At 37.1% G+C, this 72,089-nt stretch overlaps 1 long non-coding RNA gene across 1 annotated transcript; it reads left to right on the top strand.

The window, feature by feature from the left end:
* Positions 1–5,910: 5,910 nt before the first annotated feature.
* Positions 5,911–35,448, top strand: LOC149746998 (uncharacterized). Its single transcript, XR_016388438.1, has 4 exons — positions 5,911–6,056; positions 16,130–16,183; positions 18,567–18,672; positions 28,309–35,448. It is a non-coding gene; the product is annotated as an uncharacterized LOC149746998 (long non-coding RNA).
* Positions 35,449–72,089: the final 36,641 nt, after the last annotated feature.

The following is a 72,089-nucleotide window of genomic DNA, read 5'->3' on the forward strand; positions in this document are numbered from 1 at the left end:
GAGGAAGACCACAAGAGTAGAAGGGTTATTTTGTCAGATCAAATCAAGTGTACAAAGTATCAATATGCATTATGGATGCTGAGGTCGACCTTGATCACCAGGCTGAGGTAGTGTTTTTCAGGTTTCTCCATTGTAAAATTACTGTTTTCCCTTTTCCATATTGTACTTTTTGGAAGGAAGTCAATATGCTCAGCCCACAACTAAGGAATAGAGAGTTATGCTTAAGATGGAGTACTACATAAACTATTTGGAATTCTTTTGCACCGGAGATTTATCTATTCTCCCGCATTTATTTATGTATCCAATTATTCATTTATATCAGAAGAACTCATGGATTTTTACTTTATACTTTGGGTTATAATCTAATTCTATGTTAGTTACTTTGTTCCTCAAATTGCTCTAGTCCTGACCCTTGTGAACTCTTTTCAGTTCAGTGGCTCGTGTGCCACTCTGAGGTATCCCCATTCTATATATTTTTTTGGAACTTCCTAACTTTCTGACACTATAAGATGGTCTTGTATATAAATCTTGTATATTTACTGCCCCAGTCCTAGAATCAGCTATTTCTTCAAGGATAACTAGGTGTTTTTAGTGGAGAACAGTGTTAGACAGCAGGATCTGGGTGTGGGGTGTGCTAATTGCTGCCCGGATGTCATTGCTTCTAGGTCTTCTCAGCTGACAGAGCAAAGAGATAATATGCGTGTACATTACCCATGTATATGCACATATCTATAAGTATCTCTCTACATAACCATGTGTATTAAGGCAATACGAAGCAATATTAAGCTAAACATGAATGTATATTGATGTTTCCAACTTTAATCTGTTACCACATAGATCATCTTAGCCTCATCTCTTGCTTATCTTTAAATTTCAACTCCAGAAAAACACTTGACTTTTAGAAGTATGAAAATCAAATTGTAGCTACTTTGGGAAGCCACATCATCTAGCAGAATAATTCTTAAAGGGCAAGGTGTATATCATCAAATTTTAATTTACAGTCAGCAGTACTTTGTAACATCAATAGGCCTCCAGACCTTTGCTTCCAAGAAGATGAAGTAGCCCATTTCTCCCAGGTTCTTCCACTTAAAACTAAAACCCTGAACATAGCAACAAACAAACATAGGAAGACACTGAAAGGTGGAAATGAGAAGGCAGACTTAACTAGGGACTTTGGGACTTGAGGAATAACATGGTGATGAGTCCCCTGTGTTTCCTGTTGCTTCCCATACATCCTGGTGAGGGTATTACAGGAACCCCCCCATCAATAACCACCAACAGAACAACAGACAAAAAGCTTCAAAAAAAAAAAAAAAAGAACCCTGTTCCCCCTAGCCAAGGTATGAGGAAAGGGGTTGCCAAAGACAGAAAACCCTTTGGGCAATAATATACACACTGCTCGAGCCAAGTGCCAATGGAATATTGCACCCATCCCCTAAGTCCTGTGGTTTCAGTTGGGCCAAGCTAGGATTTGATCTTCCACACCACCCTGCTCCTGCCCTCCAGAAGAGGCAGCGCTCTGATTCCCCACCAGGGCTGTTTCAGTGTGATGCAGTGGTGAGCTGAGCCTCCACCCCTTTGCATTAGCAAAGAGACTTTCAAAGGTGGTGCCTGACAGGCTAGTTAACACTGGGCTGCCCTCACACAGTCGTGGGGTCCAGTGGTGGGACCTAGCCTCCGTCTCTCCCTGACATCAATAAGAATAGGATGTTACAGGTTGGAGGGAGTAGGCACCCCACTAACCCCCAACACATGGTGTCAGTGAGACCCAATGGGGTGCTGAATCCCCATAACCGTCCTGAGGCAGTAAGACAGAATGAGATGGCACAAGCAGGGCTAGTTGGCAGTTCTCTTCCTCTTACCCTGGTGTCAATGGGGCCAGCAGGTAGCTGACCCTCTACCCACACCCGGCATCAACAAGAAGGAATGAAGTGGGAGGAAGGACAGCAAACACTTCACTTCTCCCCTCCCCTGGTGTCAGTAAATCTACTGGGGAGATGAACTTCCACTCCTACTAAAAGGCAACACAATGATATTAATGTTCCCACTTTTGGGGGGAAGGTGTCAGAAGGGCCAATAGGATAGCTGAACTTCTACTTGATCTGTCTGCAGTGAGACAATGTAAGTGCCCACTTTTGCTGGGGTATTGACAGTAGGGCCCAATGGAAATCTGTACGTAACCCCCCAGTCCTCATACTACACCTCCAATAGGATGACTTCCTTCTAAAAAGTAATAATAAAATTAAATGGGATACAGAGTCATATAATAACTCACAATGTTTAGAATACAATTGAAAAATACTCATGGCACCAAGAACCAGAAAATCACAGAATAAATGAGAAAAGACAATAAACCTACACCAGCACTGAGATAAAACATCTATTGAAATTATCAGACAAGGATTTTAAACAAGCTGTCACATAAATGCTTCAATTAGCAATTATGTGTTCCTTGACAGAAATGGGAAAAATAGAAAATGTAAAGAATGAACTAGAAGTTATAAGAATAAAAACAAATGAGAACAGTAGAACTGAAAAATACAAGAATCAAAAAACTTTGCTCAAGAGTAGAGTGGAGATTGCAAAGCATAGAATCATGAACTTAGAAGAGATCAATACAATGTCCCAAATGCACAGAGAAAAATAGACTGAGGGGTAGAGATGGGAGAAAGAACAGGATCTCAAGAACCTGTAAACAGTAACAAAAGCACTAACATTCATATCATCAAAGTTCCAGAATGAAAGAAGAGAGCAAGTAGGACTGACAAAGTATTCAAAGAAATAATGACTAAAAAGGTCCCAATTTTTTAGAAGACATAGCACAAATTCAAGAATCTGAGCAAATCCAAAGAGGAAAAACACAAAGGTATCCTTGCCAAGACGCGTCATAATTAAACTTCTGAAAAGTAGAGACAAAAAAAAAATCTCGAAAGTGGACAGGCAGAAACAATGCATCACTTATTGAGAAACACCAATTCCAATGACAGCATATTTCTTGTCTAAAACTATGGAGTCAGAAGCATTGACATAACATTTTTCAAGTACTAAAAGAAAAGAACTCTCAGCCACAAATTCACACTTTTTATATCCACTTCCTTGTTTGACCTATATTAATGGACTACTAACTCATCTTTCTATATCCGGGCCTGCCATCACCTTTCTCCAAAAATCTAGTCACAGTATTTCCAGAGTGATCTTCCTGAAAAAGAAACAAATTTTTCTTACAAAAATACCTGATTGTGTTATGAAACTTTTCTCTCTTCTAAGTTACCAGGTAAAATCTTTCAATGGATTCCCATCTTTCTTGGAGTAAAATCTCACATCCAAACTCTCTTTGTCCTTTTGGGCCGCTGTAAGATTATACTGCAGGTTGGGTGGCTCATAAACCACAGGAATTTTTTTCTCACGGTTCTGGAGGCTGCAAGTTCAAGAATAGGGTGCCAGTATGGTCAGATGAGGGCCCTCTTCTGAGTCACAGACTTCTCATTGTATCCTCACATGGCAGAAGAGCTTAGGGAGCTCTGTGGGGTCTCTTTTATAAGAGCACTAATACCATAATCACTTCCCAAAGGCCCCACCTACTAATACTATCAGCTACGGAAATTAAGATTTCAACGTATGAATCTGGATAACACAAAGACTAGACCATAGCACTTACCATACAAACATGGACCATGCATGATCTGTCCTCTACCACCCTCTCCATCGTCTTGTTTTCTTTTTTTTTTTGCGGTACGCGGGCCTCTCAGTGTTGTGGCCTCTCCCGTTGCGGAGCACAGGCTCCGGACGCGCAGGCTCAGTGTCCATGGCTCACGGGGCCTAGCCGCTCCGCGGCATGTGGGATCTTCCCTGACCGGGACACGAACTCGTGTCCCCTGCATCGGCAGGCGGACTCTCAACCACTGCGCCACCAGGTAAGCCCCAGTGAGCATTTCTTACACTGATTATGAATGCAACTCCTTTCTGGACTGATCCTTAACCATTCATTTTCTGGCAACCATGAATTTATCTTCTCTTTTCCTCAAAAATTCACCCTTCCTTCATGTTACATATCCATTTCAATTGCCTTCTACAAGTAACCCTACTGATATCGCCCATATACTACTGTCCACAGCATGAATTAAGGTCTTACCGTGTCTTCCTATAGCACTCTGTAATATCTTTTACGGTAACTATGGATTTTCTTATTTGAGTGTCACAATACATTGAATTCTAGGTGGCACGATAATGATTTTAGTAACAGTAACACTGGTGCCTATTTTAACCCATGACATACTTTAGGTGTTCAATAAATGTTTGTTGAATGAGTGAATGAATGAATGAATGGTCAATTTGAAATCATAATCATGTTACTTTTCAAAAATCTGTTAAAAGATACCCACAGTTTTCCAGAAGATTAGGGATTTAGGACCTTAAACTTGATTTAACAGAGGAAATTTTTACTCATACATCATGCTTAAATACCTCAAAGTAAAACCATAAACCCAGGAATTTAAGGTTATCCATTTGGACTTTCAAGCCAATAATTAATATCTCCTGCCCCGAGTGTATTAGATGGTTTCAATGCTCCACTCATCTCTCCCCAGCACTCATCATTCCAGTATATGCTGATAGAATCATTCTGCCACCTGCAATTATCCACCTTAGGGCAGGCCAGAAGTATACAGGAGTTAATGTATCTGGGTGTAGCTTTCAACCACGGACAGAGGGGCTGGAAGGTAAGTACTTCAAGTTTCTCACCGATTCTTGGGATAACTCTGAGACATGTTCTGTAGAGTTTCACAGAACTCCCCTGAAGTACTGGCAGCAGTTCCCTGCAGGAGTAATTTATTCGGTAACGCACCTCTGTTGGCTTCGTTCCATGTCTCCATTCTCAATTCCCACTCCACTTCTGAGTTTTCTGGAAGCACCTCCCAGATGAACAGTTTGCATTCAAATTATTTCCTCAGGTTCTGCTTCTAGGGGAATTCAATTGATAGCGTCCTAACAATCCAGTGCTCCTTACAGAGCCGTCACTGGTACAAGTACCAAGGCACGGCACATTACGTATCACTCCTCCTAAATCCTAATATTTTTAAACAGATAGGAAAGAGCATGACCTTGAAGAGAAAAAGAGTTTATATGAGGATGGCCAATGGATAAAGGGAAGGAGAGACAGTGCCATTTGTTTTCCATTAATGATAGTGTGAAATTTATGGGCAGATGGTCTAACAGGTGTGACTATAATTTGAGGAGCCTGCTCCCTTGGTTACAGAAGACTGCTATTGTTATTATTATGGAACCACAACCTCATGACTTTATTGTTTCACTTGATGTAACCTTCTCCTTTACCCTTAAACCTTTCTACATCACTGAATTGCAGCCAATAGATTTATTTTCTCCCTATGGCTCCATTACAAAAAAAGACACACATGTGTGCACACACACACATGCATACACACACACACACACACAGAGTTTTGTGTATGCCAGTGCTAGAAAAGACAAGCTCATGGTGCATGTATGCAATGGATATTGTACATTACAGGTCTCTGTGAAATAGTCTTCTGCAGGTTCCTATGTTTATTTTATGAATAATTAACTTTAGTAAAGTTAATTTCCTGAAGATCTTGTTGAAGACTGAAGAAAGGAAGTAAATTGTAAAGAAAAAGACTTCGAAACTTGCCCTTTTTGCCCTCTCTTTGTGTCTTAATGAACAAAGGATAACTGGGCCTTTTCTGAAGTCTTTGCTTGAGTTGAAGACACAAAATGCAACCTGTACTCTTATCATAATATGTTCAGTTTATGAGTACCCAAACTTATAAACCGTGAATTTCCCTAAAGTTATTATACCATTTAGAAGATGTTTGCTTGGACGTTTACTTAAAAGCAAACAATTGCGGTCTATATGTCCAAATAATTTCCTTCTCTCTTGCTGTCTCCATTTCAGTTTCCTGAGTTTGTGGGAAGGCCTGGTTTCCCCAAAGGAATGATTTCTGGTAGAAGTCTGAAGGTCTGACCCCAAAAAAAAAATCCAGTATAGCCAATGAATTGAGGACAAGAAGGTTTCCAATCAGGTAGGAACATTTAATCTCATACATTACAATCACCTGAAGTAAGGTGTGCTGATAGCTGGATATGATTTAACTGCTTGGAAAAAGATGCATATCTATTATATAACCTACCCCACAAGGAAGCTGTTCTCAATTCCCTTAGAGGTTGTGGTGTTTCTCAGAGAGTGCCTTGGGGGAAAATGAATACAATAACAGTATGATGCTTGTTTTTTTTAACTTTTAGCTCATTGTTGCCTTGTACACTTGGTGATCTTGGTGCCTGTGCTTTAATCCCAGGACGTTAGACATGTGGAACAGCACATTAACTGTTTTTAGTATTTTCTTCCAAGACAAATCATTTTTATAGGTTGTCTCCATGGTCTTCTAGTTGCTTATCAAAATTAAGCATCAAGTCTTCTAAGTGAGCAATAGCCCCAGTCAGTGTGAGGAAATCAGCTTGGTTCTTATTGGGGCACATCTTGGTCTTGGCACAAAGTGGGTTCACATAGGGAGTTAGAAGGAGGAGAATGGGGCATGCGAAAGGGGAGTTCTGGGTTCTCATTTACCTATGCATGTTGAAACTCCACTAACAGCTTTATTTTCATTAGCAATTTGTGATAAAAACTTAGGGTAGGGCTTCCCTGGTGGCGCAGTGGTTGAGAGTCCGCCTGCCGATGCAGGGGACATGGGTTACTGCCACGGTCCAGGAAGATCCCACATGCCGTGGAGCGGCTAGGCCCGTGAGCCGTGGCCGCTGGGCCTGTGCGTCCAGAGCCTGTGCTCCGCAACGGGAGAGACCACAGAAGTGAGAGGCCCGCATACCGCAAAAAAAAAAAAAAAAAAAAAAAACACAAACATGCAGTAAAGATATGGAGACAGATAAACCAAATTAATATGTCAGAAATGAGTATACATTTTATATTATTCTGTCATAAGTATTTCATATTTTATATATTGTCACATCCTTTTTTATTATTTTTTAAGTATAGATGATTACATTAATTTCAGGTATACAACATAGAGATTCAATATTTTATAGATTATACTCCATTTAAAGTTATTACAAAATAATAGCTATATTTTCCTGTGCTGTACAATATATCCTTGATGCATATTTACTTTATATGTAGTAGTTTGTAGCTCTTAAATCCATACCTTTATCTTTCCCCTCCCTCCTTCCTTCTCCCCACTGGTATCTACTAGTTTATCTATATCTGTGAATATGTTTCTATTTTGTTTTATACATATTCATTTGTTTTATTTTTTAGAGTCCACATATAAGTGTCAACATACAGTATTTGTCTTTCTCTGTCTGATTTATTTTACTAAGCATAATACCCTCTAGGTCCATTAACATTGTTGCAAATGGCAGAATTACATTCTGTTTTCATGACTGAGTAGTATTCCATTTTATACATACACCACATCTTCTTTATCCATTCATCAGTTGATGGACACTTATTTTGCTTTCATATCTTAACTATTGTAAATAATGCTGCCGTGAACTTTGGGATGCATGTATCTTTTTGAATTAGTATTTTTTTTTCTTCAGATATATATCCAGCAGTGGAATTGCTGGATCATATGGTACTTCCATTTTTAGTTTTTTATGGACCTCCATACTGTTTTCCATAGTGGCTGCACCAGTTTACATTCCCACCAACAGTGTAGGAGGGTTCCCTTTTCTCCACATCCTCACCAACATTTGTTGTTTGTAGACTTTTTGATGATTAGCTGTTGGGACAAGTGTGAAGTAATATCTCATTGTGAGGGCATGTTTTAAGTCAAACAAATGCTTGGGATGATTTGGGTTTGTATTATTCAGTTTGTTGTCATAACAAAATACTACATCCTAGGAGACTTAAAAAACATGAATTTAATTTCTCACACTTCTTGAGGCTGAAAGTCTGAGATCATGGTGCCAGTATGGTTGGGTTCTCGTGATGACCATCTTCCTGGCTTACAGATAACCAAATTCTCACAGTGTGTCCTCACACTGTGGAAGCTCTGATGCCTGTCCAATTTTTGGAAGAGCATTAATCCTATCATGGGGGCTCCATCCTTATGACTTCATATAGAGCTAATTACCTTCCAGAGACCCTACCATTTAATACCATCATGTTGGAGGTTAGTGCTTCAACATATGAATTCGGAGGGGATACAAACATTCTTTCCTTAACAGATTTATTTTATTGCAAAATCCAAAAAGCTTTTCATTTGAAATTGAACACCACTTATAGCACTACATGTAAATTATTCCTAGAAATCATTATGTCAGTATTGTCCAAAATGAACCTATATAAAATTATCTGTGGTGCTTCATTAAAATGCAGGTTCACAGATGCAAAATCCATGTTTTTACAAGCTCTTACTCACATTAATATTGGGCAACTATTGCTTTATTTATTTATTTTAAAGGATTTCTTCATCTTTTTTTTTAATTTGAATATTTGAATTTTATTTTTTTATACAGCAGGTTTTAATTATTTATCTATTTTATACATACTAGTGTATATATGTCAATCCCAGTCCCCCAATTCATCCCATCCACCCTCCTTGGTGTCCATACATTTATTCTCTACATATATGGCTCTATTTCTGCCTTGCAAACTGGTTCATCTGTACTATTTTCTAGATTCCACATATATGTGTTAATATTCAATATTTGTTTTTCTTTCTCTGGCTTACTTCACTCTGTATGACAGTCTCTAGGTCCATCCACATGCCTACAAATGACCCAATTTCGTTGCTTTTTATGACTAGTAATATTCCATTGTACCACATCTTCTTTATCCATTCATCTGTTGATGGGCATTTACGTTGCTTCCGTGACCTGGCTATTGTAAACCGTGCTGCCAGGAACATTGGGGTGCATGTGTCTTTTTGAATTATAGTTTTCTCTAGGTAAGCACCCAGTAGTGGGATTGCTGGGTCATATGATAGCTCTATTTTTAGTTTTTTAAGGAATCTCCATACTGTTTTCCATAGTGGCTGTATCAACTTACATTCCCATTAACAGTGTACAAGGGTTCCCTTTTCTCCACACCCTCTCCAGCATTTATTGTTTGTAGATTTTTTTATGATGGCCATTCTGACTGGTGTGCGGTGAGTCCTCATTGTAGTCTTGATCTGCATTTCTCTAATAATTAGTGATGTTGAGCAGCTTTTCATGTGCCTCTTGGCCATCAGTATGTCTTCTTTGCAGAAATGTCTATTTAGGTCTTCTGCCCATTTTTGGATTGGGTTGTTTGTTTTTCTGTTATTGAGCTGCATGAGCTGCTTGTAAATTTTGGAGATTAATCCTTTGTCAGTTGCTTCATTTGCAAATATTTTCTCCCATTCTGAGGGTTGTCTTTTGGTCTTGATTATGGTTTCCTTTGCTGTGCAAAAGCTTTTAAGTTTCATTAGGTTCCATTTGTTTATTTTTTGTTTTAATTTCCATTACTCTACGAGGTAGGACAAAAAAGATCTTGCTGTGATTTAGTCAAAGAGTGCTCTGCCTATGTTTTCCTCTAAGAGTTTTATAGTATCCAGTCTTACATTTAGGTCTTTTAACCATTTTCCATTTATTTTTGTGTACGGTGTTAGGGAGTGTTCTAATTTCATTCTTTTACATGTAGCTGCTGTTCAGTTATCCCAGCACCACTTATTGAAGAGACTGTCTTTTCTCCATTGTATATCCTTGCCTCCTTTGTCATAGATTAGTTGACCATACGTGCGTGGGTTTATCTCTTGGCTTTCTATCCTGTTCCACTGATCTATATTTATGTTCTTGTGCCAGTACCATACTGTCTTGATTACTGTAGCTTTGTAGTATAGTCTGAAGTCAGCCAGCCTGATTCCTCCAGCTCCGTTTTTTCCCTCAAGATTGCTTTGGCTATTCGGGGTCTTTTGTGTCTCCATACAAATTTTAAGATTTATTGTTCTAGCTCTTTGAAAACTGCCAATGGTAATTTGATAGGGCTTGCATTGAATCTGTAGATTGCTTTGGGTAGTATAGTCATTTTCACAATATTGATTCTTCCAATCCAAGAACATGGTATATCTCTCCATCTGTTTGTGTCATCGTTGATTTCTTTCATCAGTGTCTTATAGTTTTCTGAGCACAGGTCTTTTACCTTCTTAGGTAGGTTTATTCCTAGGTATTTTATTCTTTTTGTTGCAATAGTGAATGGAATTGCTCCTTAATTTCTCTTTTTGTTCTTTCATTGTTAGTGTGCAGGAATACAAGAGATTTCTGTGCATTAATTTTGTATCCTGCTACTTTACCAAATTCATTGATTAGCTCTATTAGTTTTCTGGTGGCATCTTTAGGATTATCTATGTATAGTATCATGTCACCTGCTAACAGTGACATTTTTACTTCTTGCCAAATTTGTATTCCTTTTATTTGTTTTTCTTCTCTGATGGCTCTGGCTAGGACTTCCAAAACTATATTGAATAATAGTGGCAAGAGTGGTCATCCTTGTCTTGTTCCTGATCTTAGAGGAAATGTTTTCAGTTTTTCACCATTGAGAATGATGTTTGCTGTGGGTTTGTTATATATGGCCTTTATTATGTTGAGGTAGGTTCCCTCTATGCCCACTTTCCAGAGAGTTTTTCATCATAAATTGGTGTTGAATTTTGTCAAAAGCTTTTTCTGCATCTATTGAGATGATCATATGGTTTTTGTTCTTCAACTTGTTAACACGGTATATCACATTGGTTGATTTGCATATTCTGAATAATCCTTGTATCCCTTGGATAAATCCCACTCCCACTTGATCATGGTGTACGATCCCTTTAATGTGTTGTTTGATTCTGTTTGCTAGTATATTGTTGAGGATTTTTGCATCTATGTTCATCAGTGATATTGGTCTGTAATTTTCTTTTTCTGTAGTATGTTTGTCTGGTTTTGGTATCAGGGTGATGGTGGCCTCGTAGAATGAGTTTGGGAGTGCTTCTTCCTCTGCAATTTTTTGGAAGAGTTTGAGAAATATAGGTGTTAGCTCTTCTCTAAATGTTTGGTAGAATTCACCTGTGAAGCCATCTGGTCGTGGACTTTGGTTTGTTGGAAGATTTTTAGTCGCAGTTTCAATTTCAGCACTTGTGATTGGTCTGTTCATATTTTCTATTTCTTCCTGGTTCAGTCTTGGAAGGTTATACCTTTCTAAGAATTTGTCCATTTCTTCCAGGTTGTCCTTGGCATAAAATTGCTTGTAGTAGTCTCTTATGATGTTTTGTATTTCTGCAGTGTCCATTGTAACTTCTCCTTTTTCATTTCTAATTTCATTGATTTGGGTCCTCTCCCTCTTTTTCTTGATGCGTCTGGCTAAAGGTTTATCAATTTTGTTTGTCCTCTCAAAGAACCAGCTTTTTGTTTTATTATCTTTGCTATTGTTTTCTCTGTTTCTATTGCATTTATTTCTGCAGTTCCTTTTGATATAAGTTTAGGTTTTTTATTTGAGATTTTTCTTGTTCCTTGAGGTAGGATTGTATTGCTACAAACTTCCCTCTTAGAACTGTTTTTGCTGCATCCTCTAGGTTTTAGATCATCATGTTTTTGTTGTGATTTGTGTCTAGGTATTTTTTGATTTCCTCTTTGATTTTTTCAGTTATTTCTTGGTTATTTAGTAACATATTGTTTAGCCTCCAAGTGTTTGTGTTTTTTTACATTTTTCCCCGTTATTTATTTCTAATCTCATAGTGTTTTGATCAGAAAAGATGCTTGATATGATTGCAATTTTCTCAAATTTACTGAGGCTTGATTTGTGACCCAAGATGTAATCTATCCTGGAGAATGTTCCATGTACACTTGAGAAGAAAGATTAATCTGCTGTTTTGGGATGGAATGTCCTATAAATATCAATTAAATCTTTCTGATCTATTGTGTCATTTAAAGCTTGTGTTTCTTTATTAATTTTCTGTCTGGATGATCTGTCCATTCCTGTAAGTGAAGTGTTAAAGTCACCCACTATTATTGTGTTACTGTCGATTTCCTCTTTTATGGCTGTTAGCATTTGCCTTATGTATTGACCTGCTTCTATGTTAGGTGCATATATATTTATAATTGTAATATCTTCTTCTTGGATTGATCCCTTGACCATTACATAGTGTCCTTCCTTATCTCTTGTAACATTCTTTATTTTAAAGTCTATTTTGTCTGATATGAGTATTGCTACTCCAGGTTTCTTTTGATTTCCATTTGCATGAAATATCTTTCTCCATCCCTCACTTTCAGTCTGTATGTGTCCTTAGGTCTTAAATGGGTCTCTTGTAGACAGCATATATATGGGTCTTCTTTTTGTATCCATTCAGTGAGCCTGTGTCTTTTGGTTGGAGCATTTAATCCATTCACATTTAAGGTAATTATTGATATGTATGTTCCTATTACCATTTTCTTAATTGTTTTTGGTTTGCTTTTGTAGGTCCTTTTTTTCTGTGTGTTTCCCACTTAGAGAAGTTCCTTTAGCATTTGTTGTAGGGCTGGTTTGGTGGTGCTGAATTCTCTTAGCTTTTGCTTGTGTGTAAAGCTTTTGATTTCTCCATCATCGAATCTGAATGAGATGCTTGCTGGTAGAGTGATCTTGGTTGTAGGTTCTGCCCTTTCATCACTTTAAATATATCATGCCATTCCCTTCTGGATTCTAGAGTCTCTGCTGAGAAATCAGCTGTTAACCTTATGGGAGTTCCCTTGTATGTTATTTGTTGTTTTTCTCTTGTTACTTTTAATAACTTTCCTTTGTCTTTAATTTTTGTCAGTTTGATTACTATGTGTCTCAGCATGTTTCTCCTTGGGTTTATCCTGCCTGGGACTCTCTTCACTTCCTGTATTTGGGTAGTTATTTCCTTTCCCATGTTAGGGTATTTTTCGACTATAATCTCTTCAAATATTTTCTCGGGTCCTTTCTCTCTGTTCTCCTTCTGGGACCCCTATAATGAGAATGTCGGTATGTTTAATGTCCCAGTGGTCTCTTAGGCTGTCTTAATTTCTTTTCATTCTTTTTTCTTTATTCTGTTCCATTGCCGTGAATTCCACCATTCTGTGTTCCAGGTCACTTATCCTTGCCTCTGACTCAGTTATTCTGCTATTGATTCCTTCTAGTGTATTTTTCATTTCATTTATTGTATTGTCCATCTCTGTTTTTTTGTTCTTTAATTATTCTAGGTGTTTGTTCTTTAATTCTTCTAGGTCTTTTTTCAACATTTCTTGCATCTTCTTGATCTTTGCCTCCATTCTTTATGAGGTCCTGGATCATCTTCACTATCGTTATTCTGAAATCTTTTTCTGGAAGTTGCCTATCTCCACTTCATTTAGTTGTTTTTCTCGGGTTTCATTTTGTTCCTTCATCTGGTACTTAGTCCTCTGCCTTTTCATTTTGTCTGTCTTTCTGTGAGTATGGTTTTCGTTCCACAGGCTGAAAGATTGTAGTTCTTCTTGCTTCTGCTGTCTGCCCTCTGGTGGATAAGGCTATCTAAGAGGCTTGTGGAAGCTTCCTGTTGTGAGAGACTGGTGGTGGGTATAGCTGGTTGTTCCTCTGATGGGCAGGGCTCAGTAAAACTTTAATCTGCTTGTCTGTTGTTGGATCGGGCTGAGTTCCCTCCCTGTTGGGTTTTTGGCTTCGGATGACCTAGCACTGGAGGCTACACGCTCTTTGGTTGGGCTAATGGTGGACTCCGGGAGGGCTCATGCCAAGGAATATTTCCCAGAACTTCTACTGTCAGTGTCCTTGTCCCCGTGGTGAGCCACAGCCAACCCCTGCCTCTGCAGGAAACCCTCCAACACTAGCAAGTAGGTCTGGTTCAGTCTCCTATAGGGTCACTACTCCTTCCCCCTGGGTCCTGATGCACACACTACTTTGTGTGTGCCCTCCAAGAGTGGAGTCTCTGTTTCTCTCAGTCCTGTCGAAGTCTGCAATCAAATCCCTCTAGACTTCAAAGTCTGATTTTCTGGGAACTCCTCCTCCCATTGCCAGACCCCCAGTTTGGGAAGCCTCACATGGGGCTCAGAACCCTCATTCCAGTGGGTTGACTTCTGTGGTATAATTGTTCTCTAGTTTTTGAGTCACTCACCCAGCAGTTATGGCATTTGATTTTATTGTCATTGCGCCCATCCTACCGTCTCACTGCAGCTTCTCCTTTGTCTTTGGATGTGGGGTATCTTTTTTGGTGAGTTACAGTGTCTTCCTGTCGATGACTGTTCAGCATTTAGTTGTGATTTTGGTGCTCTTGCAAGAGGGAGTGAGTGCATGTCCTTCTACTCCACCATCTGGAACCAATCTGGGCAACTATTGCTTTAATTGTTAAAAAAATAAAATTCAGCAATCAAAAGACAACATAATGGAAATATATTGAAAATGCATATTTATTTAATAAAGAAGTAATTATATAATTATTTGAACATTCAAATTGTTACATATTTAATGTGAAGGTATTAATAACAATATAGTACTGACTACATTTTTAAGGTATCCAATAAGCCACTGTAGTTTAGTTTTATTATTGCATCTTAACTACAAGGTGAGTAATAGTAGTATTCTCAATGTTAATATGTGGAAATTGAGATTTATATGAGTTAAATCACCTAGATAACAAATAGAAGATCAAGCACATGAATTCATGATGATATAGATCTGATTCCATTTCATATGCTCGGAACCAGATGGACAAGACAGTGATTGAAGTTATTTTGAGATCTCAAAAAAAATGTTTTGCATAATTAATTAAGTTATCCTTATTATTTATATGCATTTTTATATTTCATTGTAACGTATTACCATCACCCAAGACACAACTTCAAATTTGCAACCTTGAAATATGGTCTTTTGGTGACTGGTGCCAGTATTTTGAAATTTAGCATCTTGAGAATCTGTGGGAGAGTAATGAGTTTAATTTTCCATAGAATCAACAGATTTCTTTGGTCAACCAACATAAATACTGAAATTTGCAAATTTCTTGTAGGCTAGATCTAGCATATATTTTCTTCTCATTAGAGAAATACAAAGAGGAAGTGACTGAAATTTTTGCTTTTATAAATTCTGCCTATGGTATGCAGAAATTCTGTGTGGCAATAGTAGTTTCAGTTGTGAACTCCTATGCTTTGATATTTTAGACTGGAGTATATCTTTTGGAGCCTCAGTTAGAAATCTGAAACCCTCATTATTTCTGTATTTGTTAAACTATGTCTTTTGTTCCACTTGCAGACCAAGTAGTTGGCTTTGATAAAACTTGATCTACATTCAGAGATCTGCTCTGATCTTGGCTTTCTAAATGGTTCATCCTGGGGCACCCTAGAATGTTTGAGAAGATACTTTTAACTGGCTTCTTTTTTTTTTCCTTTTAGCTTGGCTGTTTTCATTTATATACCTGAAACTTTTGAATTTTACATTTGCTCTAAGACTGAAAAAGTTTTGAAAAGCTTTGCATTCATGTATTTGGCATGATTTTCATGAATTAATGCTCTTATTTCAAATGTATAATTTTATTTCATAATTTCTTATATATATAGAGAGAGATCTAGATAAATGTATATCTGCATATATGTGTGTCCATGTCTTATAAAGAGAATTTGCTGTCTTAAAACAGAAATACTGGGTATGTTTTACCTATGTTTACTCACAATGTTTTGTCAAGATCAGAATTTAAAAGTGATACTTCTGTATCTGTTCTCTTTGAAAATATGTTCATTGAGGGATGTAGCCTGAGGGCATCTTGAAAACAGTTTATTTTAGGATTCCACATATAAACAATTCATGGAACTACAAAATAATCAAACTATAGTGTTATTTTTGTATTCTCAAGCCACTTTCTGCATCTCAACTTTTAATTTATTGGCATTCATGAGATTAAATTAGTGATGCTAAATCATGCCTTAAACACACACACACACACACACACACTATATTTACATCATCCTTCTGTGTCTTTATATCTACTATGCATTCCACTAAAGCACCTAGAGGATAAAAATTAGAATTACTTTTCCTAAATTGTCTATCCAGCTTGCATTCTACTTTCCCAACTCTTCTGGACATTTTCAATATTTTTCAGATTCCCACCAGTACCTTGAACCCAATATGTGTCAAGTGAAATTCTTCTCTTTCTCTCTCTTTTTTAAGTGTGATCCCAGAAGTCTCACCAAGAGATGGTGTTGATTCTTCTCAGTGCAAGAGGTAAGTTGATTTCCCATGGAGTTCTCCTGTATAAATCAATATTAGGGTCTACTTGGCACCTTTTGAATTTCCTTCTTTGGTTTTGGTAACAGGGACCTACCTGAATACAATTTACTTAGACTTACATGTAGAGGTGTTTATGAAAATAGACCAGTCAGATCTCATGCTCTGAGGAACATAACTGTCCAATGATACTAGTTGCTGCCCCTGTGGATTCACCACTGCAGTAACACTGAGACCATGTATTCCATGTCCTGCTCCTAGCCAATGACCGAGCACAGAGGAAGTCCTAAGGTGGACCCATTTCAGTGAAAAGCAGGGCTCTTCCAAGGCACAGCTTTGTCTTGAGAGCACTCAGCTACCCAACCCCAGCATTCTTCCAATTGTACTGTAATCTGTGACGTGTCCTACAATAACCCTCATTCCAATCACCATTTTCTTACACAAGATTGATATTTATAGCATAAGCTGAAGATTCTTTCCCCTTTCTTCTGCTGCCCCTCCATCCCGCTTTCATCTCTAATCCCATTTTGACTTCAGCATCTTGGAGAACCCACACTAATGTAAATGGAAAATAGAATAGTTCAAGAAAACTGGTGGTAAAATGAGGATTTGAGATTGATTCACTATCCCCTGTGCTGGTGAAAAGTACATCATTCTGAGTAGTTTTGGGGCATAGACAGTTCCAAACACAAGATGATTACCCACTAACTAAATATTTCCCCGTTTAAGACGCGGGGAAATAAACTTGTGGAGGGAAATATCCTTGAAGTTGTAAGTGATTCTGGCGTTTGTGACCTTTCAGTAGCTTCCAGCACCACTTTTGCTGACCCACAAGCTGAGGACTAGTTTAAACCGCAGCATAACTTGGCTAAGGATGTACGAGGTCTGATAAAAGAGAAAAGAGATTACATATTGGAGAAACTGCAAAAATAGCTGGTGAGTACAAGAAGGAGTCAAGGAAGCAACCCTGGAATTGGATTTTAATGGTGTTGATGAAGGGGTCTGGAGCTTAAGACTGGATAAATCATGACCCATTGACTTGGAAACACAATTTCTGGCTTTAGAATGGCTTTCTAAAGACATGGTTAAATCACCACCTTGGAGGCAAACTCTCAATGGACAGAATGCTGTCCTTCCAGATGTAGTGTATGCACTAAATCAGAGCGCATACTTTATATGGCACCATGTCCCCAGTAGTTCCAGGAAAATTGGGATGATCAGTAGGTGTACAGAAAAGTCACCATAATGGTAGGAGTAATCAATCTTGATCAGTAAGAGGGATTAGGGCTGTTTTTACAATATGCAGTCAAGGAGGAAACCATATGGAACACAGGTGACATACTTGAACACCCCTTGATACTCCCTGGACCCATGGTAATAGTGTCCAAACATACTCTGAAGACTTGGCCTAAGAGCTGTATAATTGACAAGAGCTCAGAACCTCAGAAATGAAAGTTTGAGTCACCTTGTCAAGATGAAGTGATGGTGCAAAACAAGGCTTTGTGAATAGTTCCATTTTCCTGCAGTGTCACAGCTTTCCAAGCAAAGATTACTAGAAATCTGTGTAAAGCAAGGGTCTCCACCCCCCGGGCCATGGACTGGTATTGGTCCGCAGCCTGTTAGGAACCAGGCCTCACAGCAGGAGCAAAGCTTCATCTGCTCTCCCCATCTCCCCATCGCTCCCCATCGCTCGCATTACTGCCTGAACCGCCCCCCATCCGTGGAAAAATGGTCTTCCACGAAACCGGTCCCTAGTGCCAAAAAGGTTGGGGACCACTGGAAGGATAATTGGATGGTAAACAGGCTTTGGAAATCACAGATTATGCATTGCTCAAGTGCCATTTGCTTGCATTCTAATGTAATAAATCTGGAATCTACTTTCTTATCTCCCCCAGAGCAAAGCCATTTGATTACAGTTAGAAGCAGCATAAAGGGGACTTGTTTACGCTGTACAGTCCAAGTCTCTCATCTCTTTCTCTCTCTCTCTCAGTTGCTCCACCTCTCAGAGAGGAGGAACATCAGAAGTGCCAGCCACCCTACATAAGCTCCAAGTCTCATGTTTTCAAAGTTCCTTTCCTGTAGTGCAACTTCTGCACATTCAGGTGACCTCTGGTCCATTTTATCAGGTCAGTTTTATTTAGAATTGGTACTGGAGAAAGGGCAAGGATGAGTACCAGTTGTAGCCCTGAGACCACTTGCAAAGAGAGGGACTGTTATTCATCTCACTAACCTTCCACTTTTAAGGCTCTCTTTAGGAAGATAAGCCCATAGGAACCATGGTGGAGCTGTGCCACCAAGCATCATGGAGAAATGGATATATGTAGCACAGGGATGGACTGTGGTAACCTTAAAAACATGACACTCAGATCTCCTATTACAGGGATCATGATTGACTGATGGCTCCAGTTACTGTTACCAGCACAGGACAGAGCCTGGTGTGGCCAAGAAATCGGGCCATTCCTGTGAATACAAGACTGCCCCAACAGGTGAGTGTGGCTCTAGGATGCCCCATTGGCTTTGCCAAACCTTTCTTGGAACTGCAATGTAGTCTGAGACTCTTCTTATTCATTCTACCATCCTTTCCTCTGTCCTTCCATGGATATCAGATCTGCATCATGTTTTGAAGGTTCTCCTTTCTTTCTCATGCTCCTAGGCGTTAACAGATCTCTTGCAAGTCTGATCCCTTCTTACCATCTGCTTTCCACAAATGCAAAATGACTCAGAGTATAAATTTATGGAGCAGCTCCAGGGAATCCAACGTGATCTTCTCTTATGCACCTGATGGCACTCAGGAAACATTTCTTAAACACTTTCTGAGTGAACATTTGTGGGAGTGTGCATGAGGCCAAAGATTAGCAGCCATCATTTATTGCTCTGGCTATATTACTATATTTTCATCTTTTGTACTAAGTAAATGTAGCCAGCTGTTAGCCTGTATGGACAGAGGGAAGAAAAAGAAGGACTCTTTATTTTAACAGTGAATGAAGATAGCAGTTGACTCTCTAGATGGATGCTGAGAGTTGTATTCTATGAAGGAAAAAAGATTGACCCGAGTGGACAATCATTTGTCACTTAGTAGCATAATGCAGAAACATTTCCCTATAAATAAATGTACACATAAGTGTAGTATTGTCAATCAATCTGGTTTTTTCTTGTTTTTAGAAAGTATAAGGGATTTTCCCTCTGATTTGGTCGAGAAGAAAAGGAAAACGAAAGAAGGCAAAATAAAAACCCCAAACAGTTACTAAGCAGTTTGCAGTGACTGTTTAATGTTACTACGGAACAAATGATTTGGGGGGAGCTTGTAATCTACTCTGGGAATTCGTTCATAGACACATAACATACTCATGTATGTCACGCTGCTGTTGACACTGCCTAAGCTATTGATTAGAACTCCAAAATTCCCTCAAGTTTGGATACTCATTGGTGTCCCATGCGGAGTTTTAAAAATACCCATGCCTCAACCACACCTCTAGAGACTGCCTCAATTTCTCTGGATGAGTCTAGGCATTAGTATTTTTAAAAGTTTCTTGGATGTTTCTAAAATGCCATCAGGATTGAAAACAATTGGTAACATGTAAAAGAGAGAGAGAGACAGAGAGAGAGAGAGACAGGGCGAGAGAGAGAGAAAGAGAGAAACTGAATATTCCATCCATTTTCTAGATCAGTGGAAAGTTGTATATTCACCTGACCTGTTTGCAGAGGTGACAGTAGCAATTATATTGCACTAGGAAGGGTTCCGAGGCACTTCCTCGTCATGTTATTTCTTGATCGACTAGTTCACGTTACACTTTATCTCAGTCTGAAGACCCATGCCATCTCCTTTAATGGACTACATTCAAAGCCTCAGTGTTGGTCTCACTGTCACCGTGGCAGGGTCTTTCAGCCTAGATTCCTCAGAGTTACAGGCTTTAAAAATTATGGCTTTTATTCACATCCTTTGAAACCATATTCTTAAGTGGTTAGTAATTTTATTGATACTTTTTTAAAGTTCTCTTTTTCAATGAAATAAGTATCGCATTGTGTGCCAAAAGAAATTTATGGAAATAAACCTGACCAAATAGTAAGTCAATGCTCCGGATTAGACCGCAGGGCCCTTTGCTGTCCATTCTGCTGCTAACTCACTGAGGCATGAGGCTAGGGTATGGCTTTGATGCCCTTCACGGCCTCTTTGGATTAATCCTTAGCCTTAATGCCTTAAGACTCAGTGAGGTGCAACATACCAATTCCCGCATGTCCTGTTTCCCTTAGTGATGGGTTAGTTTTTGATTCATCATTTCTGCAAGTATCGTGTCAAATGGGTCGATAAAAGCATCAATGTTAGGACAGTTCCTGTCCCGGTGGTCAGCTAGTGCCCACATGCTGAGAATTAAGTGGCGAATCACCACACAAATGCCCCAAGACATAAGAATTAGGCTGTATTGACATGTTTCTCAGATGAAGCAAAACAATAATTTCTGACCTGCTACATTCCATTGTTGGATTGCTCAGTCATTTCATAGAGACTTCTGCTAACAATTAATACAGTCATAAAAAAGGGAAAATAACAGGGGGAAACATGCACACAAATTGAAAGCAGATATCTGAATGCTGTTGCCCCACAAATTTAGATCAACCCCACGCCTGCCTGGAAACTTGTAAATAGCATTCATAAGTGATGCTATCATATAAAGTGTGGTGGGGAAATCACAATGGTGCCTATTTGTACATTCTGGAATTAATATCTATGCGCAGATAACTAAGAGAACAATAAAAATACATTAAATGTACGCAGGGGAAGGTAAGAACTGAACATGATCCAAATATGTCATACTGTAGAAACCTTAGGGAAATAAAGTTTTTTGGGATACTGGCAGACAGCATAGCTGCTGGAACCAGGATTTTGAAGTCTTGCAGCTTGGAAATAATGCTTTCAGTTAATAAGGGTGTGTGGGTGGAATTAAACACACCACTCCTACTACTGTAGTCAGAATTATGTGCCTCATTTCCATACACGGTCCTGAAAATAATTCTTGCAACTTCTTTTATGAGAATGCTTTTGAACAAACCATGGTAGCATCAAATGATATCAAGATAAAACTTCTGTTGCTACGTGCTCATCCTCTTACATTATAAAGGTTTAGATATACACACAGGCATCAGTAACACTCCAGTGTGTTCCAAGAGAACAGACTTTAGCCAAGTGAATCAATTTTAATTTTTGAGCCAATGAAAATCCTTTGAAGACTGCCGAGGTTATTAAAAGGCAACAATACTACAACAAACGGTGTTTTCACAAGCTAGTGTTTCCTGGTTTTAGGAATGTGTTGTGCAACAAAATAGATACAAGGCCAGATATAGTCTAAGTGATTTAACTCTTTTGTTTATGTATCTCACAATATAGGGCAGCAGGCTTAGGTGGCGGGGGGGACAAGTCTCACATTTGAGGCACAATTAAATGCACATGTAGTTTTTTGGGTTTTTTTTAACATCTTTATTGGAGTACAATTGCTTTACATTGTTGTATTAGTTTCTGCTGCATAACAAAGTGGATCAGCTATGCGTATATTTATATCCCCATATCCCCTCCTTCTTGCTTCTCCCTCCCACACTCCCTATCCCACCCCTCTAGGTGGTCACAAAGCGCCTAGCTGATCTCCCTGTGCTATGCGGCTGCTTCCCACTAGCTATCTATTTTACATTTTGTAGTGCATGTATGTCAATGCCACTCTCTCACTTCGTCCCAGCTTACCCTTCCCCCTCCCCGCGTCCTCAAGTCCATTCTCTACGTCTGCATCTTCTTCCTGTCCTGCCCCTAGGTTTTTCAGAACCTTTTTTTTTTTTTAGATTCCATATATATGTTAGCATACGGTATTTGTTTTTCTCTTTCTGACCTACTTCACTCTGTGCACTATTCAGTGTACTTTGATTTATAACAGAGTAGATTTCAAAATCAAAAAGTTTATATTATCAATTGTGTGTGTGTGTGTGTGTGTGTGTGTGTTGGAGAAAAGGGAGTTCAGGTTTGTTTTAAGAAGTCTGGTATTTCTTCACAAATAAATTCCAGTGAAATTAAATCACATAAGTTTTATAGATAGTTTTAAAAGAAAATACAAAAAATTAAACACAAGGAAATTTCTGGACACAGTTTCCAAATACCCAAAGACATGCATTTTCTTTTGAGAGAGATAAACCAAATGGATTAAGCTTATTGAATAGTGTAAGCACAGAGGTTTCTGTCACAAATTGCTTTAAAACAATACTTTCCCATGTTCACTTAACTTTGTAAAATTGTTAATAAATAAATAAGAATAGTACTACTCTCAGTAGTGAAAAGACATTTTTAGATGCCCCTTGGTAAGGGGCGCCATCAGAAAAGCTAACAAGAAGAAAAAAGTAAAAGCAAATATATTACCCCTATAATAAATCATTTTCTTCCATGATCCTCGTTCTGTAGCATGTGATGACTAATAATAAATTGGTTTGTGTGCCATCATGAGAAATACAACTTTCTCACATTCCAACAAGTCTTATTTGACTTAAAATGGAAATTTTATTATACTGGCATGTGGCATGGCCTTCAACAGACCATTAGTAGAGCTGTATTTGTAATTTAAAAATATTTCTGTTAGTAATGGAAGGGCCATAAATAGTATTTGTTTTCAGTCAAGAAAGAGGCCAGTTAGTCACCATAAGAGAAAGAATGACACATTGAAAGAAGATTTAATTCTGTAACACCTATAGGACTTGTATGAAAATCATTATCCCCCAGCTTCTTGCTGGGAAGACTTGGAGAAAAGACTTTTTGACGGTGATATTTTCTATTCTCCTGTTATTCTCAGGGTTGATAATTCTAAATAGAGGAGAGTGCTCCTTCTACCAACGACAAAACTGTGACAAAGGTGACGTGCCACCTGGTCTACATAGAGGTACACGGAGTTGCCACTTACCTGTTCTTCCTCCATCCCTGTTATGCCCTTTCTCAGCCCTGCTCCCTAAGCAAAATTGTCTCTGAAACATAAATTCATTCATCCTTCCAGGGACTAAAGGTCACTTCTCCTCTGCGCTTTTGAGATTTTAAGAAGTGCACTTAGCCTATTTGGCTTAAACTAAAACCTCAAAGTGACTTTCAGAAATAAAGGGAATGTCCAAGTGAGTGTGTGTGTGTGTGTTTGTGTGTGTGTGTATGTATGCATGTGTTATTTTGGGCACATTGGAAAGTTCTCTTGAGATGTAACACGCAGTATGGAGACTACACGCTATTCTGTCTCTTTAGGAGGATAGTCCTATCTTTGCGAGGTCCTCAGAGATCAAAACTGTTTCACATTCACACTATATTTTGCATCCACATCATTAGAAAACCATAACACAAATAAAGCTTTAACTATTCATAAGTGTTCTTCAAGATTTCCTTATACTAATTAAGATCTCACAGTTGTTCCGAGAGTTACTCTTTTCCAGGGCAACTTGTATATTTCACGTGCTCAGTATTGATTTTTCTCTTTTTTTTTTTTTTTTTTTTGGTGGTACACGGGCCTCTCACTGTTGTGGCGTCTCCCGTTGTGGAGCACAGGCTCTGGACGCGCAGGCTCAGCAGCCATGGCTCACGGGCCCAGCCGCTCCGCGGCATGTGGGGTCTTCACGGACCAGGGCACGAACCCGTGTCCCCTGTATCGGCAGGCGGACTCTCAACCACTGCGCCACCAGGGAAGCCCCTGATTTTTCTTTTTTTATTAGATACGTGATGTGACTGCATGTTATGCTACATTTGGCTGATATCATCCCAAGATGTGTTCATGGGGTCCACCCTCCTGATTGCATAAGGAAACCAAAATTCAGTGATAAATCAGCTTTGATAATAAAGAACACAAAGAAAAATGATAAATACAAGTATTATTGGCTTTAGTAGTTGGTCTAATATTGGGAGCTGATCACGTCATAATAAAAATAGAAGTTAAGAATCATTAACTGTTGCAGTAACCAGGGTACCTAAAACCCCTCTATAAGGGGAAACTGCTCTATAAGATGCTCTGTAAGCAAGTGCTCTATAAGATGGAAACAGACATTCAGAATCCACAGTATATTCCTTGTCTTCAGGTGCATCCTTATCTAAAAAAGAATCCCTAAAGCTTAAGAAGGACAAATTCTATATTTGATTTCAAAGCCTATTTTGAGATGTGTGCATTAATGGCTCCTTTTGAAATAAGATCAGCTACTCCCTCCCCTCCATTGCTTCTTTTAATCTTTCAAGCTCTTACCATATACTATTTTAACCAGTGGGTGAATGTAGAGGGATAGGAAATACGCATATGATATTACCTTCATAAATTCACCCATCTTGTGCAAAATAGGGTACATAAGCAAATAATTTTATTACAAAGTGACAATTTCTTCCAGAGGAGTAGTAAAAGGTCCTGTGAAAGCACGAAAAGGAAGATATTCTATGATATTTCAGTTGATTTTTGAAGGATCAGTAAGGATTTTTACAAGCAGAGGTAGAGATAGGACAAGTCAGGCAAATCACGTAGATATCACGTTTCAAAAGCTGTAAGAACTTCATGTGGCTGGAGAATAAAGGTGAATAAGAAGGGGCAGAAAAAAAGTGGTTAAAGGTAACCATGATGAGATAGGTAAGAGTCTAGATTGAACAAACCATGTCTGTGTACAAAAGTAGTTTGGACCTCACCTTACATACAAGAAAGGGTTTTAAAACATATTTGTCATATTTGTGTCTCGTGGATGTGCGTAGATGGGTAGAGGATTAGATGGGAAGAGAGGAATAGAACAATCAGTTTTGATTGAGTTGAAAACCTTACTCCTGTTTTCATGTGTGAGAGCCTTGGAAGAAACTAAGTAGCAGACTGTCAGATTTGTATTGATCAAATGTGAAAGCATGCCAGATCTGCATACCCTTTGGAGGGCTGGCTGACACCGTGTCTGCCTTGCACATGGTAGAGAGTGTACAGCCAAAATATTGAGTGATTCTCATTCCTCGTGGCTCATTAAGATAAGACAAAAAGGGGTGAGACTCACATTTTCAGCTCCACATCTCTAATAGAGAAATGTCAATGGCTGGTGGCAAATTGGAATGACAAAAGATTACCCCTATTTTCTGTACTTCCAATGGAGATGCACCGTATGATAAAAGTGTGTGTGTAATCTAGTGTCAAAATCCAGAAAAGTAATTCCAGACCCAGTGTAGTGATATTGTCTACAATTCTCTATGTTAGTCTGACATAAAGATTCTTTCTAGTGTCAGGGGGAGTGTCTCACGAAAAATTATAATACGTGTAATAGAGAATCATCTAAAAGAAGAGGCACACTACCTCACTGATTATTTGAAGGGATGTTTCATAAACAGACAATTTAATAGGAATGAACAAAAATCCAGTGGCTATTTGAATTATAATATTTTCTTTTAGGGTGGAAATAGTTTAGTACGGTATGTGGCTGGCCAAGACATTGCACCTGAACTGAGTGTGTAAGCCTCTAAGTCAACTAATTCCAAAAAGGAAAAGCAGCAATATATCATTCATTCATTCATTCACTTATTTTCTACTTCCTCAGAATTGCCATTTTAAATAGCTTTACAAAGCACTGTGGATACAAAGTTAATAAAAATAATGACTCCACTCTTGAGGAATTTTCAGACTAGCAGAGATAAAACATAGACATGTAAACAATCGACTGTAACACAATGCAGCAAGTACAATGGAAAGATGGAAACAATTCTGTCTAGGATCCTCCAGGAAGGGTTCACAGAAGTGATATCAGAATTCTGTCTTGAAGTGTGGATGGCAGTGAGCCAGGTTTAAAGGGGAAAGTCATGCTAACAAAGAAATTACAGCTAAAAAATGTATCTAAGAAACATATTTTTAAAGTCTTAAGGTATAATACAATGACACTTTCAAAACCAACGATAAACAATAGGTAACGGATACATCTGAAATCAGTAAGCAGCTTGGAGCTCTGTCTTTTCAGGCCATACTGGATAGTCTACTGCATTTTGCCAAAATCAGTAAGAAAGTAAAATCTTTCATTTCATTCAGTGGTAAAATTTCTCCTCCTAATGCCGTGATTTTCTTCCATCATACACTCATTTTTAATAGCAGCATCAATAGAAACATTGTTTTGGATATAATTATACAAAAACACAATATTGAGAGCCTGCCAATTATATATTTAAAATTTTAGTTTAATGGAAAATAATTACTGGACTTTGAATTTCATCTCTTGAATTAGATTCTTAATGTTGTTTCTTAACAAGCATACGAATTCAAGCAACCTATTTACTGTGTTCTTAGAACCTTAATTTAGTAATCTTTAGAAAGGAGGTGATTTCCCTGAAATGGAAGAGACAAATGCTCACTGGACCATGCTTTACATTGAAAATGTAAAATGCGATAAATGTGAATGTGGCATTATTATAATAATGATTATCTGTGATATCAATGCTTGTCTATTGAGGTAGAGGTAGAATGAATGTCCTGTTAATGAGAAATATATTCTGCTTAGCTTTGCCTTTTGGAAGAGAATGGGGGACTCAAGCAAAACTATCTATTTTCTTATCTTAGGCCTACTAATTATTAGTCATGTGACAATCGGCTTACCTTTCTGAATCTCAGTGTTTCTCATGTGTAAATTGTCAGCGGAAAAAGCTAACACCTATACATATAATATCTTTGCATTTACAATATGATTTTGCATATAATAGTTGGGTAATTTACAACAAACATATTAAGTTAGCAATTGTATAATCCCCATGTTTCTTTATTAAAAACTGAACCTCAAAAAAAGTGTATCACTTGTTGGAAGCCACAGTTTAACAGCTCAGGGAGAAGAATTTTTACTTCTCTCATTTGTTCTTATATCTTAGGTTCTTTTTTTTTTTAACATCTTTATTGGAGTATAATTGCTTTACAATGGTGTGTTAGTTTCTGCTGTATAACAAAGTGGATCAGCTATACATATACATATATCCCCATATATGGGGGATCTTGCATCTCCCTCCCACCCTCCCTATCCCACCCTCTAGGTGGTCACAAAGCACCGAGCTGATCTTCCTGTGATATGCGGCTGCTTCCCACTAGCTATCTGTTTTACATTTGGTGGTGTATATATGTTCATGCCACTCTCTTAGGTTCTTTTTAAATACCATGTAGTTGCCTTACTGCATTCTAGTTGCACTACATTTCTTCAGGGCTGTGAGGAGGACCAAATGAAATAATATATTGTGTCTAATTAAATTAATGCCTATGCATAAGGCACTGTTACTGTTTTCACACTAGAAAATGATATACTTGTGCTTATTTCCATGTATATATGAGACTTTTCATATTCACTTTAAATTATATGGTTAATATTTTATTCCCCCAAATTATAAGATAAAATAAATGTTATTCTGGGATCTTTATGCTGATGATTTTTTGTAAGTATAGAAGGTTTTAATTCTATTCCAGATACACAAGATAAGGCAGCAATGCCTTGCTAGTTTGAGTGTTTTAGGAAAGAAAAAGCCCATTCAAACCACAGTTGCTCCTACTTCACACACTTAGGCTCTGTTTGCTTAGGTTTCATTATACGCTATGGCATCCTCAAAGAATTAGCTGTGCGCAAGGAAGAAATCTTTATTCCCTGAGAATAATCAACTGAATCACCCTGGGATAGGAAAACAGGATTTGAGTACTTTCAAGTCCAGTATTAGATTTGAGGACCCTTGTCTGCCTACACTAAGGGATTTTAAACAAAAATGTATCCAATTACCTTAAGAAGTACAAAGTTTATTTAAGAGCCCCTGATTTCTTTAGAATACGATACGAGTCTTGGCATTGAACAGAAACGTGATTTTGCAACATGTGTCCATATGTGGTTCATGTACTCCACATGTGTTCTGTCAGTGGGTCCTGTGACCTCACTGTGGATCACATGTGTTTTACATATGCTTTGTATGGTTCACATCTGTTTTAAACATTTTTTTTTCCTGACAGTAGACACTCTTGTTATATTACCATTTGCTATAATAATTAAATTCAAGGAACTGAACTTGAGAGCGTTTGTGGGGGAGGGCATTTGTTAGTTTTGATTGATATTTGGTGCTGTGTTGAGTGATACCCATTATAACTGCTTATCGTATCTCTTTGTAGGCATACTGTTGCTGCGTTTAACCTCACTGAAGCCAGACTAATGCAGAGATGTTCTTAGCTTCCTGTGACTCATATGAAGGTTATCATTTTAGAAGAGACCTTGAAAACATACTCTGGATTTAGGGGGAAAAAAAACCCCTGACATTTCCAAGAGGAAAAGCTTTTTTTAAGTTTTATATTGTAGATGCAGAGCTTAAAGCATTTAAACACATACAGCAAGCAATATAATATGAATCATGTAACAAAAGTTAAATTTAAGTGAAAACCTTTTGTGGTATGTTGCAGTCACAAAAGAAGATACAAAATTAATGTGGACACCTGCTTGTTTTACTTGTATCAGGAGAAAATAAAATTCATTGTCATTTAATGAATTGCTTTCTGTTGTAGTACACTTAATTATCTCTTCCTGTAACCCCAAGAAGTATCTTTTCAAACTCACAGCTGTATCTGAATAGGGGCTACCAACTAAAGAGGTAAGCAATACTTTTTATTAATTACAGTGTATTTGTTTTCATCTGTCTTTACAGAACATTGTAAAATTAGACACCTGCCCCTTGAATAAAGCAATACCGAGCTTAATGAAGTCTGAGAAGCAGTGACTCTATTTTGTATCTTTTCTTGATGTGTGGACGTAATGCTCATTACCGTTAATAGTTCTTGGAAATAAATGAAGAATATTGGATTGAGGCTACCTTCTCCAAACACTAAGTAGGAACGTGTTGCCCCCCAGCCAACAAGGTACCTAATGCTCAGTTGACCAAATGTTAAAAGAGATTTGGTGCTGTAGGCGATTAAATCCATAGTCTGCCCCTGTGGACCAGGCAGCCATAAATAATCATTTAAAAAGAATCTCAGCCTTTAATGAAGAACAGGGGAATTTTGATCAGTAATCAGAAACAGGTTTGGAGGTACAGGGACAGTGGCATGCGTATTTGGTTTGGTGCATAGAACATGCCTTGTTTTAGAAACATTCCAAAGAATGGATCCCAGTGTACTAGTAAATGTTCAGTGGGTTTTGAAAAGTTGAAGAATTTAGAGTCAGCCATCTAGAGTAGAAAGAGGCATCCTTAATTAAAAATAAATGGTATAGAATGAAATGAGACAAAGAACAGGTACACCAGAAAAAAGGAAAATGTATGAAATACGAAGTGTAGCAATTCTAATGCTTGCAGGTGCTGCATATGAATGTGTGTATATATTTAGAAAGAACTTTTAAATAAAAATGAAAACATGCTTTTATCTTATAGTTTGTAATAACAAGCACATTAATGCAGTGTATGAAATCAACCCAGCTAATGAGTCATCAGAATTCTCAGGAGGAAACACAGTTCCATTCCCATATAGTTAAATGTACTTAAAACATACTAGAAAAACATTAAAAGCAAAGGTACGTCAGAGGAAAAAAGTAAGAACTGGTAATGGAAGAAACACATTTAGACGGACAAAATGAATGTAGTTTAAAATACTTCATCTTGCAGTATGTAGTTTAAAATACTTCACTCATACGTCACTTACTATTCTAACTAAACTGAATAGTCAAAACTTGTCATTTGTTTTGTTTCATTTTTTTCCTTCTGCTTGGGGTCAGTAATCACTCCATACATCTTACTGTGTTTGAGATTGAAATTCAATGAGCTGTGGATTCAGAGATACAATGTAAGGCAAACAATGTCTAAATGTGGAGAGGTGGTGGAAAGTGGTACCAAGAATTGGTTAAGGCTGTCCCTTTGCCTCACACCATGCAGCTGCCCATCATACTTTCAGAGATGGTCTCTTATAGCTCTATTGATGCCTTGTTGGGTGGGGTGGACATAAAGGTATTTCTGTTATTTATCATCATGCTAACGTGTACGAGACAAATGACCAGCAGTATGTTGTCAATGCATGAAAGTCATGGGCACATCCAAAACATCATGACAATGAGGAGTCTACCCTTGGATCTTATTCCCAGAGTAACCAAATCTTGACAGTGTACCTCACTGCTTCCTTGATACTCCCACTAAGTATCTAATAGTCATCTCACATTTAAACAAATTCACAGTGAGATTTCTGATTCTCTCTGATTCCCCAAACCCCACCCATCCCACAATTTTGCCAGCTCATTAAAGTCAACTCCATCCTCCCTTATACTCATACCAAAAACACTGCAGTTGTCCATAACCTCCCTGTTTCTCTCAAACCCATATCCAGTCTATGAACAAACACCCTTGTTTCTGTCCCTAAGGACTGTATACTCAGAATACAAATTCTTTTACCATCTTAATCATTGCTACCCTCATCCAAGATATTATCATTTCTTGCCTAGATTATTGCAACAGCCTTCTAACTGCATTGGCTCTTACCCTCTTTCAATCTATTTGCAACACATCAAAGACACTTTTTGTAAACCATGTTTGATATTTCTCTACTCCAGTTCTTCAATGCTCTCAATGCGCTGAGAGTAAAAGCCACATTTCTTACAAAAGCCTGCATGATCCCATGTCTTGGAGCTTCACAATCATTCTTCTTTCCTCATTTTGCTCTAGACATACTGGCTTCTGCAATGCCCTACACACCGAGCATGACTTTGCTACAGGGTATTTGCACGTACTGTTATTTTTCCTTCAAACACTCAGGGCTCAAATACGCCCATGGATTATTCACTCTCTTCCTGTAGGTCTCTTCTCAAATGTTAACTCATTGGAAAACTGACACTCCCTAACTTTTGCAATTTTTCTTTGTAGCATGTAACTTCACCTGATACAGCATTCATACATCCACAGTACCTACCATAGTTTCAGGCACATAGTATTTATTCAGTAAACTTTTATCAAATGAGTTAATTCCCTCATCACAAGTGGAGAAGAATAAAGCCCTGGAAATCTTATCAAGTCTCAACTTGTCACAGAAAACTACAGACTAAAGAGGTACAAAGTAGTGTCCATACAACACAACATCAAAGAGAAGAGCTTTAGCTATTTGTTCTCAGGACTGTCCAGAGGCTGTTGAAGGACACTCAGTGGAAAAACAGACATCAGACATTCTTCACACGCTTCCTCTGTGCTAGTGATTTTTTTTCCTGAACACATAGAAGATTCAAGCTTTATGAGGTAAAGACTACCGTCATCTCCTTTTCAATAGTGACCAAGGACTTCCAAGGTACAGAAATATTAAATAACTTGTCCAAGGCACTTGGTTAGAAAGTGTCAGAGTTGGCGTTGAAACTAAGGCAAGCAGGCTTAGGACCTTCTCTCTTAAATACTGTAATATATTTCATTGAATACTTTTGTGGTCAAGAGGACTCACACATTTCTCACTTCTGACTTAATAGAATTTCTGGAATTTCAAATCTAAGTAATTCTGAAATTATTGTGACTCTGCCCGCTAGGCCCTGGCACCACCCAGGATTCTGTAACCCTGTAAAACTCACAATATGTGATGGGATAGGCACCTCTATATCTTTTTTTCTTATTGAAGTACATTTGATTTACAATGTTGTGTTAGTTTCGGGTGTACAGCAAAGTGATTCAGTTATACACATATATATTTTTTTCAGATTCTTTTCCCTTATAGGTTATTACAAAATATTGAGTGGAGTTCCCTGTGCTATACAGTAGATCCTTGTTGGTAAGCTATTTTACATATAGTGGTGTGTATATATTAATCCCAAACTCCTAATTTATCTCTCCTCCCAATGCTAAATAGATCAAGTCATGGACAGTCAACTTTAAAAAGATATTATTCTCAATGAGGATGATTATACACTTAGGCTATGAGCTTAAATGTCTTTGCTTAATCCATCTGTTGTAGAGTAAGACCAGGCCCATGTGTAAAGTTTTGATTTTAACCACTTTCAAATTAGAACCATTGCATTTCGAGAAATTCTGTGATTTACATCTTATACATTTTATAAGCCCAATAGACTATCCCATAGAATTAAGACACTTAATATTTATATGAGAGGTATAGATTTTTTACTCCTATAGTATTCAATATGCTGTAATATTAGTTTGTATTCACAGGTATATGTCGGTGTGGACAAATACCACAGATGCACGCTCACACACACACACACACACAGTAGACACACATGCTTGCATCTCTCCTTGGAAATATCTGACAATGCATACAAGGTTAGATAATGTGTTTGCCATTGGAGTTTGGCCTTTGTGCTTGAAAATATATTTATTAGCTATGAGAAAAATTCCTGAATTCAACTTAAGAAAAGAAAAAAATCTCTTTAATTTTAGTTTATTCTCCCTTACTCTTAAAGATAGAAGACAAATGAAAGTTTATAGCATGATTTTCCCTGTGACTAAACTGGGGTACAGAAAATTTCAATGGCTGTGCAAAAGGCATACTGTTACTAAGCAGCAAAGAAAGGACTTGATAGTTGTCGTGTTGCTTCCCAGCCTATTGCTTTGTGAATGTGCAGATCAAGAGAGCAGAGACAAGTATTTATCTTAAATAACCAAGCCGCAGGCTTCTTAGAAACAGATAAAGGTTCTTTATGGCTCCCAGGCGTCCTTTGTGTCACTATTATTGTGTCGCTATTTCTGACCCTTCTTTAATTTACTCACTTAATTTTTTGTATCTCTTTTTATATAAAATGAAACAATGACATTTCAAAAAATGTTTGTATCAAATGATAGTATGTTTTGAATGTAAATGTAAATGTACAGACAGATAAATAGATAGACAAATAGATCTCATTATTTCTACTACATTGATAGACATTTAATATTCAAACTCAGAATTGACGTATCTGGGGAGAGGTGAGTCCGGGGGTAAACAGATGAAAATAAGCAGCCATTTCCTTTTCACATCAAAAGTAGAAAAATCCAGTCTTTTCTCCTAATTTTTTTCTTGTTCTTTTGACAGCAGTCCATTTCCCATTATTTCAGGGCTGGTTGTTATACTAGTCTTTATTTTTTATATTCATAAACTCAGCTTTTATACTTTTCTCATAGAAAACACTTCACTCGGCTTCTTTTCTGGATTAACATTTAAAACAAAAGATGAACAAAGTAGGAAGTAGGCTCATTTATACGCAATCCGTCCCAGTGTATTGGTGAGTATTCTAAGCTCTGAAGAGCTTTTAAGAAATATAAGCTCTTAATGCTAAGATCGCTATTGTGTTAACAAATACTTTTCTATAAACTCAAACTCCCCAGCTGTATGAAACATCACTTTATTTATCTTTTGGTTTTAAAAAAATTTATTGCAGTCAAGACATCTATCCTTTATGATGCATTTTGAATACATAGTTGGGTTAAGCCTTATTACTTTGGTCTAATAAACAGAGAGATGAAAATTGAGCTGCTGGATGAAGCCCTAAAACTCTGACATTTGTGTCACTTGCCTCAGCCACCTGATTGCCTACAAAGAGATCCTGACCTTTGTTACAAAAGCATTGCTGTGGGGATTAAATAACGAATAACTGCAACTGATTTTGAAGGGCAACTTGGGATGACTTTTGGGTGTTAGTTTACCCTGGGTGCCCCAAAGAACAATCCAGTGCACTTGTACTGTGGCGTCAGACTTGACTCCTGGCAGGTAACCAATATGCTTTATTTTGATTACAGTAGGAGGCCAGGATTAAAAACAAAATACTCACTTAAGGATGAAATTATATTCAGTCCAAATAATGGATGAACTTACAATCCTGGACTTTTCTTATTGTTCTCTTTCAAAGTAAAACGAGTTAGAGAAAGCCAAAAGATGTTCATTTTTTTTTTTAATTTTTATTTTACAAATGCCCAAGTAAAAGATTATTTTCTTGGGCTAGGGTTTTGTTATATTTTTTTCTTTAAAATGTGAAGAGCAAGTGCTTTATTAAATTAATTGAAAAGGCTGATGCAGTTTTTCAGTGTAGACCCCATAAGGTTTTGTCAGCAGATTGGGTATGAGTTATTGTATATGCAAAATGATATGGACAACTAATTATTTGAATGGTAAATATCAATCAAATAATGAAACCGCTTTAAAATATACATCTTAAAATTTAAATAAATTTATTCACACCAGTATTTTTTTTATCTTCAATTGTAAGAGAAATTTGTTAACAGTGATTTATCCATTTTGTTGGAATATATTTGCCATACTTATTCTTGAAATAGGTTTCCATTATTCACAAGTAAAGATAATCCTGTCCATTCCCCACTGCACCCCCTTCCCCAGCCCAGGTTCTCATTATCTCACACCTGGGCTATTGTCTACTTCTCACCAATCTCTCCCCTTCCAATTCTTCCTAGACAACATATCCACTCTGTCTTTTATCATCCCATTTATGTGACCTCTCCCATTTTCTAGAGGATAGAGTTCAAAGCCCATATTCTTGCCGTGAAACCATTCTACATGCTCCCTTTCTTTATCCTCCTAATTTTACCTTTGCTTTTATTTTTCTACATAAAGCTTTTACTCCAGCCAAATGACTTTAGTAATTAGTCCTCTTGTCCATTAATTCAATAACTATCTACTTATTATCCACTCTGTGTAAGACTGTGTTTCTTGTGTCTGTGATGATTCTGAAGGATGCAAGGCAGCAGCTCTCTGACCTGCTCAGCTATGAACATGCTCTCTCCAGTCAGGTGTTATTCACCTGCTCCTTTCCTAGTTTCACTTGAAGACTTCCCTGGAACATTCTAGTCTTAATGGTCAGGCCTCTTCTACATATATAAAGACTGCATCACTATATCAGTACATTTGCTCTATCAGTTAATCCACAGAAAGACAGGAGCTTATGTTTATTTCTAGTCTATGAAGGCCCTTCACAGTATCCTTCATATAATACAGTCTTAATAATTATTTATTGAGAGGAAACATAAGGAAGTAAAAGAGAATATGTTTTAAGTCGGACACAAGTGTGGATCCTGTTTGTGCTCCTGTCTAGCTGTGCTTAGGCAATTTTATTTAATCCTTCTGAGTGATTTTTCCTCATTTTGTAATGGGCATGATAACTATGCCATAGGGAGCTCTGAATGCTAAATATTTAATCACCTTTTCTCCTGATGATGAAGAGGAACTAAAATGAGAACTTGTGAATTTATTCTTTGGATAATCATTTTTTCCAAAAAAAGATTACAAAAGAATCATAATCCATTCCTGCCACAATCAAACATGAATTGTCTTTCTGGTTTATGTATATGTTTAATATTTACATATGTGTGATTGCATTATGCCTGATTTTCTTTGAACTGAGGTTATTGTCTCCTTTAAGAAGGTCTGGTTTTAATATTTGTCCATAAATAGAAGAAACAAATTACTACTTGCAAGTGTCATTACATAGTTTTCAAGAGACTGAAGATTTGTGCGTTTTAATCATAATTGCCTAGTAACAAACTTCATAGCAGAATATTAATGAGTTCAGATAATATCTAACTTTTTCAATGGCTCCATTTGTGGTGTAGACAGCTAACGTCACTCAGGAAGAAGTGGGTCTACTTATCTGGATTGTGGAGCAGCATTTCCACTGCATATGCCATAGCCCAGTCCTCCAGGTTTTAGAAACCATAGGTCCTGACACCTTGCAGCTCTCAGCAAAGGAAACTGTCACCATAGGAAATTAAAGTGCCAACCCCTCAACCAGAGAGAACCGTCATGGTGGTTAGTTCTGCAAGCCACCTAGCTATTTCCTGAGCTTTTATAAGGAATGGTACCTTGAGACCGCAAACATGGTAGACGCTTAGCATCCTTCTCTAGGGCCTGAAGCATCACAGTGTCTGAGGGTTGTGTAAGCAACTTGGGGACTTGTAAAAGGTTCTCAAAAATGCAGAAGATATAGATGCCTATGAGAGAAATCATTAGCAAATTCACTATTTTTCTCACCTCAGAAGGGGAACCAACTTGGACAATTATGAAAAACAAAAGAATAACATTTTAGATTTGGGTAAGATACAAATTAAGCAGTTGATCGAGTGCAATCATTATGACTATCTCTTATTTGCTTTCTTCTTTTTTGTTGTTTTTAACAAGGTCTTTAAAAAAATTGTGGCAAGATGTATATAACATAAAGTTTGCACATGGTTGTGCAAGTCACCACTATCCATCTCCAGATTTCTTTTCAGCGTCCCTACTTGTACCCGGTCAACAATATTTCTCCCTTCTTCCCTTCTGATTCCAACCTCTGCAAACCACTCTCCTTCCTTCTGCTCTATGAATTTGACAGCTCTAGGTACCTCATGTATTGGCTTTCTTTTCTTCACCTTTCACTCCTAAACATATACATTTTTCAATGTGTTGTCTTTGGGAATGTAGACTTAATTACAAACCATTTGCTAAGAAGTGCTGCAGTGCAGTGAGAACTCCTATGCTGCTGGTTTGATCTGTGCTGGTGGTTGATCAGCCCAGCTTGCTACTGCCTCTGCGGAGGGGGGCTTGGTGGGCCGGCCCCTCAGGTTTACTTTGAGAGACTGTTATGTGACCCTGCTGAGGCAACCTTTGGACCACAGATGCCCATGCAAAAACTTTTACCATTAGAGTGTAATGGAAAGCAGATTTTAACATTCAGGGAAAATGTGCTTTCAGAAATATTAAAGATCTTTATGTGGAAAAGGCATCTTTTTAACTGAGTCCCCACAGGAAACACATTTCCCCTTGGGTGTTATGTAACATAAGCATGGTTTGGGCTTTGAGATAGAGTTCAGGCAATTTAATGGGGGACAAGCAACAAACTCAAGCTATCCAGACTTGAACTTGAAAGAAGTACAGATGGAAAAAATATAAAATGATCAAAATTTATACAAGATTGCTCTGATCAGGAAATCAGTTCATCAAAAGCAATGGTTTGCAGAGTATTTATAAGTCCATAATTTGAAATATTCCTTTCTCCATAAGCTGCCTTTTAATACTTCATTGAATGATAAATGCAAGGCAGAAAACTATACATAATAAATTCCTACAACTGACTAATCCTTTCATAATTATTTGTGTGTATAGAGAATAATGTACTGCTCTGCAGAGAATACCAGGTCTGAATTTACTTAAATGACTTTATTAACATAAAAATTGGAAAAATATGTATTCATTTGTCTATGGACCATCTCTTGGTGTTATTATCTCTAGCAATAATAATCATAATATTGTATACACTACTCATAATTAAATCATTTTTTTCTTTTCATTTATAAAATGCTGAAGGTTTTGCACACTCATTTCTAAATATACAGATGTCAAGGCTAAGGTACTACAAAGTCATTAAAACTGAATTTTTATGCATTGATCTAGCAGGAAGCAGTTTCCCCTGATGTCAGTGAAAGAAAATTACTGTTTTTTTCTCTGTGACCCTTCCCAGAGAAATAAACTGGCATTTATATATTGTAAACAGCCAAACAGCATCTTTTAAATATAAAACTTTACAGTCAAGTGCCAGTAGTTAGATCTGACATGAATTTTCTGATGAGCATTATGGTATAATGTGTAAAATGCCAGGAAAACAAAGACTTATAGGAAGAGAATTCCTCAAGGGAAACCAAGCTCCAAACCTGTCAATCAAAACCTCAGGCACATTTCTATCCCTATATCCAGCCAGTGGTATTGCTACTGAGCGAGAAAGAATATAAAATCTGAATAACTGCACGGCACACGGTTGACCTTGGTTACGACTTCTGGCTTTACATGTAAACAATGTCTTCACAGGGGAGAAATCATCAGTTTGGAGGCAGAGAATTTGAAGAAACATCTTTGCCAAACATTTGCCTATACCTATTTCCCATCATTCCTCATATCCTGAACGGTCTTAGAGTTATAAGTATCAGTCAACTGCTATAGTACCTGCTTTGTACGTCATGTCCACTCTAAAATAAAAAGCGTTCGTAATTTTTTTAATCTTTATCCTTATCTTTCTCTCTTTTTTTTGAATTTAATTTTGACTGTAATGATCATGCCTAAAAATATCGATAATATTTTCATGAAATATTGAAGAAATCTGTGTCTTTCTCACAGGCTAACATTGCAGTTCCTGTTGGTGAGAAATTTGGGGTCCTATTATGACAACCAAGCAGGGTTTGCACCTATCTGTCGCTTATCTTTCCAGCTGCAATGATTTTCTCATGGTTGCAAGCACAACAATGTATTTTTTTAACATCTTTATTGGAGTAAAATTGCTTTACAATGGTGTGTTAATTTTTGCTTTATAACAAAGTGAAGCAGCTATACATATACATATATCCACACATCTCCTCCCTCTTGCATCTCCCTCCCACACTCCCTATCCCACCCTGTAGGTAGACAAAAAGCACCAAACTGAACTATATCCCTGTGCTATGTGGCTGTTTCCCACTAGCTATCTATTTTACATTTGGTAGTGTATATATGTCCATGCCACTCTCTCACTTCATCCCAGCTTACCCTTCCCCCTCCCCGTGTCCTCAAGTCCATTCTCTACATCTGCGACTTTATTCCTGTCCTGCCCCTAAGTTCGTCAAAACCATTTTTTTTTTAGATTCCATATATATGTGTTAGCATACGCTATTTGTTATTCTCTTTCTGACTTGCTTCACTCTGTATGACAGACTCTAGGTCCATGCACCTCACTACAAATAACTCAATTTCATTTCTTTTTATGGCCCAGTAATATTCCATTGTATACATGTGCCACATCTTCTTTATCCATTCATCTGTCAATGGACACTTAGTTTGCTTCCATGTCCTGGCTACTGTAAATAGAGCTGCAATGAACATTGTGGTACATGACTCTTTTTGAATTATGGTTTTCTCAGGGTATATGCCCAGTAGTGGGATTGCTGGGTCATATGGTAGTACTATTTTTAGTTTTTTGAAGGACCCTCCATACTGTTCTCCATAGTGGCTGTATCAATTTACACTCCCACCAGCAGTGCAAGAGGGTTTCCTTTTCTCCACAACCTCTCCAGCATTTACTGTTTGTAGATTTTTTGATGATGGCCATTCTGACCGGTGTGAAGTGATACCTCATTGCAGTTTTGATTTGCATTTCTCTAATGATTAGTGATGTTGAGTATCCTTTCATGTATTTGTTCGCAATCTGTATATCTTCTTTGGATAATGTCTCTGTAGGTCTTCTGCCCATTTTTTGATTGGGTTGTTTGTTTTTTTGATACTGAGCTGCATGAGCTGCTTGTCAATTTTGGAGATTAATCCTTTGTCGGTTGCTTCGTTTTCAAATATTTTCTCACATCCTGAGCATTGGCTTTTCGTCTTGTTTATGGTTTCCTTTGCTGTGCATAAGCTTTAAAGTTTCATTAGGTCCCATTTGTTTATTTTTGTTTTTATTTCCATTTCTCTAGGAGGTGGGTCAAAAAGGATCTTGCTGTGATTTATGTCATCGATTGTTCTGCCTATGTTTTCCTATCAGAGTTGTATAGTATCTGGCCTTACAGTTAAGTCTTTAATCCATTTTGAGTTTATTATGGTGTATGGCGTTAGGTATTGTTCTAATTTCATTCTTTTCCATGTAGCTGTCCAGTTTTCCCAGCACCACTTATTGAAGAGTCTGTCTTATCTCCATTGTATATTCTCACCTCCTTTATCAAAGATAAGGTGACCATATGTACGTGGGTTTATGTCTGAGCTTTCTATGCTGTTCCATTGATCTATATTTCCGTTTTTGTGCCAGTACCATACTGTCTTGATTACTCTAGCTTTGTAGCATAGTCTGAAGTCAGCCAGCCTGATTCCTCCAGCTTTGTTTTCCTTTCTGAAAAATTGCTTTGGCTATTCGGGGTCTTTTGTGTTTCTATACATATTGTGATTTTTTTTGTTCTAATTTTGTGAAAAATGTCATTGGAAGTTTGATGGGGATTTCATTGAATCTGTAGATTGCTTGAGGTAGTAGAGTCATTTTCACAATGTTGATTCTTCCAATCCAAGAACATGGTATATCTCTCCATCTGCATGTATCATCTTTAATTTCTTTCAGCAGTGTCTTCTAGTTTTCTGCATACAGGTCTTTTGTATCCCTAGGTAGGCTTATTCCTAGGTATTTTATTCTTTTTGTTGCAATGGTAAATGGGAGTGTTTCCTTCATTTCTCTTTCAGATTTTTCATCATTAGGGTATAGGAATGCAAGAGATTTCTGTGTGTTAATTTTGTATCCTGCTAATTTACCAAATTCATTGATTAGCTCTAGTAGTTTTCTGGTAGCATCTTTAGGAATCTCTTTGTATAGTATCATGTCATCTGCAAACAGTGACAGTTTTACTTCTTTTCTGATTTGGTTTCCTTTTATTTCTTTTTCTTCTCTGATTGCTGTGGCTAAAATTCCAAAACTACGTTGAATAATAGTGGTGACAGTGGGCAGTTTTGTCTTGTGTCTGATCTTAATGGAAATGGTTTCAATTTTTCACCATTGAGAACGATGTTGCATATGGGTTTGTCATATATGGTCTTTATTATGTTGAGGTAATTTCCCTCTATGCCTACTTCCTGGAGGGTTTTTTTGTTTTTTATTTTTTACATCTTTATTGGAGTATAATTGCTTTACAATGGTTTGTTAGTTTCTGCTTTATGACAAAGTGAATCAGTTATACATATACATATGTTCCCATATCTCCTCCCTCTTGCGTTTCCCTCTCTCCCACCCTCCCTATCCCACCCATCCAGGTGGTCCCAAAGCACCAAGCTGATCTACATGTGCTATGTGGCTGCTTCCCACTAGCTATCTATTTTACATTTGGTAGTGTATATATATCCATGCCACTCTCTCACTTTGTCACAGCTTACCCTTCCCCCTCCCCATATCCTCAAGTCCATTCTCTAGTAGGTCTGTGACTTTATTCCTGTCTTACCCTTAGGTTCTTCATGACATTTTTTTTCTTAGATTCCATATATTTGTGTTAGCATACGGTATTTGTCTTTGTCTTTCTGACTTCACTCTCTCTATGACACTCTCTATGACAGACTCTAGGTCCATCCACCTCACTACAAATAACTCAATTTCGTTTCTTTTTATGGCTGAGTAATATTCCATTGTATATATGTGCCACATCTTCTTTATCCATTCATCCTATGATGGACACTTAGGTTGTTTCCATCTCCTGGCTACTGTAAATAGAGGTGCAATGAACATTTTGGCGCATGACTCTTTCTGAATTATGGTTTTCTCAGGGTATATGCCCAGTAGTGGGATTGCTGGGTCATATGGTAGTTCTATTTGTAGTTTTTTAAGGAATCTCCATACTGTTCTCCATAGTGGCTGTACCAATTCACATTCCCAACAGCAGTGCAAGAGTGTTCTCTTTTCTCCACACCCTCTCCAGCATTTATTGTTTCTAGATTTTTTGATGATGGCCATTCTGACTGGTGTGAGATGATATCTCATTGTAGTTTTGATTTCTCTAATGATTAATGATGTTGAGCACTCTTTCATGTGTTTGTTGGCACTCTGTATATCTTCTTTGGAGAAATGTCTATTTAGGTCTTCTGACCATTTTTGGATTGGGTTGTTTTGTTTTTTTGTTATTGAGCTGCATGAGCTGCTTGTCAATTTTGGAGGTTAATTCTTTGTCAGTTGCTTCATTTGCAAATATTTTCTCCCATTCTGAGGGTTCTATTTTCGTCTTGTTTATGGTTTCCTTTGCTGTGCCAAAGCTTTGAAGCTTCATTAGGTCCCATTTGTTTATTTTTGTTTTTATTTCCATTTCTCTAGGAGGTGGGTCAAAAAGGATCTTGCTGTGATTTATGTCATAGAGTGTCCTGCCTATGATTTCCTCTAAGAGTTTGATAGTGTCTGGCCTTACATTTAGGTCTTTAATCCATTTTGAGCTTATTTTTGTGTATGCTGTTAGGGAGTGATCTAATCTCATACTTTGACATGTACCTGTCCAGTTTTCCCAGCACAATTTATTGAAGAGGCTGTCCTTTCTCCACTGTACATTCCTGCCTCCTTTATCAAAGATAAGGTGACCATATGTGTGTGGGTTTATCTCTGGGCTTTCTATCCTGTTCCATTGATCTATCTTTCTGTTTTTGTGCCAGTACCATACTGTCTTGATTACTGTAGCTTTGTAGTAGAGTCTGAAGTCAGGGAGCCTGATTCCTCCAGCTCCGTGTTTCGTTCTCAAGATAGCTTTGGCTATTTGGGGTCTTTTGTGTTTCCATACAAATTGTGAAATTTTTAGTTCTAGTTCTGTGAAAAATGCCAGTGGTAGTTTGATAGGGATTGCATTGAATCTGTAGATTGCTTTAGATAACAGAGTCATTTTCATAATGTTGATTCTTCCAATCCAAGAACATGGTATATCTCTCCATCTATTTGTATCGTCTTTAATTTCTTTCATCAGTGTCTTATAATTTTCTGCATACAGGTCTTTTGTCTCCTTAGGTAGGTTTATTCCTAGATATTTTATTCTTTTTGTTGCAGTGGTAAATGGGAGTGTTTTCTTGATTTCACTTTCAGATTTTTCATCATTAGTGCATAGGAATGCCAGAGATTTCTGTGCATTAATTTTTTATCCTGCTACTTTACCAAATTCATTGATTAGCTCTAGTAGTTTTCTGGTAGCATCTTTAGGATTCTCTATGTATAGTATCATGTCATCTGTAAACAGTGACAGCTTTACTTCTTCTTTTCCAATTTGGATTCCTGGAGGGTTTTTGTCATAAATGGGTTTTGAATTTTGTCAAAAGCTTTTTCTGCATCTATCCAGATGAACATATGGTTTTTCTCCTTCAATTTGTTAATATGGTTTATCACATTGATTGATTTGCATATATTGAAGAATCCTTGCATTCCTGGGATAAACCCTACTTGATCATGGTGTATGATCCTTTTAATGTGCTGTTGGATTCTGATTGCTAGTATTTTGTTGATGAGTTTTGCACCTATATTCATCAGTGATATTGGCCTGTAGTTTTCTTTTTTTGTGACATCTTTGTCTGATTTTCGTATCAGGGTGATGGTGGCCTCATAGAATGAGTTTGGGAATGGTCCGCCCTCTGCTCTATTTTGGAAGACTTTGAGAAGGATAGGTGTTAGCTCTTCTCTAAATGTTTGATAGAATTCTCCTGTGAAGCCATCTGGTCCTGGGCTTTTGTTACAAGTATCTAATTTCTATTTTCCACTCTATGCTTTTTATATTCTATACTGCCCTCTGAAATGTTCTTTCTCTCATCTCTTCAGTGACAATCCTAGCAATATTTATAGCTGAACTCCTCTCTGAAGCTTTCTTTAATGATTTCAGACAAGTTTAATAGCACTTAATAGATTTAATACTACTTTTGCTCTTGTTCTAGATTGTGTGCTTGCATGTACAAATACATAAATTACTTTTTAAATCAAATATAAATTGCTTGGGACCAAAGGATATGTCTTCTTTTAACCCCGTAGTCCTTTTAATGCTAACTTTCATTGTAAGACTATGAGGAGTCTTATCTCACTAAAAGCCATCCTTCTTTTAAATTATAAGGAGATGTGGTACATATATACAGTGGAATATTACTCAGCCATAAAAAAAGAGTGAAATAATGTCATTTGCAGCAACATAGATGGACCTAGATATTATCATACTAAGTGAAGCAAGTCAGACAAAGAGAAATATTATATGATATAGCTTATATGTGGAATCTAAAAAAGTGCTACAAATGAACTCATTTACAAAACAGAAATAGACTCACAGACATAAAACCAATTTATGGTTACCAAAGGAAAACGGGAGAGTTGGAATAAATTAGGAGTTTGGGATTAACAGATACAAATTACTGTATATAAAATAAACAACAAGGACCTACTGTATAGCACAGGGAACCATCCTCAATATCTTGTAATAACCTATAATGGAAAAGAATATATGTATAAATATTTATCACTGAATCACTTTGCTGTATACCTGGAACTAACACAACATGGCAGATCAGCTTCAATAAAAATTTTGAAAAATAAAAAAATTAAGTACTGAGTACTAAAAAATAAATAAATAAAATATAAGGTGTCTTTCTGAAATGAGAAGTAGTCTGTTCATATTGATTCAAACCTGAAATCCTTGCTAGCTGTGATAGGACCCTCTTTGATCTTACCTGTTCCTTCCCTCCAACTTCATCCCAAACCTACAATTGCTTTTGTGCTCTCGTGGCCAGGAATTGGGTGTCTTACAGCACACACCAGTGCATATGTTTATAGTTCATCATCTCCCTGTCCTGTCAATCCTTCTCATTCACCTATGAATTCTTTTTTTTTTTTTTTGCGGTACGTGGGCCTCTCACTGTTGTGGCCTCTCCCGTTGCGGAGCACAGGCTCTGGACGCACAGACTCAGCAGCCATGGATCACGGGCCTAGCCACTCCGTGGCATGTGGGATCTTCCCAGACTGGTGCATGAACCCATGTCCCCTGCATCGGCAAGCGGACTCTCAACCACTGAGCCACCAGGGAAGCCCACACCTATTAATTTTTAATCACCTTTTAAGATTCAGGTCAAGTAACACTTCCTCATGGAAGCCTTGCCCCTGGAGACACATGCGCTCTGCTATGAGTAACATCTGTCCCCTGATAGTGCCTGAGCTTCCTCCCCTTCTGTCTGGGCCAGCTTCATATTACACAGTATTCTAAAGTACTGTCAACGTCTCTTCTTTTCCCTGGGGCACTGTAAACTCTTCAAGGAAAAATGGCTGTGTTTTATCTGTCCCTGAATTCCTTGCATGTGGCAGAGGACCATCACATGGTAAGCAGGTAACAAATCACACGAGAAGTGAAGTTACAAAGATGCTGAATGCCTGCTTCTCAAGTACATTGTGGTTTACTGCCTGGGGCTGAACTTCAGTTACATCTTTAAGTAGGTTAATAATGATGACCCATAAAATAAGTGAAGGTGTTTGTAAAACTGTAAAGCGCTATCCACCACTGGTTAATTTTTAGTATGCGTGAAACTTTATCAAGGAGCACTGAATTTTAAATTGATTTTATTATGAATATGTACATTGTTAGGCCAAGTAGTGGTGAACCTCACTGTTTTTTGCCTTGTCAGACTGTTTCCTTGCCACAGGTGATCACAGGCTTAGGCAAACCCAGACCGTATTTAGCTGTTGGCTTTCTGTTTCCCTTAACACAGGAGGTGAATGCTAACCCCTTTTCCAGCTAGCTGCATGTGGAACAGTTCTGGCTTCAGTCCCCTGCCACCTGCCAGCTCTGGGCTCTCAGGGTGCTCCTGGGAGAATCATAGGAATGCGGATGAACCCCTGAAAGAGACCTGATGGTGCAGAGAAGGCATACGACAGAGGATCACGAAGCAGAGAGCAAAGAAGTGGGGTTGAAAAGAGGGAGGTATACGCGGAGATTGTTTTTCATCTCAAAATGTGCCATTGTATTCTACATTCTCCTTGAAACATTTCAAGGGCTCCATTTGCATATATTAGATGCTTACTTCTTTTCATATCATGTTCTCCATTCCTACTGAATTACGTGCCAATCTATGAACTGTTGCTCCTTTGTACTTCTGTCACTTTAGTACATTAACAATTGCAAGTAGAGGTTTTCCATAGTGTGTTTTCCTCTTGGTACAACTTCTTTTGAATCTATCCTGTGTATACAGAAAGATCTCAAGCGTGTGGGCCAGTCAGAATGAAGCCAAGCCCGCACTGGTGGAAGTCTACATTCTAGAAGGGCTCCAAAGACACAAGGACACACTGTTGCAGTGATTACGGTACTCAAACCTACCTAGAGTAGTTGCAAGGATACTTCTTTAGCACTATTTTCACATTAATTCTATTATTGTTTAAATATAATTGCGTTTCTCTAGTTGATGTAAGTAAATCCTTTGCTTAAAATATTTCATTTTGTTTCAACTGTTAATTTGTTTTCTGAAATGAGTGTAATAAATACAACTTTTTATTTGTCCTAACAATTAAAATGCATGGATTAACCCCCAGCTTGTACAAATGCAGAATCATTACTATCCCTAACAATGTAAAACTCTGACAAATTAGATATCACTATTTCTTAAGGAAAATTGATCATAAGATATTTTTTGGACCTAAAAATCTGCATTTGTCTCAAGCACATTTAACATGCATTCATGGGAGAAGGATCATCTTTTTTCTGTTTCATATACAACTCTGTTAATTGGGTATCTTATGTTTTCTTACATTTCCTGCATATAATTAAAAAAAAATGCCATCCAAAAAGAGAATAGAGGGAATGAATGTCTCAATCCTTCTTTAATTGTATCACTGATTCTTGGGGGGGGTATGGTGTGATAGCTTCTGTATTTTCTCTACTCCTTCCCTCCCCAATTTTACTGAGTTGTAGTTGACTATAACATTGTATAAGTTTAAAGAGTACAACATAATGATTTGATACATGCATATAATGTGAAATGATTACCACAATAAATTTAGTTAACATCTGTCACCTCACATAGTTGCAACATTTTTTTTATTTGTGATGAGAACTTTTAAGATTTACTCTCTTAGCAATTTTCAAATATACAAAACAGTATTGTTAACTTTAATCATTATGCTGTACATTACATCCCTAAGACTTTTTATTTTATAATTATAAGTTTGTGCCCTTTGACCACCTTCAACTATTTCCCTTACATCCCAGCTCCCACATGTGGCAACCACTAATTTGATGCCTTTTTATGAGTTTTGTTTTTTTTTTCAGATTCCATTTAATTGAGGCCATACACTGTTTGTCTTTCTCTGATTTATTTCACTTAGTATAATGCCTTCTCTACTTTCTTGATGTCTTGGTTATTTGCCCTAATTTAATAACAACAAAAAATGTTTATTGAAGACCCCTGTGAATATTAAGACTAAATTTACAAACTGTCTCACACGTTTACAAAACGTCTCACAGAGTTATTTAACTAATCTTTCTGTTGTTTACACGTATTCTAACAACACATTTGATTCCCAGTTGATTTTCAGTTTAGTTTAGTGAATTTTCTGGCCACTTTGGCCTCATAGTTGTTGATGAAAATAGTCTGTAAAAATTGAGAAAAATTATTTATCATTTTTTTCTGTTTTTTGACAAATCTGTTCAGTCCTACATGCCTCAGACACTAGTATTTATTGATATTTTTGTTATAGTGCTTAAAGTATTTGTGTACCTTCTGTTAATGGTGAGATCACCACCTTGCTACAGAATTAACCTTGTCTTCAGTTAAGCTGTGAGTAAATGTGGTGCAGCAGAAATGGGTGGCCTTTTACTCTGTTCACACGCAAACATGTGAACAAAAAAAATGGAAAGAAACACAGTAAATTGTCGTTGTGACTGAAGTAACTTACTATGTAGGTCTATGGGTTTTAATTATTTCTTCCTTCTGGGATTCTACTTGCTTACTTCTTTTTTTCTTATACAGGATATGTCAGCATTTAGAGCCAATTCTGTTCTTCAGTGATGTGAGAGAAATATCAGTTGAAACTTATGTCACTGGTTGCAGCAGGGGATTGGGACCATAAAAAAATGGTTATGAATTCGGGAATATGCCTTGCATAAAGTGAGTCAGAAAAGATCTGGACTTTTCCCAAAGACTTATAGAGCCTGAAAATAAAGCCTGGTTATAAGGGAAGAGAACTCTAAGAAGACAAACTTTCAGTTAAACTAAAATGAAAATAGCTACAGAAAAATATTTTAGCCAAATAAATCTAGCAATATTTTCAGAGTTTGTTTCAAAAAAAAGAAAAACAAAAAACAAAACTAAAGAACAATAAGAGATATTTTTATATGTAAACCTAAGAGATGTGGCCAAATGATACTTCTTGGAAAATATGTGTGAATTTCTTATTGGATAATTTATATCAGTACGGACTCATGGATATATATTTTATTCTAAAGGGTAAAATCCAATGCTATCATATTAGTTTTGTTCTTGTATTGATTATTAAGAGCTTCTACTCTATATTTAAATAAATATTTTAGAAAAAAATTAACTACGTAAACCATTCAAGTAGCTGGAAAAAAAATGACAGGCATGAAAAGTGTTTAAAGTAATTAATAATAAAGATAACAATTAACCAAATATAAAAACAAAATAAGAAAACTAAATCCAGTGCTTTAAAGGGACCAAAGATACATTCTATGTAAACCAGGTTTTTTTAAAGGCTATTAGTTTTGAGATATGAAAGAGACTGAGAAACCATGTGGCTACTAATTATAATCTGCTGTGAATAAATATGAAAGATAATATTATATAAAAAAAATTTCAGACACACATAAATGCTGAAATCAAATTAGGTCAAATTGAGAAACCAGAATAGACCAATGACTATAGAAAATGTGTTAGAAATTGTACTTTATGCCTCTACTAAAATCTCTCCTTCTCCACCAGATCTACTGTGACCACTATTTAAAACTGTAGCCCCTCTACTCATTTCCTCTTTCTCAAACCCCTAGACCTTGCCCTACTTTTAATTCTCTTCAGCAGTATTTATCAATGTCTAAGATACTATATTGCTTACCTATTTATTATGCTTGTTGTTGACTGTCTCCCTCGCTAGAGTGTAGTATCAAAAGCTCAAAGCTAGGGCTTCCCTGGTGGCACAGTGGTTGAGAGTCCACCTGCTGATGCGGGAGACGTGGGTTCATGCCCCGGTCCAGGAGGATCCCACGTGCCACGGAGCGGCTGGGCCCGTGAGCCATGGCCGCTGAGCCTGCGCGTCCGAGCCTGTGCTCCACAACGGGAGAGGCCACAACAGTGAGAGGCCTGTGTACCGCAAAAGACAAAAAAAAAAGCTCAAAGCTGTTTGTCTGTATTGTTCACTGATATATCCCAAGAATCTCGGACATTTTCTAGTATATAGCAAACATCAAAAGTTTTTGTTGAATAATAATGAAAAACTGAAGGAACATAAAAAGCATTCCTATTAAAGTGAAGAAAAGATAAGAGGCATGTTACACTACTATTATTACATGTTACTCTGGAGGTCTTAGACTATTATGACTAGAAAAAATATAAATCCATACATATATGTATATGGCAATTCATATATATAATTTGTAAATAATTTTGAAAATTATAGTTAAAACCTCATGTTTAAAATAGAAATAACAATCAAAATAAACCACAGAATCGTACCCAATATAAAAAAATACAAAGTTTTGGTGAAATGTATTTTAAAAGCCTTTAATAAAAAGTTCTATTATGTTTCTGGATGAGAAGATAAAATTTCGTGAGAAATTTCACTTCTCTCTAAATTACTCTAAAAACATTAAAAACAATTACAATTAAAAATCACAGTATGATATTTCATGAGAGTTAACAAGATGATTATAAAATTCGTCTGCAAGAGTAAATAATAGACCTACGACTCAAGTCAGGAAATCCATTAAAAGACAAAGATACTAAGATTGAATTAAGCCATCAAAAATTTGAAAACTCCCACTTAAAATCAAAGTGATGTAGATCATTTAAAATGAAAGTACATACTCAGATTTAACATGCAAGTAAAAAGAAACAAAAAGGCTCTTAGGACAAATCAAGCTTCAAAATGTTTGTCTCACTATGAGATTCCTTCTACGCAGACATGTCCAGCACATGTCCATGTTCAAGAAATGGACATATTTAGGGGTGCAGGACCCCCACCACCATTTCCGCATGTCTGGTTGAACTGAGGATGTATTCTAGATCCAAGGGCAATCAATTCTCAGGCAAATGTGTGGCTTATGAATGACACGAGTATGATGAAATCATGAATGAGATCAATCAAATTCTCTCTCTTGGTATATTGACCTAGAAAAAAATGAGTTAATGGGGCAATAAAGCTAAAAAGATTCTATGAAGAGGAGTAGGGGAAATGTCATAATGAAACGTACACTGCATAGGTAACATGAAGGACCGGAAATCAGGAAATTAAGAAGGAAGTGGAGGGAAAGGGAAAAGATATTTTGAGGAGGGGATGAGGAGTTGGATAAGTAGACAGAATCAGGAAATGAAAGTCAGAGAGAAGCAGAGATATCATGAGAAAAATAGCAAATGACCCACAAGAGATTTTAAAAATTAGGCATTCATTAGAAATTCCTCTATTTCTAAAGCAGGGGTCAGTAATCTACAGCCCACTGGCCACATACAGCCATCCCCCTTTATTTGTACTACTCACAAATAAGTAATTTTTTTGCAGTTTTAATAATTTAAAAATCAAAATAATAATATTTAGTCATGAATTAAAATATATAAAATTCCAATTTTAGTGTCCATAAATGAAGTTATTAGAACATAGGCACACACATTTGTTTATGGATTGTCTATGGTTGTTTCTATGCTACATTGGTTGAATAATTTGCCTCAGAGACTCTTTGTGTGTGTGTGTGTGTGTGTGTTGATTACATCACTTTGCACTGATGCTTGGTGCACTGCAAATCGATGACATGCAGTTAAAACTCAGTGTTTTTAGCCATGATGTGTGACAGGACACATATATTCGAAGATGAAAGACGTAAAATCTTATAAAAGATCATCATTAAATTTTGCAGTTTGCAAATGATTTTGATGATAGGGATCATTAACTCTGAGTCCAAATTCAAGGAATGCTATCCCCTCAGAAAGGAGCTCTTCTCATTAGTAAACTTGTATTACAAAATTTTATTCAACTTTTATTAAATTTTGAGGAAATTTATTTTCTCTCTTACATAAATACATAAATATCATCTTCAATTTTGAATTCTTTCTGCAAAACCTTAAATACTGAACAGAAAAAAAGGTGGTTTGTTTTTGTAGTTTTACAGAAAACCTCTGTGAACCTCTGCTGTAAAGGATTTCCATTTTGGATTTCAATGCACATATATGCTCACAGTATGTCTATGATGGTTAATTTTGTGTCAACTTCTCTGGGCCAAGGGATGCACACATAGCTAATTAAATACTATTTCTGGGTGTGTCTGTGAAGGTTTTTTTCCGTCTTCCACCTTTAGATTAATATAGAGAGAAGTGACATATATTGGTTCTGTTTCTCTGGAGAACACTGACTAGTATACATCTTTTGTTTGAGAGAAATTCAGGAATTTTTCTTGAGAAAAATAAAAGAAACAACTACAAAATTAGGAATGAGTGACAAGAGTGTTTTCTAAAATGTAAAAATGCAAAGCAAAATTTATTAGATAAAATTAAGTGAATAACTTCATAATAAAAAGTTGTAGGTACTAATGAATGCATAATAGTAATGACTCCATGTTTTACATAAAGAATCAATTAGAAAAAAAGACACATTTATATAAATAACCTTTTGTCAGAAATTAGTACTTTTTTTACTTGCAACCATTCAACTAGAGAAAAAAATAAGATAGAAGTGGACTTTCAAGATGGTGGAGGAGTGAGACATGGAGATCACCTTCCTCCCTACAAATACATCAGAAATACATCTACAAGTGGAACAGCTCCTACAGAACACCTACTGAACGCTGGTAGAAGACCTCAGACTTCCCAAAAGACGCCCTCAGGCAACCTACACGCAGAGGCAGGGCCAAATCCAAAGCTGAACACAAGGAGCTGTGTGAACAAAGAACAGAAAGGGAAGTCTCTCCCAGCAGCCTCAGGAGCAGCGGATTAAATCTCCACAATCAACTTGATGTACCCTGCATCTTTGGAATACATGAATAAACAACGAATCATCCCAAATTGAGGAGGTGGACTTTGAGAGCAACTGTAGAATTGGGGTTTGTTTTCTGCATCTAATTTGTTTCTGGTATTATGTTTATCTTAGTTTAGTATTTAGAATTTATTATAGTAGGTAGATTTGATTATTGATTTGGCTGCTCTCTGCCTTTATTATATATATATATATATATATATATATGTATTTCCTGTATCTGTTTTTCTGAGTGTATATGTGTATGCTGCTTTGTGTGTTTTGTCTGTGAGCGTGTATGTGTATGCTTCTTTCTGTGATTTTGTCTGTATAGCTTTGCTTTTATGATTTGTCCTAGGGTTCTGTCTGACCATTTCTTTTTTTCTTTTTTTTTTCTTTTAGTTTAATTTTTAGCACTTGTTATCATTGCTGGTTTGGTTGCTCTCTTCTTTCATTCTTTTTTTTATTTTTTATTTTTAATTATTTTATTTTATTTTTTATTTTATCTTTCTTTCTTTTTTTCTTTCTTTCTTTCTTTCCTTCCTTCTTCCTTTATTTCTCCCTTTTCTTCTGAGCTGTGTGGCTGACAGGGTCATCGTGCTCTGGCAGGGTGTCAGGCCTGTGCCTCTGAGGTACGAGAGCCAAGTTCAGGACATTGGGCCACCAGAGACCTCCCAGCTCCACATAATAACAAATGGCGAAAGCTTTCCCAGGGATCTCCATCTCAATGCTATGATCCAGCTCCACTCCACGAGCAGCAAGCTACAGTGCTGGACACCCTATGCGAACAACTAGCAATACAGGAACACAACCCCACCCATTAGAGAAAGGCAGCCTAAAATTAGAATAATGTTACAGACACCCTAAAACACACCACAAGGCACAGTCCTACCCACCAGAAAGACAAGATCCAGCCTCATCCAACAGAACACAGGCACCAGTCCCCTCCACCAGGAAGCCTACAAAACTCACTAAACCAACCTTGGTCACTGGGGGCAGACACCAAAAACAATGGGAACTCCGAACCTGCAGCCTGCGAAAAGGAGACCCCAAACACAATAAGTTAAGCAAACTGAGAAGACAGAGAAACACACAGCAGATGAAGAAGCAAGGTAAAAACCCATCAGACCAAACAAATGAAGAGGAAATAGGCAGTCTACCTGAAAAAGAATTCAGAGTAATGATAGTAAAGACGATCCAAAATCTTGGAAATAGAATGGAGAAAATTCAAAAAATGTTCAACAAGGACCTAGAAGAACTAAAGAAGAACAAAGAATGATGAACAACACAATAAATGAAATTAAAAATACTCTAGAAGGAATCAATAGCGAAATAAATGAGGCAGAAGAATGGATAAGTGGCCGGGGAGATAAAATAGTGGAAATAACTACTGCAGAGAAGAATAAAGAAAAAAGAATGAAAAGAACTGAGGACAGTCTCAGAGACCTCTGGGACAACATTAAACGCACCAACATTCGAATTATAGGGGTTCCAGAAGAAGAAGAGAAAAAGAAAGGGACTGAGAAAATATTTGAAGAGATTACAGCTGAAAACTTCCCTAATATGGGAAAGGAAATAGTTAATCAAGTCCAGGAAGCACAGAGAGTCCCATACAAGATAAATCCAAGGAGAAATACAAGACACATATTAATCAAACTATCAAAAATTAAATGCAAAGAGAAAATATTAAAAGCATCAAGAGAAAAACAACAAATAACATACAAGGGAATCCCCATAAGGTTAACAGCTGATCTTTCAGCAGAAACTCTACAAGCCAGAAGGGAGTGGCAGGACATACTTAAAGTGATGAAAGGGAAAAACCAAGATTACTCTACCCAGCACGGATCTCATTCAGATTCAATGGAGAAATTAAAATCTTTACAGACAAGTAAAAGCTAAGAGAACACAGCACCACCAAACCAGCTTTACAATGAATGCTAAAGGAACTTCTCTATGCAGGAAACACAAGAGAAGGAAAAGACCTACAATGACAAACCCAAAACAATTTAGAAAATGGGAATACGAATATACATATCTATAATTACCTTAAATGTAAATGGATTAAATGCTCCAACCAAAAGACATGGACTAGCTGAATGGATACAAAAACAAGACCCATATGTATGCTGTCTACAAGAGACCCACTTCAGGCCTAGGGACACATAAAGACTGAAAGTGAGGGCATGGAAAAAATATTCCATGCAAATGGAAATCAAAAGAAAGCAGGAGTAGCAATTCTTGTATCAGACAAAATAGACTTTAAAATAAAGACGATTACAAGAGATAAAGAAGGACATTACATAATGATCAAGGGATCAATCCAAAAAGAAAATATAACAACTGTAAATATTTTTGCACCCAACATAGGAGCACCTCAATACATAAGGCAAACTCTAACAGTCATAAAAGGGGAAATCGACAGTAACACAATCATAGTAGGTGACTTTAACACCCCACTTTCACCAATGGACAGATATTCCAAAATGAAAATAAATAAGGAAACGCAAGCTTTAAATGATACATTAAACAAGATGGACTTAATTGATATTTATAGGACATTCCATCCAAAAACAACAGAATACACATTTTTCTCAAGCCTCATGGAACATTCTCCAGGACAGATCATATCTTGGGTCATAAATCAAGCCTTGATAAATTTAAGAAAATTGAAATCGTATCAAGTATCTTTTCCAACCACAACACTATGAGACTAGATATCAATTTCAGGAAAAAATTTGTAAAAAATGCAAAAACATGGAGGCTAAACAATACACTACTTAATAACCAAGAGATCACTGAAGAAACCAAAGAGGAAATAAAAAAATACCTAGAAACAAATGACAATGAAAACATGAAGACCCAAAACCTATGGGATGCTGCAAGAGCAGTTTTAAGAGGGAAGTTTACAGCAATACAGAGCTATCTCAAGGAACAAGAAACATCTCAAATAAACAACCTAACCTTACACCTAAAGCAATTAGAGAAAGAGGAACAAAAAAGCCTCAAAGTTAGTAGGAAGAAAGAAATCATAAAGATCAGATCAGAAATAAATGTTAAAGAAATGAAGGAAACAGTAGCAAAGATCAATAAAACTAAAAGCTGCTTCTTTGAGAAGATAAACAAAATTGATAAACCATTAGCCAGACTCAACAATAAAAAAAAGAAGACTCAAATCAATAGAATTAGAAATGAAAACGGGAGAAGTAACAACTGACACTGCAGAAATACCAAGGATCATGAGAGATTACTACAAGCAACTATATGACAATAAATTAGACAACCTGGAAGAAATGGACAAATTCTTGGAAAAGCACAACCTTCCGAGACTGAACCACAAAGAAACAGAAAATATAAACAGACCAATCACAAGCACTGAATTGGAGACTGTGATTAAAAATCTTCCAACAAACAAAAGCCCAGGGCCAGATGGCTTCCCAGGCAAATTCTATCAAACATTTAGAGAAGAGCTAACACCTATCCTTCTCAAACTCTTCCAAAATAGAGCAGAGGGAGGAACACTCCCAAACTCATTCTAGAATGTCACCATCACACTGATATGAAAACCAGATAAAGATGTCACAAAGAAAGAAAACTACAGGCCAATATCACTGATGAACATAGATGCAAAATACTAACAAACAGAATCCAACAGCCCATCAAAAGGATCATACACTATGATCAAGTAGGGTTTATCCCAGGAATGCAAGGATTCTTCAATATATACAAATCAATCAGTGATAAACCATGTTAACAAATTGAAGGAGAAAAGCCATATGATCATCTTAATAGATGCAGAAAAAACTTTTGAAAAAATTCAAAACCCATTTACGATAAAAACCCTCCAGAAAGTAGGCATAGAGGGACCTTACCTCAACATAATAAAGGCCATATATGACAAACCCACAGCCAACATCATTCTAAAAGGTGAAAACGTGAAACCATTTCCACTAAGATCAGACACAAGACAAGATTGTCCACTGTCACCACTATTATTCAACATACTTTTGGAAGTTTTAGCCACAGCAATCAGAGAGGAAAAAGAAATGAAAGAAATCCAAATAGGAAAAGAAGAAGTAAAGCTTGCACTGTTTGCAGATGACATGATATTATACATAGAGAATCCTAAAGATGCTACCAGAAAACTACTAGAGCTAATCAATGAATTTGGTAAATTAGCAGGTTACAAAATTAATGCACAGAAATCTCTTGCATTCCTAGCCTCTAATGATGAAAAATCTGAAAGAGAAATTAAGGAAACACTCCCATTTACCATTGCAACAAAAAGAATAAAATATCTAGGAATAAACCTACCTAAGGAGACAAAAGACCTGTATGCAGAAAACTATAAGACACTGGTGAAAGAAATTAAAGCTGATTGATGGAGAGATATACCACGTTCTTGGATTGGAAGAATGAACATTGTGAAAATGACGATACTGCCCAAAGCAATATACAGATTCAATGCAATCCCTATGAAACTACCAATGGCATTTTCCACTGAACTAGAACAAAAAATTTCACAATTTGTATAGAAACACAAAAGACCCCGAATAGCCAAAGCAATCTTGATAAAGAAAAACGGAGCTGGAGGAATCAGGCTCCCGGACTTCAGATCATACTACAAAGCTACCATAATCAAGACAGTGTGGTACTGGCACAAAAACAGAAATATAGATCAATGGAACAGCATAGAAAGCCCAGAGATAAACGCACATACATATGGTCACCTTATTTTTGATAAAGGAGGTGAGAATATACAATGGAGATAAGACAGCCTCTTCAATATGTGGTGCTGGGAAAACTGGACAGGTACATGTAAAAGAATGAAATTAGAACATTCCCTAACACGTTCAAAAAAAATAAAATCAAAATGGATTAAAGATTTAAATGTAAGGCCAGACACTATAAAACTCTTATAAGAAAACATAGGCAGAACACTCTATGACATAAATCACAGCAAGGTTCTTTTTGACCCCCCTCCTAGAGAAATGGAAATAAAAACAAAAATAAACAAATGGGACCTAATGAAACTTAAAAGCTTTTGCACAGTAAGGGAAACCATAAACAAGACGAAAAGACAACCCACAAGCTGGGAGAAAATGTTTGCACATGAAACAACTGACAAAGGATTAATCTCCAAAATTTATAAGCAACTCATGCAGCTCAGTATCAAAAAAACAAACAACCCAATCCAAAAATGGGCAGAAGACCTAAATCGACATTTCTCCATAGAAGACATACGGTTTGCTAACAAACACTTGAAAGGATGCTCAACATCACTAATCATTAGAGAAATGCAAATGAAAACTACAATGAGGTATCACCTCACATCAGTCAGAATGGCCAACATCAAAAAATCCACAAACAATAAATGATGGAGAGGGTGTGGAGAAAAGGAAACCTTCTTGCACTGTTGGTGGGAATACTAATTGATACAGCCACTATGGAGAACAGTATGGAGGTTCCTTAAAAAACTAAAAATAGAACTGCCATACTATCCAGCAATCCCACTACTGGGCATATACCCTGAGAAAACCATAATTCAAAAAGAGTCATGTACCACAATATTCATTGCAGCTCTATTTACAATAGCCAGGACATGGAAGCAACCTAAGTGTCCATCAACAGATTAATGGATAAAGAAGATGTGGCAATATATACAATGGAATATTACTCAGCCATAAAAAGAAATGAAATTGAGTTTTTTTGCAGTGAGGTGGATGGACCTAGAGACTGTCATATAGAGTGGAGTAAGTCAGAAAGAGAAAAACAAATACCATATGCTAACACATATATATGGAATGTAAAAAAAAAAAAAGGTTCTTAAGAACCTGGGGGCAGGACACAAAAAAAGACACAGACGTAAAGAATGGACTTGAGGACATGGGGAGTGGGAAGGGCTGGAACGAACTGAGAGAGTGGCATGGACATATATACACTACCAAATGTAAAATAGATAGCTAGTGGGAAGCAGCTGCATAACACAGGGAGATCAGCTCAGTGTTTTGTGACCACCTAGAGGGGTTGGATAGAGAGGATGGGAGGGAGCTGCAAGAGGGAGGCGATATGGGGATATATGTATATGTAGAGCTGATTCACTCTGTTATACAGCAGAAACTAGCACACCATTTTAAAGCAATTATACTCCAATGAAGATTTTTAAAAATAAAGGAAAAAAAAAAGAAGATAGATATATAGTTTAAAATGATGTCTATAATACTTCAAACCGAGCATTCATGGTCTGAGAATACTTATTTGTCCATACATTTTTTACAAAGTTGCTATATTCTAGGCCTTAAGAATAACTTCTTTTCAGTTAGAAAACTCAAATTATCATTATTTTCATTATTTGATCACAATGGAAGAAAGTAAATGATCAAAAGATCATCTTTTTAAAAGATGGTAACTAGATCACCTGAAAATTAAAAACAAAATTGTTACCATCATAACTGCCGGGTGAAATTTAAAAGCAAAACTGAAATATTAAGAAGGAAAAAAGAATGCTGTAAATCATAGAATATAAAATAGGTTTAAAGGTTTAATTTGGAAACAGAAAGCTTTAAATAATTGAATTATTTTAAACATAGAGTGAAAATAATTATTTCATTCAAGAAATTATTAATGATCTACAAATAAAGCTAAGAACACAAAAGAAAATAAATAATTGTGCTGAAAGGAGAAACAAACAATAGTAGGAAGAGTACTGTTGACAAATAGACACAAGTAAGAGAAAGTTAGAATTTAAACTGTAATAAAATATAGCCAATGTAGCCCTTCACAAAGCTAATCAAGAGAAGAGAACAAACACAAATATAAAAACTAGACATGAAGCAGATTATATGAGAAACAGATCTTTTTCATTTAAGAGACTATATATACAACTTGATATAAACATTTCAATTAAATGCAAAATTACCTGGAAAATATAAAAATAAACTAAGGGTTATTGGGATTATATGAAATCATCTGTGTGAAACTTTTGAAAATTGTAAAGCACTGTCTAATTTAAAGAATCTTTCATTCAATAAAGGAATTTAAAGAAATAAACTACTATTTCAAGAATATATTAAAAACTCTGAACAGGCTATGTATGAAATAAAAGAACTTCTCATCCATGAACTTCTCATCCATAGGGTTTTGAAGTTAATTTTTTAAATTGTCATAAATAATTTAATGATATGTGAACAGTTTAAGAATACAGAAAAATAGGGAAATTTCTTTTGTTTGATAAATCATTGAGAAAAGTCATGTAGATCTCTACCTTCTGGCTGTATTTCACTTTCCTTTTTGATTTTAGTATATTCAGATTTTATACTTTTCCTTAAGTGGACTGGAAATTTATATTTTTCATCAATAATTTTCAAAAATTATTACTAGAATTACTAGAATAACAATTCTATTGACTTTTTTCTATCTGATAATAAATATACGGTCTAATGGTGCACCTTTTTAATGATGTTGGGTTTCCTCAAATATTTCAGTAGTGGGTCCATCTTAGACTCTCCCCTGAGTCTGCTGTGAATGACTGCTTGGGGGTTGAGATATAGTGTTCTGTCACGAATGATATTCTGGCTTGTTTACAGTGAGAGCGAAGAATGGAGGAGAGAGGCATGTTCTCGGGGGAATGCCTGGGTGGCTAGTCCTCTGGGTGTGGGTTCTTCCTAGACATCATTAGCATCCCAGGCCACGGTCTCTTGTTCCACACAGTCTCATAGGAGACTGCCTTGTCAGATCTTCCTGGTCATTGGTGTGTGTGCGTGTGTGCGTGCGTGCGCACGTGTGCCTACGTGTGTGCCTGTGCACACATACACACAAAAGACTACCCACAGAGTTTTCTCTGCTGCAGGACTGCATCTCATATTCATGTTAATTGCCCCTGAATTCCTTTTTTGTGCTCAGACTCCATCACCTTTAGGCAAGCATCCTCTTTTTACAACATTGTTTTCCCATGAATCTACGAACAATCAGTGGCATAAACTGGATGGTAAAGGGCACAATCAGAATCCAAGTGTGTGAATTTGTGAATTCTCCCACTAAGTTCCCCTTCAGATCCGCTCAGTGGACTAACTCAGTCCTGCCTCTCATATGAAATCTCAATGAGGTTCAACAGCATTTTTTTGTTATTTTTGCATAATAAAATAATTCTTTGTTTCCAGGTAATAAAAAACCTAAACTGAACTAATAATGACATGACCATGATCAAACTCTAAACCAATTAAATTTTCTGTTATGCTCTAACCTAGATTGTCTTGGATCCTACAGATACAGGTTCTAGCAATGAAATCTTCTGATTTTTTTTTAAAGGAGCAAATTTTTGTTTTAATATTTATTTATAATATATATTTATAATATTTATTATTTATTTAAAAAATAAATATTTATTTATTTTGGCTACTCTGGGTCTAAGTTGTGGCTTGTGGGATCTTTGCTGTGGCATGTGGGCGCTTAGTTGGAGCATGTGGGAAGTCCCACCTTCTGGGTGTTATACAGTTCCCAAAATGACCTTTCCTTTTTAACTAGCATTTGCACCTTCTTTAGAGACCTTGAGCTGCAGTTCCTAGGACTATGGGACAGAAATCTCCTTTAGCTGGCCTCTTGAAACTTCTCCCCTCCCCTGGGCTTTTGACAACCTATCCTTTTGTTTGGGATCGTTTATACTTTTCAAGTCGTTCTTCTTGGGCAATTTCCCTTTAAGGGCAACTCTAGAAACTCCCTCATCAGCCCACATCTGGTTCCCAGGGAAACAGGTCATCGGTAGACAGTAGCTTTCTCTTAACCTTCTTTCTCTTTTCTCTGCCAACTCGGTCAATCGTCATGAAAATTCTATTGTAGAAGTTAAACACCTGTCTGCACATCTCAAGTTCCAGAGAACATCAATGCAATCTTTCTGAGTGCTTTAGAGATAGCTTTTGCTGTGCACTGTGCTCTTCCTTCCAAAACCCCTCCTTCTCTCATAGGGACCCTGATCAGTATTTCCAAGGCATTCTCCTCTAGAGGCCTCTTCCACATCAATTCTCACTGTAGGACGGTGACAAGCAACAGATGGCAGAACACATTTTATAATTTCTTAGCATGCTCTTCATGCAAGATCTAACATCACATTTTAGATTGTAAATATTTTTGACAATTATTTTCTGTTTGTCTCTATTTGAAACAGAGACTGGTTTTCAACTTTTATTACATTTGTCAAAAGTTTCAATCTGATCTTGTCTTCTACATACCTAGTGGGAATCTTCATACTATTTTCTATTAAATTAAGAGGTAATTTTCTTATTTTTCTGCCCAGTTATGATTCATAAACTAAGTACCATATCAAACATTTCTAAAGATCTAGAACACAAATGGAAAAGTAAAAGCATGGATTCAGTCCACAATCTGAAAATGGAAGTTTCTGAGTAGTTTTATTGCTCATAGAACGTGTTACTTTACCTGCCATCCATCTACATCTTTTAACCAGACCAGCCATATCTCAAAACATTCAACTGTATAGATAAAACCCCTTTGTTCAACGTACAATATTCTTTATAGAGTTTCTGTGATGCTCCAGGCACTCTTCCAATGTTCTAATGATCAGGGAAATGGCAAAATATCATGGATATCGATAGATAGATGATAGATAGATGATAGATGAACAGAGACAGAGCTGCAGACAAACATGTATATCATTAAATAAGGGAGGATTAACGAAATAATATGGAATCACAACATAAGGAAACCAAAAGGCATATATGTGTGTTTGTGTGTGAGCAGCGTGAAGTATAATATTAGGCAGACATTACTCTTCATCTCTTGACACTTGGTCTTGGGTCAAGTGTTCATCCAGGTCATTTTATTTCTAGTTGAATCAGAATTCTGTAAGCACTGCCAAGTTTGGAAAGGTGCCATAACTTGAAGCTGTCAGAGTCAGTGCTGTAGATTCTCCTTTAGCCATGGCAGTGAAATCTGCTGCCATATGGCATTCTCATATTTTCAGATGGTCATTCAAGACATTAAGTGAAGACCTTGATGTTTTGTCTATTTTCTAAGGGACCAGATATCTTACAACCATATCACCTATACTTTAATTGTCCCTGAGCATTCTGTAAAATTTCTGCATCATTTTCCTTTTTCAGTTGATGCTTTGTTCTGCTTTGTTCTGCTGGTGTTGTTTCAATATTATATCACAGGTGATGTAATATCTAATAGGCTGCAGTGCTTCCTATTGTATTATTATGTTATGCACAAAGGGGCTGCCCAATTAAAGCATAGTGATTCCGTTCAAAAATATTGCCTACTTGCCCAACCATTTGAAAACATTTCTTGGAAATAGTGTGAAGGTTAGAACTAAGGCAGAAATTGGTTCTCCAGAAGCTCTCTATTTTTGGTTCCAAAATTTCCTCTTTAAATGGAAAGCAAGCTTTTAGGGACTCAGCCTCACCTTTATGCTTAGAATTAGGAAAATACTCCTCACCTTTCCAGTCTGACAGCTGTAAGCAGTTGCCAGGTATCTGTACCATAGAAAGTTGGTGCGTGAAGACCGACATGTCAGTGAGGGCCCAAAGAAACTGCTCACCCGTTCCGGGAATAAGGGCACTCCAGGAAAGCTGGTGAGTGGCCATTTCCAATTCTAAGTCTCTTTTCATATAAAACAATAATGATAGTACTAAATTAAGCATCGCAAGTCCCCTTGCTATAGTGCTGAATTGCAAGGAACCTGGCTTCGGTGCCTGTGGAGTGATGGCATTCCCCAATCTCATTACTGGAAACTCTGCCTTTTCAGTTAACATTTAGTGGAGCATGCAATGTTGCAGGTAGAATTTTCTTTCTGTTTAAATAATGACTAACAGCAAGTTGGAGTCCTCTTTATCTGGAGGAGGATGGATAGGGACATTCATTCATTTTTGCATATACTGGACAAATTTTCCTAAGTACCTGTTCTATGCCAACATGACACCCTTTGCTAAGGGAGACAAGGACAGTATCACTCATGATCCCAAGAGCAGAGATGCTTGTATTGAAAGGTTCAATTTTATCTGACGTTTCCCTTAACTTCATCTCTTATTAGGCAACAGTAATACCAGACACCATTTTTGATTACTTACTATGTTCCAGGCACTGTGCTGAGCACTTCCTAAACCAGCTCATTGATCGCATTATTATTTTTGCATAAAAACACCATTTACAAACTCAGAAACTCAGTCTGAGTGGTTAATATCTTGCTCAAAGTAACATGGCCAACAAGTGAAGTAATGTCGTAAAGTCATATCACAGTTAGCAAGTAAAATAATAGATCCAGGACCTCAATTCAGATTCATTTCACTCCACTGTCACTTATCTTAACTTCTATTCTATACTGCCTTCAAAGTACTTTATCGAAATTGAAGTTCTTGCATCTTCAAAGTAAAGCAGAAGTCAAAGTAAGTAAGGGAGAGGATCAGTTAGAAACACCATAAAGCCAGCTTCTACATCAGAAGCCCGGGAAACATCGTACATTATTCTCTCCTCATTCCTCACATGTAGATCTTTTGCAAGTGTTTGTGCTCTTACACCAGCTTCCTGACATGTTTCTCTGTCTCAGGTTTTGTCCCAATAATCTATCCCCTGAATTATCACATGATGATCAACCTAATATCCAAGTCTGACATGTCACCCTTATATGGAGAACTTGTTAAAGGCCTTCCATCATCTGGTCCAATGCCCCACATAAAGCATGGGATGTAGCCCCTTACGCTTCATCTCCTGCCATACCCTTGCTTCCCAGTAGAGTCCTTGGTGGTACAAAAGTATGTATATTTTTCTGCACACATCATTCTGTTCCATACATCCTTTTTTTTTTTTAATCAAATATGTGCTTCCTGTCTCCTTGGATGCTTAAGTACCTCTCTACATTTCTAATAACCCAGCACACATTTCTATCTTAGCACTTCCCATATGAGATTAAATATAACTATTTTTGTGTTCTTTCTCTCCCATCAACCTGGGCTACTTCAGTGCTCAGGCCATGTCTTTTTCATATTTGAACTTTCAGTGCTTAGTCAAGGGTCTAACAATACATGTTTATTAAACGAAGTAAGTCAAACTGACAGCAAAAGCAACCAACCAACAAAAAATCAAGAGATATTCCTCGTTTTTCTAGTAGAACATAGGAACTGCTTTGGCAAATAAATTTGGTGATGTATCAAAAGATCCAGGTGTTTCTCTCAGGTTTCCCACAGCTTTACATTCATTCGTTATGTAATTTCAGACCAACCACTTCATGATTTGAGGTGAATCTCAATTTCTTAATTAGTTAAATGGTTGCACTGGCTCACCCTTGGGCATCATTCCAGACGTAAATTCTATGGCTACCATTCTAACTTCCCTGCAAACTAGAAATGACATTTCAGTAGATATAATTCTTCTAGAGGTCACAGATATGAATCAAACCAAGATCTACACATAAAGAAAAAGAGAAACATTAAAAAAAAATTGTTTTGTAGGCAGAAACTGCTTCCCCAACCTAACTATCCACCCTGAAATGACATGCCCATAGTTTAAAGGAACTAAGTAAGAAAATGTGGAGAGAAAATTGCAACAAAGCACCTCAAGTAGAAATCAAGCCCTAATCATTGGGACAGTATCATAGCCTTAATGCATCTTTAATGTCTTATCTTATTCTACCTGAAAATCTGCCAGAATTGGCCTGCTTTCTACCTTTACACCTAAGGAACATATTGAAAGCTTACAGGGCTGAAGATTCAGGGGCAGTCATCCTTGGCTCCAAGAAGCCCTGCTTCCTCAGTGAAACAAAGGTTTAGCTTGAGAAACAATATCAGCTATGGCACGGGACTCCACATGAAAAGTCCCTCATTAGTGTGGCTGGGCTGTCGGTTTTCTGGGGCAGGCACAGCATTCGTTTCTGTAGCTGTAACATACTCAAGTTACTGGTGTTGGAAAGCTGTCCAAGCAGTTTATGAAAATATCAATGCGGAGCCTGCCAGAGTCATACACACTGTATTTCAGTCAAGTCCCTCTACTTAGAAGGCTCAAATTTTAATTCTAGAAGTTGGGGACTTTATGGGTTGGTTGAACAAAAGGACATAAAAATTTATTGTCAATTTGTACATTGTTGAAGGTTTAAGGCTTTGGTAAAGTGGTATTTGGTCACAGTTGGCTGGTTCCTAAAACTAGAATCCTTTTGAGGTTATTAAGAATCAATTAAGCATTGTTCTCCTAGGTATTGCCATGGCCCCTTGGCGATTTATACAGGGTTTGAACATTCATAGCTTCTTTGTAGGTGCAGTATAAATGGGTCTGATTTAGGTCAAGGATAGTCTTAAAACTAAAGAGTGGATCTCAGGGACAGACTAATGAAAAGCTTTACAAGAAATTCTCTCAACTATCTTCTCTGCGTGTGCCCAACTTTAAAGCATTTAGCAGTTTCCACCGACCTTCTCTAGAACAAAGCAGCCAAATTAAGGACCATATTTATTAAAGACCCAATAAAAATTACACTGAATTAGAGAAATGGAACTAAAAGTACCCAGTTTATAGTAGCGTGGAGACTACTCAAATTTGTCTTCAGAAAAGGAGACAGTTTTACTTGAAGACATTATAAAAGTCTTAATTTAAAAAAATCATGGTTGAGGGATACATTAAAAGCAGATCATAGGTCTCAGCTTTTAGTGAATTTGTTTTGAACCTCCTGAAGCAGACACTGCAAATTTTTACATTCTAATGAGTGAACTAAAAACATATATTTCAAAGCAAATAGCACTCATAAATTACATTTATGACACATGAGGTTGCTGACTGCTGTGCAGGGAGCACAGAGTAATGGTTCTAATATGCACTCTAGCTTGATTTTCTCAGTTCCCAACATGTTCTAATTCCACACTACAAACCTTTAAATGGCAGTTATATTTTAATTAATGTGATTATGTGCTGCCATTAGCAAACCCTCCCCCAGCACATTTCTCCTGCCAGGCCCATGAATGCCCGTAAACCATTAACATAAAAGGGCTGTTTGCTTATTAAATTCATCTACACAAATAGGCAATGGTTGCAATTGTTGATTTGCCACTGAAAGAACAGAATGAGAAGGAGCTTCCCCTGCCTGGCACTTGCAATTATCTGGTGTAATTAAGTCTAATTTATAAAGCCCCCCTCAAATGAGAAAGTAACAATCTTTGTTAATTAACAAGAGCATTTGTAAAGCTCCTTAACTGCATCATTCACAGTCTCCTGGAAAAAGGGGAGCATGTGGCTATTGCAATGGAACATGTTGCATATGTGTATTTGTGCATTAATCTGTTTAGAAGGTCTAATGATTGAAATGGGAGCTAGAAGTGGATGTTATATTACTGAGGAAAGAAGATCTACTGTTTTCATTTATCTTTACAGCAATGTGAGTGCTTTGTCATTATCTTCTGCACATGGTTTCATTATTCTGATACAGCGCTGTGCATTGCCTCATACCATCAGGCCCATAAGCCTGCAGGGTACAAGGGCACTTATCTTTCCTGATGACTTTTGAATCATTTAAAACAAGTTATTAGTGAAACAATTAAAATGATATTAGTTCACAATTGTATTTACAGCTGGCAGGCATAATGGAACATTCTGAATAGCAGTCGGGGGTTCTCAGAATGGATGGAAAATGCTGTTAATCAGAGACAAGAGAAACCTCTAAAGAAAACCAAAATTGCAAGAGCACATTAATTGTATTGGAGCATTTCATTTAATTGAGAACAAAGGGAAGGTAAAAATCATATTATCAACGTTTTATGAACATGAAGAAATAGAAAAATTACTATGTCATCTGTCACACCTATTCTACTGGAAGTGAAAATTAAAAAGGCAGTATTTAACTTTAACCAGAGCAGGCCAAATGCATCATGTTGTTATACATTTTCATTTTCAAAGGGAGCGCCAAAATAAAATATAACAAATTAATTAACTCATAAATACAGAGGAATACTGTTGGGCAGGACACACACCCACATGGGAAGATTCCAGTGAAGTTTCGAGGTGGTTAAATGACTATAAAAGACAATGAAGGTTGTCCCTGCTCCATTCCATTCATGATTCTTAAGAAATTACTGTGATCCGATTTTCTGCCAGGAGACAGATAATATAATACATTTATATAATGTGTTATTTCTTCATTACCTTCGGTGGCAGAAGTCCCTGGAATTTATCAGACATGGTTGACAATATATAGGCAGATGACTAGCCAACTTCTCCTCTCACATAAACCAATCTGAAACATGCCCTGACTGGTATTGGGAATGGGAACCATTGATCACACCACACTCTATGTGTGGAGGGTGTTGATATGTGTTTGAAGGAGGTAGAAGTGAAAGACTAAAGTAGGGGTTGGTGACAGTTAGAATGAGGTTGATTGGAAGAAACAAGACTCATATTTGGGAACTCAGATTTTGTCAGCAGCTCTTTGCAGGAAGCAACTCTTTGCAGGAGGCCCTTTGTTCTGTCACTTTAGCAAAGCTATATTTTAATTTAACATTTACACCAAGTACCCCCATGCTTCACTAATCTCCAACCTAAGCATACCACTCAAATCTTTTGATTACACAATGCCTTGTCTAACCTGTTGATTCTTTTCTTATGTTGAAGAAGTAGGAATGAAGAATAAATAGTTAATGGATGGCTAGATCTCTTCCCCAGCTTCCCCTTCAGTAATCCCATGGGCAGACTGTGTGAACAAGATAGCATCTAAAGAAAGATCACAAGAAGTCAACAAACCTGCACACAAGGGAAGATGGCAAAAAATCTGGTCCCCTACCTCAATAATTAACTAAGATTATTCCCCACTTTTCCCTTAAAAAACGTTCGTGGCCAAGCAGAATCACTGGAGTTGGTTCTTGGACATGAGTCCACCTTCTCCCCAGGTTGCTGGTCTCCTGAATGAGCAAACTTTCCTTTTCCAACCAACAGCTGTCTCTTGAGTATTGGCTTTTGAGTGGTGAGCAGCCAAATCTGAGGTCGGTAACAGTTTCTTCAGTGAAAATCTAGTTCATTAAACCAGTGAGCTGGTCTCTAGTTCAAATCAGTTTATTTGTGGGTTGTATTCAAAATATGGACCCTGACGTAGGTAGTTGTATTGCTATCAACAACTTAAAATCTTTAGGTTGGACAAAAATATAGACAGTCCAAAGAGCATAAAAATAGCACTAGCTATCAACCTAACCACTATGACTCCAAGATGGCAGTTGTGTGGATAAGCATGCCACAGATTGGGAACAGAAAACAAGTTTTTATATACAGAAATAATTTAAAGTGGATATTAAAATAGTGAGATAGGTTTCCAAATGAGGAAATATTTTATTGACCGAGAAAGTCTGAACCCACTGAAATGATTGCATCACAGTATCATTAGACAATTTAAGGATACTTGTAGAATTGTGAATCTCAAAGGAATAGATTATAATAGTAACAGTTAATCCTACTGAGTTCTTATTGCAGAACAAACATTCTAAATTTGTGAATTGACTTTACGAAAACTATATAACATTTCTCAAAAAACTATGAAATATTAATATCTTCATTTTATAGATGAGGAAATTTAGGTACAGAGATTTATGTAACATGCCTGAGGACACACAGTCAGTCACTGGGAGAAATCCTTCCCAATTGGTTAGACAGGTTATAATCCATTTAACTGAATATTTGTACATATATATTGTTCTTAATCATGTATCCTCTTCCACTGAGAAAAATATTTAAAAATAAATACCCTATGAGAATTTCACTATATTAATTTCTCTAGCTCTGAATTTACAAGCTATATATATTTATTTATATAAAAATAAAATAATTTTTGGTCTTAATAGATCAGATAATTAAAATAACATTTTTCTGGCTGAATTTTATTGTCTGTTGAGTCGTAAAGTGGGGTGGTGGAATCTGGAGAGGGAAAGGGTAGTGAAAATATGATGGAGTACAAAAGTTAACTGTCCTTCAGTTTTCTTTCGCCTTCTGGTTTTCTCCTATTCCCACTCCCCACCCCAGGTACATCATGGAGTTCTCTGGTCCCAGTACTATTCCAGTTTGTGGGGAAAATGGCATAACTATGACTGACTGAAGTGACTACCTAGTTATTCTGCCAGTAGATCTGAACTGGTTTAAGCTCACTCTTATGGCAAATTTGCCTAGAACATTATGTATACACTTGACTCTTACAATAAGTAAAGTTTATGAATGGCTGTTTCTTGGCTTAGTGTTTTTAAACTGCAACTGGTACCAAGTAATAGACTGATGGTTTAGGGAAATACTTCATAATCTGTAATACAGTACTTTAAAATTTTCTCCTGAAAACATATAAAAACAAAAATATAACACTGTTAACTTTTTGTTCAGTTGTTTTCAATCAAAATTCCAGAGTGCTTATTATCTATCCTACACGAGACACTAGGAGAAATATTTCATACATGACACGTAACCATGGTGACAGGATAAGGCATAAGATGATAGTTATTGGGTCTATATAAGGAGACAAAATGGGATATGAATATTATGATGAGTCTCGCCATCTTGCAATTCTATCTTATTTTGAAGTACTAGGATCCACTATTTAATGAAGAGAGAAAAATTAGTTATATGCGAGCTTCTTATCTATGTGCACCATTCCATTCCATTTGTTTTACTTAAATCTTTCTTAGGTATAATGGAGCCTCTTTAGAGAAGGAAATCTCAAATGACAAAGAATCATTACAAAGAATTTAATGAGACACAGCAAGTGTGAAGTTCAGTGTGAAGGAAAGATGGAGCTGCTTTTATTTGTCTGTCTTGTTATTCACAACATCCATAGTGAAATAAGCAACAAGATACAGATTTAGTTAAACATGCTGACTAAAGAAAATACAGAAATACTCAATACACATGCTGTTAAACACTGAAATCGGCTATCCTGAGAGCTTGTTGGATTTCCTAGTCTGAGAATGTTAGCAATTGTGAGAATTACTTGTTTAGTCTCTTATGAATCCCAGAAGAGGAAATTAGATACAGGAGACCTCTTCTAGACTCAAGAGTTTAAGTAATGTTTATTAAACTATATATATATATATATATATATATATATATATATAAAATCATTAGATAAAAAGTTGTAACCCAAATATATAGTTCAGCACCTACTTACACATTAGAAGCTCCTTAAATATTACTCTCTATTACAGCTTAAAGTGCTTTTTAACTCTTAAAATGCTCTCATTATAATTGCTTCAATGGACAAAAGCTTCTAGCATTGAAAGGCAGAATTGTGTGCCATTGCTATTCTCATTGTATAAAGATCAATTTAGGACTTCCCTGGTGGTCCAGTGGTTAAGAATCCACCTGCCAATGCAGGGGACACAGGTTCGATCCCTGGTCCGGGGAAGATCTCATATGCCGTGGGGCAACTAAGCACTTGTGCCACAACTACTGAGCCCACGTGCTGCAACTACTGAAGCCTGCGTGCCTAGAGCCCATGCTCCGCAACAAGAGGAGCCACCGCAATGAGAAGCCCACGCTCCACAAGAGTAGCCCCCGCTCACCACAACTAGAGAAAGCCCAGGCGCAGCAACCGAGACCCAGCGTGGCCAAAAAAAAAAACAGATCAATTTACACAAGATGTTTAATGAAAAAAAAAAGCCACTGACAGACATTGTTGTGCTATATAATCAAATGCAATGTTTTAATTTAATGGCAAAACGTAGCCACCATTAGAAGGGGGGAAGGTGTTCTTGCTTTGTGATAATGTCATAAAAATTTGACTCGCAAGATATACGGTAGAACTACCTTCAATGTTCCCATACTCACAAGGATACCCATATACGTGTACCCTTACTACAAAACTTAATTTCAGAATAAAGCAAATTTTAGTGAAAATTATGCTTCTCAAGACAGGTAATCAAGATAAACTGAATTTGTCATTGCCCTACAGCATCCTTCCAGCTGGTGGTGCTGTGTGCTCAGGACTAAATTCTACTTAGCACACTTTTTTCTTGGAGTTGGTCCTGGCTGCAGTCTGCTTCCCAGCCTTACCACCCTCAAAACAACTGGGAGCCAGGGACACATACTAGGCAATAAAAATAATAACAGTAAGAATATTTTTTCATATTATCTTTCCTTTAAGCATCCCCAGCTTATGGTTAAATATTTATTAGCAAAAAATTATTAAAATTCACTCAAATAGGTTGTTTTCCACATTCTAGGGGTCTTTAAGAACAGGTCACAGGCTGATTTTCAGTTCCTTCTATTGATTCTTCAGAATTACTGAATAAGGAGAATAGGGATGGAAAAGAAGACATAACTTCCCTAATAAAACACTTCGTTCTGCCTTCTTTTTCACTCTTTATTTACAGAGAGAGAGAGAACAGAGCAAATGGTGGGAAGCTGAAATGGAGTCTGAGACCAGGACTGCAGTTTTCCCTCACTTTGCCCAAATTCCAACACTCTTAAATATTCCTCTAGTTTCTCCATGGCCATAAAAAAGCAGGAAAAAATGAGGAAGTCAGGAAAATTATTGTTTCGTTACACTAGTAATAGGTCTTTCCTTACTGATGATGGAATTCAGTGTGGTTTCATAATGGGTCCAGTTAAATTTAATTTATGTTTTCTAAGTAATGTGAAAGCAATGTCAGACTCTCCTCTGTGTTTTGAGAACAGTCTTTCAAGTTTCTTTGGTGTGTTGATATGTTACTAGAACAGCGAGTTACCAAGTGAAACGTTCTCTTTGACGGAACTCCCTTAATTCCTTTGTTTGACTAACTTCAAACACTGTTTTCTAATTGCGTTTAATCTAATTACAACACATCTCCTGTTCCTATAATCCCTGGTCACTACTGAAACTTCTAGGCTCTGGAGTTATTGCCTGTCCTTTTTATTCTCCCGTGTTTCTTTGCTTCATCTCTCCCTGCTTCTGCTTTCCTCCCTCTCAGTCCTTCACAAGGAATATTTTGAAACTTTATGCAATAGTAAACACTCTTATACTCATCGTTAACTCATTATTTATCACAGGATCCAAAGGTAGGAAAGGCTTTCTCTCGCTTCCTAATCACGGGTTGCAGACCACACGTGCTATCCCACACACCACACTACTTTCCCTCATAGCTGCCGCCTACTGTTTTCCTGGTGACTGCTCTCTGGTTAAGGATTTGTGTTGCCTTTTGCGATACCCAGACACCATGTTCTGTGACATCACTCCTCATACAGGCTGTCCATCCAACCGTCCACATTTATGGTTCTTAACATTTTTATTTTAACTTGATAGAAACAATCCTTTATTAACACAAAATTGTCCTCTTCTTTGACGGATAACTACCTCTTTATGCAAATGGCCCAAACAGCTATTCCAGAGAGGGGACCTACA

Source organism: Delphinapterus leucas, chromosome 17, assembly GCF_059928025.1.
Source record: "Delphinapterus leucas isolate spDelLeu-1000000601 "Yukka" chromosome 17, BTC_Dleu_Yukka2, whole genome shotgun sequence".
NCBI lineage: Eukaryota > Metazoa > Chordata > Mammalia > Artiodactyla > Monodontidae > Delphinapterus > Delphinapterus leucas.